Raw genomic sequence first — 60,948 nt, forward strand, 5'->3', positions numbered from 1 at the left:
TTAAAAATCGCGTAAAATATTGGATCACGTCAGGTTTTTGGAAAAATGGGATTGAAACCTTCCAAAAGAGTGAGTTTTTCGCAGTTTTGGAAAAAAAAATTTGTCAAAACTACATGTGTCAAAAACACTTTGAACTATTTCCCCAAGTATTAAATTTGAAGTGAACTTTAAATAAACCTCTTATAATACACCAATTTGCAAAGTATAAATTTTAAGAACGTCCATAGAATAGTAATTTGGAAATAAACTCAACTATCTACTAAGGTCTAATATTGAAACAACACATTCGAAATTTCGAACTGTCGAAATTTGCTCAAGAGGCGACAACCGCCTGGAAGAAAGCAGATATTTTCACAATACAATACCTACTCTATCTCATTAGTGTAAACAAGAGGTCTCATATTTGAAATATTCAAGAAAAAATAAATAATTTTCATAAATTGATATTATTTTTTATCTTTTGGTACCTATAACATAGAAAAAAGTGTTTCAAAAGTCCTCTGCTTCAAGACATTAAATTTAAAAAAATTATAACTTCCGTAATTTTTATCGAATAATAAAATAAAAAATCAGGTACTTACTTATTTTTAATAAAGAATTCGAAAAAAATCGTTTTAATCAAAAAAATTTTAATTCAAAACTTCACGAAGAATGTCCCATATATGCACAAATTTGTGTAAATTGTTACCAAAATGTCACTAACAGTTAAATAAATGGTGTTATTTTTTTTTTTTTATTTTTTTTTTTTTTTATTGTTTATACTTCTGCCCTATTGGCCTTACGCACTTCGACAAGAGTCCCCGAGAAATACTTTTTGGAATAAGCATAACCATTCTACTTAGAAATTTTCTATATATTAACCTAATTTGCGTCTACAGCCGACTTTTATTAGGAGTACTCGCATTCCGCCTGGACCACCCGACAATGGGTTTTCTCGACTCGCCAGAGAAGAGGGAAACTGTAGAAAACCTCTCCTGAGTACAACCGGTTTATCGACAGTCGAGTTCTAATGGTGTGTACCGGACAATAATCGACGGTGCACATCATTATACCTCGACGTCAAACCTCCCGCTCAGATTGTCTCACGTGCCGGAAAAATACCAAGCCAAGTGGGCGCGAACCAAGGGTACTTATACCCTTGGTCCTTAAACGACCGCCAATGCGAGGCATCTATCCGACTGAGCTAATCTGTCGGTATAAATGGTGTTATTTGCAAGTTAAATGAAAGATATTTATATTTGTTACGTAACACTGTTGCCACAATGTTACGTAACATTTACAGAACACATTTTGATGAGAAAAATTTTTGAACACTATTTTTGATGAGTAAAGGAGAAGAAGTAGGAAAAGATGCATTAAAAGAGAAGTAGATAAAATACCTATTTTTAAAGAACTTTAGATAGAAATTTTCTGAGAAATTTTGGTTAACTTTGAAATGTCAAAGTTAACCAAAATTTAGCATGCGTTTTACATATAACATTATAAATTGAATTAGTTTCTAAAATTATGATATACGAGCCTCTGATTCAAGAGCGTGGATTTTCATTTTGTACTCGGCAATTTCACGTTCATGGAGTTCACGTTCCTCTTGTTTTTCCTGTTCGGCGCGATCTCGCTGTTCTCGCAATTGAGCCATTTGCTTTTCTTTGTCGCCAATTGCTTCTTCAAGACTACTTAGAGCGCCTTCACTGCTACAATGATGCGCTTGCATTGCCGTTAAACGTGCTCGTGCCATGTCCACCTGATTGTCCTTTTCTTTTAGCAAATCTTCCAAATTCTCAATCTAGAATGAAAAGAGTGGCAAGATTTCCATTACAACAAAATAATTTTTAATCGAGAAAAGAAATAAATCATTTTGTTAGTTTGTTATTTTTATTAAATTCACACACAGAGAGAAATATTTCATTCATCAGATAGAAAAATTCTAGTGTTGCCGCAAGACGAGACAAGACGAGATTTTTTTCAATCTTGTCTCGTCTTGAAATGTCAAGACCAACAAAGAGTCTATTCTCGAAAAAGTCTCGTCTTGAGACGTAGAATCTCGTCTCGTCTTGAAGTCTCGATATTTTTTCAATTAATAAGTCTGTTACATGTCCGGAAAACAGGAAATTTAGTAATAAATTAGGATAACTGTAAAATTATTCAAGGAAATGAGAGAATATTATCAAAAATACTGGAATAAGTATTACATTTGTAGAATTGAAGGAAAAAGATCTGATTTTTGATACCCAGCAATCTTTGAAGATATTAAAAACATTGAATTCTTTTTGAATTTTCCATGTTCTGCTTATAAACTTTAAAACCAACCACAAATATTAATGCTAAACTTTAAATTTTTTCCATTTCTGACAATAAAATTGATCTTTACAGAAGTTGAAATTAATTTTATTTTAAATAATTTAAATCTTGAAGAAGTTTCATAAAATTGTTATTTATAAAATATTCAGAGAATCATTTTACTTAAAAATTAAAAAATAATTGGATCTTAGAATAGTTGAGTTTACATGCAATTTGTAGAAATTATAGAATTTCAAAAGGTTTTAAATTTTATTCCCTGAAAATATTCTCGAAAGACGCAAAAAGTTACTTTAGGAGTACCAGTTGTTGATGACATAATTTTATCTTAAGATTTTGCTATATGATCAACAATTTAAAAACTTTTTCTTTCTTTAAATAGGGGAGAGTCTCCAGTTGTGAGACGGGTTTCATTTTTGACCCGTAAATTGTAAACAGGTAAACGAAATTGTAAATAAAATACACCGTTCGAAAGGTAACAGAAATACGCAACTTTTATTAAAAGAAAGTATAGTGTTTCGATGAACTCAAAAAATTTTACGATACATTTTCCGAGCACATCGCTTTTTTCAAAAAAAAAAAATGTCTCCAGTTGTGAGACACTCATTAAAAATTGCTAAAATTTAATAAGTTTGACATAAAACGTTATGTTTAGTAGAAATAATTAAATATATTAATAATATATATTATTATATACTAAATAATAATATTTATTCGCCAAAATATGAATATCAAATAAACACAATTTAATAGCTTCAACAAGAGCATTAAAATTGATTTCTTCTGAATCAATTGACTTTTTTCCACTTGACATGCCCAAAAATACTAGAAAAAGAAATCAAAACAACATTTAAATAGTATGCCTGCAAATTTGTATTTTTTATGCTGCCCAGATGGGTGTTGACACCGTCTCACAACTGGTGATATGCTGTGTCTCACACCCAGAAATTGGCGCTATTTTGAAAAAGGAAAATTAAATTATTTTCAACCGTAGATTGGAACAATGCAATATTGCATCACAAAATATAAGGAAAAGACTAAAAGAAAATGCATTACATTTACCTTTTCCAATTAATTAACTTGGAAAAAAAGTACTTTGCATTTATTGAAAAACGCTTTTTAGTCGATTATCACACACAGTGTTGGTATTTAATAAAAACAGTTTATATATCCGCTTCGGCGTACATGAAAAAGTTGGCTCATGTAAAAAGAAATGTTTTTATATAAACCAATCGGATTTTTAATATTGCATGTTAAAAAAAATTGACTGTCTCACAACTGGAGGTGTCTCACAACTGGAGACTCTCCCCTACCTAATTAAAGACTTACATGGTAGATTGAAAAATTGCGAAAAAAAATAAAAAACATTTTATTTTTTCCATGAATAGAGATTTTAAATTTATGAAAATTTTGGTGGTCTTATATTTCACATTAAACTACAATTTTAGTTTTATAACTAAAATTCACAGAGTAATTCCATAAAATATACATGTAATTTTACTATATTTTATGGAATAACAACTTATTCAAGTGCTATTTTTTCGTCTTTTTCTAAACGTACACTGCATTTAACGATATTTTTCGAGTCTTGAATCTTGTCTTGGTCTTGACACTTACTGTCTCGTCTCGTCTTGAATAGACAAGACGAGAAAAAAGTTCATCTTGGTCTTGGTCTTGACGATGATTGTCTCGTCTCGAAAATCTTGAGTCTTGCGGTATCACTAAAAAATTCGTCTCTTTGCATTTCTTTGTTTCGCTTTACAATAAAGAAAAAAAAATTTCTTTTTGAAAATGAAAAGGCTCAAAATTAATTTTTTTTCATTTAAGGGGACATTCCAGTTCAAAACAGGCAAAAAGAAGGCTTTTTTAGTATATATTATTAAAATAACTATGACATTTATTTAAAAAATTTCTTTTACATGTAATAAATAATTTATTTAAGAATTTGTAAAAAAAAATTTTTCATTTTTATTTCAAAATGGCGGCGATATACGCCATTTTCGAAAATGCCCATTTTCGGTGGTAAGATTAATTCCAAACTTTCTAAAACAGATAAAACCAAAAACGAAGTGACATTCTCTTCCTTAGATATTTCTTTAGGTGTGGAACCACAAAAAGTGGAATTTTCTTCCCCCCCTTTTTTTAGAGTACTTTTTCCCCAAAATATGCAAAAAAAAGGTGTTTTTATTCAGAATTTCTCTTATAAAAAAAGAGGGAGTTGGAAATTTTCCAGTTTTTGAGGTTCCACTTATAGGCATGATGACGCTGAATCAAAAGCCGCTTGATTTTTTAAAATCGCTTCAGAAGAACTCGAGATATCACTCTTACCAGATCAAAAAAAGACATTTTGAGAAAAATGCATTTAAAGTTTTTGTTCATAAGTTTCGAAATTTTTTTAAAAAAATCATCGGATTTGCTTGAAAATCGTTACTTAGGGGTTTTTGAGGTCGCTAATTACGAATATGGAATCAGATTTTTAAAATTCAAAATGGCGGATCCAATATGGCGGACATTTTTTTTTCAAAATCATTGGATTTGCTTGAAAATCGTTTCAGGGGGGGTTTTTGGGGTCGCTGATTACGAATATGACATTATTTTTTCAAAAATAAAAATGGCGGATGCAATATGGTGGACGAAAAAAAAATTAAACGAAAAAAAAAATTAAAATAAAAAAATTTTCTTTTCCGCCATATTGGATCCGCCATTTTTAATTTGGAAATTTGATATCTAATTTGTGGTCAGCAACACCAAATACATTTTTGTTTGTCTATTTAAAAAAATGCAAATGAGAAAACATTTAAATCATTCAATTGCTTATCCGCATACAAAAACATATTTGACATGGCGAAGAATAAGGATGTATAACTTTTGTTTTACTTTGAATTTTGCAATAATATTTTAGGAGAGTATTCTTGACACTATAAGAAATCCGAAAATAAAAACAAAAAAAATCGATTTTTTTGACATTTTGAACTGGAATGTCCCCTTAACAAAGATTATTTTCTAATTAAGAAGCTTCTTTGTGTCGCACACAGTTGTTTATTTTCAGGTTAAACTGGTAGGGAAAAAACTAAATTTGGAAATGTAATTAGTAAGAGTAATGATATAAAACGTGACTGCAACATGTTTCCATAAAATGAAATTGTCCAGAACGAATAGAAAGTTTTGAATTACCTTTAAATTGATCTAATTTTATTAATGTGTTAATTACAAAGTATTTTACTAGTGATAATATTATTAAAAAGTGGAAATTGTGTTAATGACAACATTAGTTTTATTTTGTAGAAAAAAATGGTAAAAAAAGAAATATTAAAACTTCTTAAAAGCCAAAAAGAGATGAATTTAAATTACACATACTTACTTGTCTTTGTAACATTTTTTCTTTAAAATAACATTAAAATATTAAATTCCTGTATCCTGCTTCAACCCAGGATACTAGATAATATTTATTATGAAACGAAATTTTCAGACAGTTTTTAAACTTTTATGAATTTCTAAACGTTATTTTAAGAATTTTCCAATAAATTTTAAATGATTATCGAGAATTTAAGCAGTATTAAAAATTAAATGGGAAAATTAGATAATTTGCGATAAAAACGGAAAAAATTCACGGTGCGCCTTAACTAAAATTAAATAAAAAGGTCTTACACCTAAAAAATTAGTAGAGTTTCTGAATTTACAATGTTCATAGATGAGAAAAATTAAAAAACTAAAATAATCTGTGAATAGATTTTCAAATAAATCCACTGTGAACATTTTTGCGCACGAAGTACCTAGTAATTCAATTGGTCAACGAATTCGCACTACTTCATTAGTAGAAAACTAGGTACTAATTCAGATTTAGAGAGTAAATTAAAATAATTAATTATGAAAAATAATTGCATATTTGATATAAATAAATATTTAAATAAATGAAAACAAATAAGTTGAAATACAACCAAACGAGGGTTTATAGAAATTAATTATTTGAAAATGTTTAATTTTGCCATAAAAAATAAACATTATTTAAAAAATAGAACAATTTAGTTATGTCTCTCCCATATAAAAAATCTTCATATGGAGTCCGTACATTTTGATTTCCTAAAGTCTTCCTGGAAAATGAATAAGGTTGCTGCGAATCACCTGGATTTTCCTAAACACTTTTTGAGCGCTGTTTGTAGATATAATGCTTCACATGTTTAAATTGATGTAATTATAATTAAATTATGTTACAATTTTATATTTTATTAGTTAAAAAAATAAAAAAAATGTTAAAATAATAAAAGTTTAATAGAATTACCACTTAAAAATTATTATTATATAATTTTTTCCTTTCTATTCATATAAATAAACAATGCCATATTTTCCAAAATATCGTACTTCGTGCGCAAAAATGTTCAAAGTGGATTTATTTCAAAATCTCTCCACAGATTATTTTAGTTTTTTGATTTTTTTCATCTGTGAACATTGTAAATTCAGAAACTCTACTAATTTTCTAGGTGTAAGACCTTTTTATTTAATTTTAGTTAAGGCGCACCGTGAATTATAATTCGCATTGAGCGAAAGAAACTAATGGGCAAAAGTTTAATAAAAGTTAATCAATAAATAAATTTACAATATTTTTAAGTAAGAGAGAGAATTAAAAGAACAATTTTATTCTTTACAAATAAATTTATAAGTTAAGAGGTTATTTCTATACAAGCTTACTAAGGCTTTTATGTGTAAAAATAAATTTATTAATAGGAATTAATATTAATAGAAAATTAGTATTTCCTCATAAAAATAATAGATTAATATTTTTTGCAACACTAATCTTCACATCACCTAAGTTTGCATCAATATTTGTAACAGTATCTAAAATTTATGTCATTACTTCAAGGACATCGTGTAAAAAATAGTGGTACATATCGCAGAATACGCCTAGTAGTTTGAAATAATTTGCATACTGTTTATTAAATTAAGTTTCTTTCAGCTTTTGGTGCAATGTACTATTACGCTCTGGATTTCACGAACTGTTAAAAAAGTCGCATTTTACCCACAGTTTTCCATATATAAATATATATATATATATATATATATATATATATATATATATATATATATATATAAAAGTAAGGACGAGTGAAAAAAAGATAACTTAAAACTAATTTAAAAACTATAATAAATAATTAATTCTAATGAATAAATACTATTACAATAAATACACTGAGAAAACTGGAGAGTCAAATTCAGAGGTTTAAAAAGTGTATGTTTCCTTTGCTTATGAAGAGAGTTAAATAGTCCTTCTAAAATAAATTTTGAATTGATAATGGAAATCTACTTGTATATTCTCTCCCATTATATCTGAGGGTTAAAAGTTGCGCAGAAAATGTGTACGATCTGATGCGCGCAAAATTATTTTTCTGACATTTTATGTATTTAATTTAGGGGTTAGGTTGCGATATTTATTCATTTCGCGCCGGATAAGGAAGGGATTTCTCAAAATGGTTAATTTGTCCCTCTGTTAGAGAAATGGCACGAATATCTGTCAATGGTGAATTTGAACATTTAGATTGTTATCCTATAGCTAACTCTCAAATATGAACGATTTGTCCCTCCAGATGTTTAGTCCAATACTCCAGTTTTCTCAGTGTAAACTGTACAGTAAGAAACTAATAACTAAGAAGTACGCATATATATAAGCTAAATAAACGACAAACAATTACAATAATAAATATTTATTAAGCATATGTTGAAGTAAAAATAAATTTCAACAGGGATTTGACAGACAGTTAATATCAAAAGTTAATTTACTTCCATCCATTTCTATTTTTCAATCACAAAATCCACTTGAATGAAAAGTATTTCAAGAAGAGTGTAAGCAATTTGATTTTTGACAGTTTGAAATTTATTTGACATTGCATAGATAGCACGTATTCTTGTATGGCAAACTTTCAAAGCTTGTACAGCAAGATTGCTGCAAGCTTTAAATGTCCCACCCATAGGAGGCTTGCAGCAATATTGCCTGCTAAGCTTGTTGCAAGCTTGCCCTTGAAAGTTCTCTTAAATTTGTTTCGAAAATATTTCTCATGAATATTAAGTTCCAAAATGAAATAAGAATAAAACAACAACCTTTCACTGAAGTTGAAAAATGCATGAACATTTTTCTGCCTGCGACAAGCTTGCGTCAATCTTACGCTGCAAGCTTGGCAAGATTACGTTCTATTTGGGAGGATAAAAATTTGAAGAAAAAATATTATGATATCAGGAAACAATCCATTAACATAATTTGCGAATTTAATCTTTCTGTAATCTCAAAAAATGTTAATTTGTATTTAATAGTAAAGTTGAATGCTATTTAAAGTGGCCAAAATTATGTTTACCTTTTTCATGAAACACTTTTTAAACGAATTTTTAATTTCTTTTCGGTTTTAGTTATTTACTAAGATTAAGACTAACTTTGATGTGACTGTCTTCAATTTTTATATTAAATAGAAAATTATATATAAATAAATAAATATATAACAATTTCTATTTACATAATATAATTAGAAAATTATACACACTACGAATTACAAATTAAATCTACTAAATCATAACGTTGTTGTACTTGCAAATTATAATTATAAACTCATTATAAACTTAAGATTATACGAAGTAAACATTGCATAAACATAAGAGTGGTTGTCAAATTTACTTTGTAATCTACTCCAAATGCTCATTAAGGCTATGTCCAAGTTGTGAAATGTAAACAAACCAAAAGGTTACTATACCAGCACTAAAATCACAATTTTGCGACAGCTAATTCTCCCACAAAAAATAACATTTTTACACTTTCTTTACGAAAATGGAAAATTAGAGTATCAAAGTTTCCAAAAAAATCATTTTTGACTATGAGCAATAAAAAGCAATTAGTAAAATAACTAATTAAAATGACCTGTAAAAGAGCATTTTTGACGCGTCGCGAAAAATAAACTGTTTGAGTATATCAACCGCACTGACGATGAAGAAGTTCCATGTCAGCGATTGGACCTTCAACATGTGGAAGGGTAAATTTTTCCCTTTCCTCCTTGAAATTACAAGAGAAAGGGTAAAATCTTCTTCATCGTCCGTGCGGTTGATATAGTCAAACACTTTAATTTTTCGCGACGTGAACTCTGTTGCTCGCTGCGCGTGCGCAGACCGTACCAAGGTCGCAATGACATCACCATGAAAAAAGGCACATTTTGTTTTCTACTGAAACTTAGTTATTTTCTCATTTTTTTCAGCTATGCAAGGTGTAGTTACCAAATTCGATACTTTAGTTCGCCATTTCCATAAAGAAAATGTGAATTTATATTTATTTACGCAAATGGGAACAGCGAAAAAATGCTTCATTATAGACCGAATAGTGAAGCATTTTTTCGCCGTTCCCATTTCCGTAAATAAATATAAATTCATATTTTTTTTATTGAAATGGTGAACTAAAGTAACGAATTTGGTTACTAAACTTTGAATAACTGAAAAAATGAGAAAACCACTGAGATTCAGTCAAAAAAAAAATGTGCCTTTTTGCATGGTAATGTCATTGCGACCTTGGTACGGTCTGCGCACGCGCAGCGAGCAACAGAGTTCACGTCGCGAAAAATTAAAGTGTTTGACTATATCAACCGCACGGACGATGAAGAAGTTTTTACCCTTTCTCTTGTAATTTTAAGGAGGAAAGGGAAAAATTTCCCTTTCCACATGTTGAAGGTCCAATCGCTGACATGGAACTTCTTCATCGTCAGTGCGGTTGATATACTCAAACAGTTTATTTTTCGCGACGCGTCAAAAATGCCATTTTACAGGTCATTATAATTAGTTATTTTACTAATTGCTTTTTATTGCTCATAGCCAAACATGATATTTTTGGACATTTTGAAACTTTAATTTTCCATTTTTGTAGAGAAAGTGTAAAATTGTTATTTTTTGTGGGAGAATTGGCTGTCGAAAAATTGCGATTTTAGTGCTGCTATAGTAACCTTTTGGTTTGTTTACATTTCACAACTTGGACATAGCCTTAAGTTCTAGTGTATTTAAAAGGTTTCGTATGCATAAAGAAATCTCATTTATTAGATTACACTCTCGTGTAAATAATATTTTATTTTTTTGAAAATTAATTCTAAAAATAAAGTTTTATTATTCGGTTACAAAATAAATAAACTGAGATAACATAATTTTTCATAAATGTTCTCTTATCAACTTTTAAAATTGATCATTATTACAACAAAATTAATTACGTAAATAAACATTATTTTATAAACTAAATATTTTACAAACTAAAAATATTACCTACTAAAAATAATACCTACTAAAAATATAATTGTCTTCAATGAAAACAAAATCTATGTATAAGTATAATTACTTCCTTCAAGTGTTTTTAGAATCAATTTTTTTTCAATATAATTTTTAAATTCTTCTATTTACTTTTTTTTTCTTCTAAATTAAGCGTTTAAAATAAAAAACAAGATTGTCACACAAAAAAATTAATACACAGCAAATAACTCTGGACTAAAATATAATAATTTTCCAGTTTTTGTTATCGTCAATATTATTGTTTCCATATGTATATCAATGGGAAAGGGAAATAATGGTGGTGATAAAAGAAGCATAAAAAATCTCAATGCCCATTGTACATTTTTGATTAGGTGGAATATAAAAGCGAATGAAAAAAAGAAATTGAGAAATTCGAATAACAAACCAAAATACAACATTCAATTATAAAAGAAGAAAAGAATCAAAATAATGAAAGGTAAAAATAAATACTGAAAAGAGAAAGAGAAAAATCAGAAGAAGATGAGGATTAAATTATTAATCCTTTATTTTTCATTAGCGTTCATGGATGGAGAGAAGTGTATTGTAAATTTAAAATGAACTCACCTTACGTTGAAGAACGTTAATTTTACGATCCTTAATATCCATATGATCCTTGAGTTCCGTCAATTCAGTGTTGAAACGATTTCTCTCCTGTTGAGCTTGCATCGCTTGCTGTGTTTTCTTCTCGATTAGACGATTCTTTTCCTCTAGCCGTTGCCTCATTTCTTCCACCTTTAAAAATTCAAGTAGTTTATTATAATTATTTTTTGAACTATTAATTTCGAAATTCTTTATTTTCTGAATTTTTTAGTGTCTTTTTGTAAAAACTTTTTTGTGCATTAAACAATAACAATTTTTACCCTTATTTATTCTCTCTTCAATCTTTTTCAGTTCATTTCATTCTTTTTATCTACTGGGAGGGTTGGATTTAACTCTTCTCTTTCTATCAATATTTTTTTTTCTACTCCTACTCGATTTGTATTCTTACTCTTTCTAGAAATCCTATTACCTATACTATATTCGTCTTTCTTCTCCACTAAATTCCTCTTGTACCCTCTTTTTACGCTTTCCTAAAATTGAAAGATTCTGCTTCTTGGTTTTAACTCTTTTCTTCTTTTGTGTTCCTTTACTTACTCTGTCTTCCTACTCTTCTACATACATTTCACTTTTATTATCAAATAAACAAAAATTTCTGTCATATGCCAATATATTGACAGCTGGTAACAAAAAAATTCTGTACTGAGCCAAATACTGACATGCCAATCTTCCCCAAGTACTTCGCCAGTATTGACTATTGAAATATACAAAATAATTTCAATATTATTTAACTATATATATAGTAATGTAGATGTTCATATATGTGCCACGTGCACCTTCTTAACTTTGTTTATATGATATCGATATAACCCAGCTCATGTAGTCGTGTGGACCATAGTGAATTTGACACTATCTTTTTCAGTCCCTTACCGGCTCTCGTTTTGTAAAGACGTATTTCTAAAATACATTTTGACTTAACACTATATTTGATTCTCTTTATTTAAACCGAACTGCTTCCTTTTTAATTAAAATCTAATAGGTTATGGGCCCAGGCACATAATTAGTGACGATAAGTGCTTTTGGGTATTTTAGTGTTTTAAGTGACAATTTTATTTTTTAAGACAATCATAGTGTTAGTGCATTTTAGTGTAAAGTTACTCAAAGAACAATGAGTGCAGAAACGATAAAAACTAAACGAAATATTAAACTTTTCAATGGTGAAAAATACAGTATATGGAAATTTCGTGTGCGGGCTTTGATAGCTGAAGAGGATGCCTCGCAGGTCCTCGATGACACAAACCTATTGAAACGTCTGATGAATGGCAAAAACGAGAGCGTATCGCTAAAGGTTCGATTATTCAACACCTTAGCGACTCAATGATTGGTTTCGCTACGGAACAAGATACCGCTCGTCAAATTTTTAAGAAACTTGACGAGATCTACGAAAGAAAAAGTTTGGCCACTCAATTGGCAGTCGAAAAGAAACTTTTAAGTTTCAAACACAAAGGGGACTCATCATTAGCAAAACATTTCGTTGAATTCGATGAAATGATCGTTGAATTGTTAGCAGCAGGAGCAATTTTAAATGAGACAAGCAAAATCGCGAGATTGTTACTCACACTACCAAACTCATACGATTCTGTTGTTACCGCAATTCAAACTCTCTCAGATGAAAATTTATCTCTGGCATTTGTGAAAACTCGACTCCTTGACTATGAAATAAAATTAAAAAATGAAAGTGGTGAAACAAGTGGAAAGGTCCTACAAGCAGTAACTCAACAGGAAGATAAAAACCGTAAACCATCGACTGGAAACCAAAGAAAATGGAAAAACTCCAAATCAAATTTCAAGGGCAAACCAAATTATCATCGGGGACACAATCAAAAACATTTAAACGGAAAACAAAACAGTTATAATAAAAATAACAAAAAATGCGACCATTGTGGGAGAAGAAACCATGAGAAAAAGGATTGTTTTTATTACAAGAAGAATTATCAACAACAAGAAGAAGAACGTCCGCGAACAATACAAACTATGCACATAAATGATAGTGATAGAAGTTTCGCGTTTATGAGTGATACCGAAAACATTTTGAATGCAGCTACAAGTGACTCAAACAAAATGACATTTTTGTTAGATTCAGGTGCTACTGATCACATTGTAAACCAATTGGACGTGTTTTCTAACATCATGGACTTGGCTGAACCGTTAAAAATCTCAATCGCCAAAAAGGAGGCATCAATCACAGCTTCAAAACGAGGGGCAATTGATATTTTAACATCTCTGGGATTTAAAGGACAACTCAAGGACGTCTTGTATGCACCTGAAGTTCCGAACAATTTACTCTCTGTACGTAAAATCCAGGAAGCTGGAATGCGTGTTACTTTTTGTGAAAACGGAAAAGTAACTATTGAAAGAGATGGTAAGACGATTCTAAAGGGTGAGTCCAAAAATCATTTAATATGTGTCGATTTTATTATAAATAAACATATGTGCAATCAAGTAAATATTGATAAAAATACACAATTAAACACATACAAATTATGGCATGCACGTTTAGGCCATATAAATAAGTCCAAATTTTTAGAGATTAAAAAGAATAATTTACTTTCCGATTGCCATCAATTAAATTCTATAAATCCCACAGAAGAAATATGCGAAGCTTGTGTTGTACGGAAAACAAGCACGTCTCCCTTTTTCAAAAAGTAGAGATAGGACTCATGTCAAAAGACCATTATTTGTGATTCACACAGATGTTTGCGGTCCTATTACTCCCCAAACTATAAATGACAAAAATTATTTCTTGACATTTCTCGATGAATTTACTCATTACACGGTCGTTTATTTACTCTCTTATAAATCGGAAGTTTTTAATGCATTTCAAGATTTTGTAGCTAAATGTGAAGCACATTTTAATCTCAAAATCGCTCATATATATTGCGATAATGGAAGGGAATATTTATCTAACGAGTTCAAATCATTTTGCGTTAATAAGGGAATACAATATCATTTAACTGTACCACATACTTTACAACAGAATTCTGTTACGGAGCGCAGTCAATAGGTCATTGACTGAAAAAGCCCGTGCAATGATACACGGAGCAAATTTAGGTAAAGAACTCTGGGGAGAAGCAATACTAACTGCAACGTATCTTCTTAACTTAACCCCTACAAAAGCCATAATAGACAACAAAACACCATATGAACTTTGGCACAATAAATTGCCAAAATTAAAACATTTAAAAGTGTTTGGTTGTACTGTCTATGTTCATAATAAAACGATGAAAACCAAGTTTGATAAAAAATCATTCAAAGGAATTCTCGTGGGTTATGAACAAAGCGGCTATAAAGTTCTAAATGTGGAAACAAATAAATTTATCACTGCTCGTGATGTAATTTTCGATGACATTAATTATAAAACTTCACGACCACCCTTATATAATAAAGAGATTGAGTCAGAAAATCTCGACGCAAAAAGATCGAAAACTGATAATGTATTTGAAATCAGTAATAAACAAGAGAGTGAAATTAACAAATCTGTTATAGAAACAGATAAAGTTAATGAGTCTCAAGACTCTAATGTAAACTCTCAAAATGACTCTAAACCAAACAAACCGCGACGAAGCGCACGAATTAGGGACTTGCCTCCTATTTCATACCAAGAAAACGATAATGTTACCGAAAGAATTTACACGTGCGCTCAGTCAGTTGTTTGTGACATTCCAGATTCCTATAATGAAATAAAAGACCGTGATGACAGACTTAAGTGGGAGATGGCAATAAGGGAAGAAATTGATTCTCTTTTACATAATAATACTTGGACCCTAGTACCCTGTCCAAGCGACAAAAATATAGTTGATTGTAGATGGACATTTGTTTTAAAACATGATGGTCATGGAAACCCATCAAAATATAAAGCGAGGGTAGTTGCAAAAGGTTTCAGTCAACAATATTTATTAGATTACGATGAAACTTTTGCACCAGTTGCACGAATAACAACTTTCAGAGTATTAATTGCTATCGCTAATCAATACAATTTGTTAATCCACCAAATGGATGTAAAAACAGCTTTTCTTAATGGTTCATTAAAAGAGAAAATTTATATGCGTGTTCCGGAAGGGGTTAAAAATAATAACAATAACGTATGTAAATTAAATAAAGCAATTTACGGCTTAAAACAATCAGCGAGATGCTGGTTTGAACGCTTTGACCAAGTTTTAAAAGAACACGGTTTTAAAAATTCCTCAGTAGATCGTTGTTTGTATATTCTTAACAAAGGACACATTACTAAAGATATTTATGTAGTCTTATATGTTGACGATCTCATAATTAGCACTTTTGACAAGAAGACCATAATTAATTTTAAACAATATTTAATGAAGCATTTTTCCATGGTTGACCTGAATGAAGTTAAATTTTTCTTGGGTATTAAAATTGAACGGAAAGAAAATACAATTAGTTTAGATCAAAGTGCATATTTGCAAAATGTTTTGCAAAAATTTAACATGAAAGATTGTAATGCTATTAGTACTCCGTTACCACCAAAATTAAATTACAAAGATTTAAATTCAGACGATTATTATGAGGCACCATGTAGAAATGTTATCGGTTGTTTAATGTACGCAATGTTGTGTACACGTCCCGATTAATGCGTAGCTATCAATTTACTTAGTCGGTATCAGAATAAAAATAATAAAGAGCTTTGGCAATGTTTAAAAAGGGTTCTTAGATATGTTAAGGGGACATTAAATCTCAAATTAACTTACAAGAAAAGCGATTACAAAGAAGTATTGATTGGTTATGTTGACTCTGATTGGGCAAGCAATGAAAATGACCGAAAAAGTACAACAGGTTATATATTCAAATTGTTTGACCAAAATACTATTTGCTGGAATAGTAAAAGACAAAACTCAGTAGCTACGTCATCGACGGAAGCTGAGTACATGGCTCTTTATGAGGGCATAAAAGAGGCTTGTTGGCTAAAAACACTTTTATTAAGTGCAAAACTGCAAATTTTAAAACCAATAATTATTTTTGAAGATAATAATGGTTGCATTTCATTAGCCAACAATCCTACTGATCATAAAAGGTCAAAACACATTGATGTTAAATACCATTTTTCTAGAGAAAAAATAGAACAAAAAGATGTAATTTTGAAATATATTCTAACAGGTAACCAATTGGCTGACACGTTTACGAAATCTTTGCCTGCTGTACAGTTCCAATCAATCCGTGAGAAAATAGGACTGAAAGATGCTTAAGATGTGAGCGTAATACTAAAATCAACTTCAGCCTGGAATCCTGAGAATCATCTTCACCAAAGAAACTACTCTACGAATATGTACACATTGAGAAAATAATATCATGTTGTAAATCAATAAGATTCTTTCTGGTCTAATTAGGTTTTATCTGAGGTTTTCCTAATTCATCGCAGCAAATGCTGGACCAGTCTTGTACCTCAGTGTCTAAATGTAAAACATCGCAAATATTTTACAATTATTTTGAGTGGGAGTATTGAAATATACAAAATAATTTCAATATTATTTAACTATATATATAGTAATGTAGATGTTCATATATGTGCCACGTGCACCTTCTTAACTTTGTATATATGATATCGATATGACCCAGCTCATGTAGTCGTGTGGACCATAGTGAATTTGACACTATCTTTTTCAGTCCCTTACCGGCTCTCGTTTTGTAAAGACGTATTTCTAAAATACATTTTGACTTAACACTATATTTGATTCTCTTTATTTAAACCGAACTGCTTCCTTTTTAATTAAAATCTAATATTGACTCTCAGGATCCCCTGCAGGATATTAGAACTTTACAGGAGAGCAATTTCGATTTATGATTTTTTTTGACATTATTAATTGTGTAGGAGATATAATTGCTTTTAAAATATAGTCATTTATTGAAAATGCTACATTTTATATTAAAAAGTTACATTTGACCAAAAGTGGAGTTACGAGGTTTGCAGATTTATAGGAACCATACAATGTTCCCACATATGAACCTTTGTAGTTTGTAGGTACTTGTTTGTAAAGGATCCTGTGAGGAATCCGTAAAAGATCTTTCATATTTTCATATACAGATTATATAGGTAGGAACATCTTATGGTCCCTGCAAATTTTCTTTATCTGAAAAATTAAAAATTCTTGGAAGGAGTTGAAGAGGAGAGTTGATGAAATTAGAAGAGAAAGGGAGGAATAAGTATTGTTAAAAAATTTGAAGAGTACAATAAATAGGAAATAGAAGGATGGACGAGGATTGTTGAAAACATTAGAAGTGTATAATTAATAGAGAAGGAAAAGATGACTGAGGAGTGTTGAAACAATTAAAAGTGCAATGCTTTATAATTCGTCACTAATCATTTTTTTATACGCGTTTATTTACACGGAGAGAAATTTGAACCGTAAAAGACAGTGTCTAATTCAGAAGGTTAAAAGAGGGGGAAAGTTCACGGTAAATCTGAGTGATTTCACCGAGTTTTTCTATTCACGAATCGCAAGTGGCAGTGACAGTAACCGTCAGAGAGCGCTACATCTTGTAGAAAATTATGATGAGTTTCCATTCATCGCCTAAGACTCTGATCACACCGTGATTTTACGTTCAACCTTCTCTCCGTGTATGAGAATCGCTTTTTTGTTACAGAGTATGGAGTATGAAAAATAGAATCCTCTGATCCTTGTACACTACCGCACAGTAGGGCAGAATGCATAAAAAGTTGACAAAAAAAGAAAAAATGAAAAATTCAATTCCAACTTTGAATTATATTATATCAATAAACAATACCTAAGTCAAAGTTTGATAAAATATAATTCTTAACTCTTTTTAACTGGCGATTTTCATAGAAACATGTATTAAAGTCGACCTATTTTCAACGGTTATGTTCGCGCTTTTTTGTTTGTTTATCAAGGTAAGGTTTGTAACCTGATTAAAACGTATAATGTGGCAAATTTTGAATTTAAAATGGAATCTTCAAATTCAGGTATTTAATTATATTGTAGAAAAAATAAAATCGTATTTTATAATATTTTAATTATTAAAATTCTTAAAAGAAACGAGCTTCTGAAATTCAAAAATTGAAAAAATTTTCTGTACACATTAATCATTTTAGTTCTTTTCCAAGCTAGTCCAAGCGTTAATTTTTGGATTTTTTAATATGTTTTGATTCAAAGTTTCAGAATCTGCTTAAAATTTTTGCGAATATTTGCGATTTTTTAAGAAAAAATGGTTTTATTGGACACATTGCAAAATACAGAAATACGTATTTTGAATAATGAATGTGCTTTGTTTTAAGAAAATTTGTTAACCTTTAAAAATTAAACTTAACCCATTAAAGCCCATGATTAGACAAATGAAAATATCATCAAAATTATTATTGGAAACAGGACTGCGGATCAAATAATGACTTTTGACGTCAAAAATTGTTTAAAAAATAATTTGTTTATAAAAATTGTTATAAACAAATGGAGAAAATTGATAAAATTTTAAAAACTAATAGCGCCATTCGATTCTACGTGAAAAATTACTAAAGGAACATGTATGACATTTTAAAAATTTTCACTCAGTTTGTTGTAAATAATTTATAAACAAATAATAATGCACACTCATGTACCTATTTGAGCCCATCATTACACAACTAAACATTTCATCAAAATTATGATTGGAAACAGGACTGCGGATCAAATGATGACTTTTGACATCAAAAATTGTTTAAAAAATAATTTGTTTATAAAAATTGTTATAAACAAATGAAGAAAATTGATAAAATTTTAAAAACTAATAGCACCATTCGATTCTACGTGAAAAATTACTAAAGGAACATGTATGACTTTTTAAAAATTTTCACTCGATTTGTTGTAAATAATTTATAAACAAATAGTGCACTCTCATGTACCTATTTGAGCCCATCATTACACAACTAAACATTTCATCAAAATTATGATTGGAAACAGGACTGCGGATTAAATGATGACTTTTGACGTCAAAAATTGTTTAAAAAATAATTTGTTTATAAAAATTGTTATAAACAAATGAAGAAAATTAATAAAATTTTAAAAACTAATAGCGCCATTCGATTCTACGTGAAAAATTACTAAAGGAACATGTATGACTTTTTAAAAATTTTCACTCGATTTGTTGTAAATAATTTATAAACAAATAGTGCACTCTCATGTACCTATTTGAGCCCATCATTACACAACTAAACATTTCATCAAAATTATGATTGGAAACAGGACTGCGGATCAAATAATGACTTTTGACGTCAAAAATTGTTTGAAAAATAATTTGTTTATAAAAATTGTTATAAACAAATAGAGAAAATTAATAACATTTTTAAAACTTATAGTGCCATTCGATTCTAAGGGAAAAGACTACTAGAATATTTTTTAAATTTAAAAAATTATGAATCAACAAATTCTGCCTGCATTTGTTCGTATGAAATATTTAACCTTTAGAATTACTGTCACTGTTGTTCATTTGTTTATAACAATTTTTATAAACAAATTATTTTTTAAACAATTTTTAACGTCAAAAGTCATTATTTGATCCGCAGTCCTGTTTCCAATCATAATTTTGATGAAATGTTTAGTTGTGTAATGATGGACTCAAATAGGTACATGAGAGTGCACTATTTGTTTATAAATTATTTACAACAAATTGAGTGAAAATTTTTAAAAAGTCATACATGTTCCTTTAGTAATTTTTCACGTAGAATCGAATGGCGCTATTAGTTTTTAAAATTTTATCAATTTTCTTCATTTGTTTGTAACAATTTTTATAAACAAATTATTTTTTAAACAATTTTTGACGTCAAAAGTCATTATTTGATCCGCAGTCCTGTTTCCAATAATAATTTTGATGATATTTTCATTTGTCTAATCATGGGCGTTAATGGGTTAATAAGATTTTGATTTTAAGATGTTTAATATTATTAATTTTATTTTTAAAAAAAGGATTAAAATTTATAAGTTGGGATAAATAAATATTCTTATTACAATTTTCGAATTTCTTTATTGCATAAGTATTTTTAAATTAAGTAAATATTTCTAATTAGTGTAGAAATTAAAAATAAATTATTGTAATTTTTATATTAGGAACGACTTCAAGCACGCTTCACGTTAAAAGAAAAGAACTCGTTAAAATAATGAACAGTTCACATAGCAGTAAATTCGATGAGAGATTTATTTTTTTAACTAAAGAGATGATTAAGCGAATACAATGTGACGGCAAGGATATTAATAATTTAAAGCATTATTTATCTTATTTTAAATCCCAATATCAATCTCGTTGGCAAAAAGCAAGTCGAAAGGAAGAACTTTTTTTGGGAAAAACGCAAATTGGCTAGACTCGTCAATTTGGTTCGGTCAACCTACTGGAAAAAAACGTGGTCGCCCGGAGATTTCATTTGACTTGTGTTCCGAACGAACAAAACGACTAAAAACGCAAGAGTTAAGAAATTACTCCTCTATTTGTATTATCATATGCTACACAAATGTCTTTAAGGGTAGAGGGAAATCTACAGGCCTCCAAAATTGTAAGGGAAATAACGACCTCAAGTCCAGAGCGAGCGAGAAAGTATAAAGAAGCTCACAATAAACAACAGGACCCGGATCCCTGCATATCAGGTGAAGATGCCTTGGCTGTTTTAATAGACGCTAAATTATCCCGTCATCAGTATAACATTATTATATCAAAAGCTTCAAAAAAATTTCCATCTTACAAAATTGTTCAAGCTGAAAAAAAGCTCTGCAGGTCATAGCTCATATTTAAACAAGCTTTTTGTGATTCGAATGATAGTAATTCTTCTGTCTTTCTTACATGTTTAGTTCCAAATCGCCTTGTTTCTGGGGAAAAAATTCTATGGCAAAACCCTCGACCTGCTTCCACAAGATATTGCAGACCATTAAAAATATAATTTATGACAGAAACAACTGATGTATCGATTGAAGAAAAGAAAAGAATAGACGAACAAATTAATAATTTGAGAGCAACTTATGTGATAAGTCAAGAAAGAGAAATAAGTGTAAACCACACGTTAATTTTTTTCTGTGGAAGACGGCAAAGTGTGCAATTCTGTTACCCAGACAACTTCACCCCAAAAATGTTTTATTTGTGGCGCGACATCAAAAGAATTTAATGATATTGACAAAATGCTTGCTAGGAGTGTAAAAACAAAGAATTTGGAATTTGGTATATCCATATTACATGCATGGCTTCGTACGTTTGAATATCCTTTACACGTGGGTTATAAATAACAGATCAAAAAGTGGCAAGCTCGAGGCGAAGATATTAAAATTGTTGTCGAAAATAAAGCTAGAATTCAGAGAGAATTTAAGGAACAGTGTGGTTTGATCATTGATAAACCTACACTACCGTTCAAAAGTATCAGGACGATTACATTCGACTCTATAAAAAAACATGCCATCACTTTTTCAATCATATCTCGGAAATAAAAGGAGGTACAAAAAAAACTTAAATGCGGTTAGAAAGCTGATTAAATTCTGCGTAAAATAAGCCTTCTTCGAAGTCATTTCGTTAATTATTTTTTAAGTTGTAGAGTAAGAAAGAAATAAAAAAATTTATCAAATTTTCTCATTTTTGTCTCTTGACTTCAACTTTTTCAAAAATCTAGAAAAATTTAGATAAAATTTTTCTAAAAACACAGAAATCTTTGTTAGAATTTCAGCTTTAAAATAAGCCTTCGAAAATTAAAAAAGGTTAATCCGTCTTCGATATATCATTAAAAATGTGAAGCCGTGTTTCGACCGATTGGTGCATTGAAATTAAACGGTGACGACTCGATTCTGGCTTCGCGCGGCAGCGAATGAGAGAGAAAACAGGGACGAATTTTTGCTGGAGAATAATAAATAATTATGTTTCACGAGTCATATAAAGAAACTCAAAAGTTCATCGTTCCCCCGCATCAATTCGTCCCTGCTTTCTCTCTCATTCGCTGCCGCGCGAAGCCACAATCGAGTCGTCACTGTTGAATTTCAATGTACCAATCGGTCGAAACACGGCTTTACATTTTCAATTATACATCAAAGACGGATTAACCTTTTTTAATTTTCGAAGGCTTATTTTAAAGCTGAAATTCTAACGAAGATTTCTGTGTTTCTAGAAAAATTTTATCTAAATTTTTTTAGATTTTTGAAAAAGTTGAAGTCAAGAGACAAAAATGAGAAAATATGATATTTTTTTTATTTCTTTCTCACTCTACAACTTAAAAAAAATTAACGAAATGACTTCAAAGACGGCTTATTTTACGCAGAATTTAATCAGCTTTCTAACCGTATTTAATTTTTTTTGTACCTCCTTTTATTTCCGAGATATGATTGAAAAAGTGATGGCATGTTTTTTCATAGAGTTGAATGTAATCGTCCTGATACTTTTGGACGGTAGTGTAAGCCAGGATTTGGTAACAGCAACGATGGGAATACAGCAAGACGCTTTTTTCAACATTCAAAAGTATCTTCTGAAATCACACAGGTGGATGAGGATTTGATTAAGAAATTAACTATATTAATGTTCATACTCATTCTGTCTGTCACAGTATGAGAGAGAAAGCATGATAAAGAGAAAGAGAGGGAAATATTGTCTCTCCTTTTTGTTTAGCGTAGGAAGGAAAGAGAGACGAATAGGTAATATAGTATCGCCTATTTCTTTGGTTTACAGAAGAGCATAATGTTTCCTCCATTTTCCGTGTTAGATAGAAAAAGAGGAACAGAAATTAGTAGGGTAAGGAAAAGTGGGGAATTTCACGTTCAAGCCAAAATACGAAAAAGGCGTCTTATTTCCTTATTAGCTAATTATTTTTCTTTTCTCACTCACAGAAAGATTAAGCAGTGATAGAGAGGGAGATCGAGAACGAGGTAAGAGTGAGGGGTATAAACTTTATCGGTATTCCATATACTAAATGGACAATTTTTCACCAATTTCTGACCCCCCCATCCCTCCGCCTCCGGTTGTGGACAATCGTAAACATTTGGCAAACCCTCTCCCCTTTACAGTTCTCCACGTGGACAATGCACATTTGAAAAGTATGTAAGTATTTTTTTAATGTTACTCCTGCATTTTAAAAAGTAATAAAGCTCATTTTTGAACATATTTCAAAGCACGAAATTAGTGCAAGGGGCACTAATTTCGGACATAAAAAGCCATGAGCCTGCCTAAAATTCTTTCAGTGTAGGAATAAAAAATATCGTAAGTAACATATGAATAAAGGTAGCCAATTTGTTTACGATGATTTATGTGCCACGAGTGGAGGTCGAGGGCGCCCTCGACCTCCACTCGTGTCACAAAAATCAGCGTAAACAAATGGCTGCCTTTATACCCTTGTTGCTTAATATACTATTTCAGGGAAAGTAAGAAAATTGAAACATTTTTTCGACTTATAAACAAATCTTTTAAATTAATAAAAATTAGCATCCAATTTTTTTAAAATGCAATATTTTCAGTATTGATAATTACATATTTCGAAAAATCCAAATACATACGAAAATATTATTTTAGAATTATAGTAAAAGATGTTTATTTGTTTTTTAAATTTCAATCCACATTTATTCATTATCTGTCAAATCAAGGCACGTGTTGATCCCTGTTCAGAACCTTAAAGGGACAAAATACCCGCCAATATAACCCTTTCAAAAATCTCAACGTTTTGGTTGCAAAAAAGGGATTTTTTATATGAAGATATTGTTTGGTTAAATTTTATTAAAACTTTATGTGTGAGGAAAGATATCCACATTGGTAAGTTGAGGTTATGTACATAATGTTACTATAATGGAATATAATAACAATATTGTTTTTCTACTTTTATTAACCGATAACTTATGTTTCAAAAATAAAAATAATTTGCAGTTTCCATATGGGTGATTCTCCACAAAGTGGTAATTTTTGAATATGTTAAATTTTCTTTTTTAAATTAATTTTTTGGAAAATTTTTTATGTAGATCTTTTTAATAAAGCTTGAGAATGATTATTTTATAGATATTTGAGCTTAATTCTTTCTTTAGTTTTATATACAAACAATTTAAAAATTTGTAATTTAAAGGTTATATAATTTATTTGAAAAAGTTAATTTTCGACTGTTAATAATTATAAATAGTGTAAATAAACAAATAAAATGTACTCTGAACAAGTTTATTAAATTAAAAATAAGTAACATTCAAATCTAAAATTTTTATTTTTATTTAGATATAGAAAAAATAAATTTTAAATAAACAAACACTTTTATACAAAATATCAAATAATTTTCGAAACTACTGCCAAAATTCAAATTAAATAAACATGTTTTAATAGAAAAAAATTCTTAATATTCTTTTTTTTACTTTAAACTACTTTAATTAATAAATAAATAATATTTTTACTCATACCTGTTATTGAAATTACATGTTTTGATACAGGTTAATCGAGGTTAATAATATTTATTCAAATAACAAAACACTTCCATTACGCGAAACGAAATTAGAAACTGGAGTTTACAGGAACTGGAGTTTACAAATCAAAGAAAAAAGTTAATTAAAACCGTAAAAATTCATACAAATAAACAATTTTTGCAGATTATTAAAGAGATTTGCTTACTCTAAATCACTATTACTTTTATTTTTTTAATACATTTAGAATTCGGTAATTTTGGCGGAACTGGAGTTTACATAATATTAAAATACGCTATAAAATAATAGTAACTTTTGTAGTTTTAAGTCTAAAAATTATATTTTTTTTGCAAATTTAACATAAAAACAACTTATTAACTTAATAATATTAATGGCAAATAAAATTACACTAAAAAAGGGAACAAAATTAATGAAAATCAATGAAATTGTAAACTCCAGTTCCAAATAAAAAAATAGTGGGGAAAATATTAAAAAAATATTTTTACACAGATTTGTTAATGGAAATTAGAAAACGACACACAAAAACTTAGTTTTTGAGATGAACTTTCGAATAGAATAAATAAAAAAACGTTTAAAATAAAGTTTGTGCAAAATAAAACATATTAAACTTCATGATTCATGTGTGGAGAAACGACAAATGTGCATTTTTTGAACATTTGCAATTGAATTACAACTTTTGTTTTAAAGTAAAAAATTTTTTCGATTATGATATTACTAAAAAACATATTGAAGATTAATTATGCAAAAGGTTGAAGTACATTTGATAACAATTTTTCAAGTTATTAAATAGGGAATAGTGGGGAAGCAAAAGTGACTAATGAATGAAGAATCACCCATATATTGTCTGAAGAGGTCCATCGTCGATGGACAAAAAGCTTCACATATGACAAAAAAGAATTGTTTGAATAAATGTGGATTGAATTTTTAAAAAACAAATAAACATCTTTTACTATATTAGAACAATCCAAAAAAGTCTAAACATCTTTAAACTAAAATTTTAGAATTATTTTTAACATTTTGGAGAAAACATTTATTTTCAAAATTTTTAATTAAAATTCATCAAATAATTAATTAGTTTATTTAAATTATACAAAAAATCTATTAAGAAATTCAATCCTATTTTCAAAAAATTGCATTAAATTTTTTTTAAAACTAATTCGTATAGTTGTTTTATAATAATTATTATTTAAGATTTAATTATCTTCAAACAATGTAAATAAAATTTTTTTAATATTTACTTTTTGGACTTATTGGAATTTTTGTTTTGACAAATTATGGTCCTGTTAATAATTAAAATTATTAAAAAATTTGATCATTTTTATTGATATTTTTTACTAATTCTATTATTTTCAAAAGATTTAATAAATAAATAATAATAATAATAATAATAATAATAATAATAATAATAATAATAATAGATTATTTTAAGATTTAATTTTATTTTATTTTTAATTTTTTGAAGATAATTGAATCTTAAATAATCATTATAAAACAATTATACAAATTAGTTTTTAAAAATATTTTCATGTAATTATTCGAAAATTATTGAATTCTTTAAGAGAGTTTCTGTATAATTTAACAAAACTAATTAATTTTTTGATGAATTTTAATTAAAAATCTTGAATATAAATGTATTTTTCAAAATGTTAAAAATAATTCTGAATTATTATTTTTGTATGTATTTAGATTTTTGGAAATATATGTAATTGAAAACACTGAAAATATTGAAATTTAAAAAATTAGAAGCAAATTTTCATTAATTTTTATTTTTAATTTTGCCTTTAAAAAATGTTTAGGTATTCTTCAAAAACTGATTTTCAAAAATTGTAACAAAATACTTCAAATAAATTAATTATTTTTCAATTAAATTTTACAAAATTTCAACTATTCAAAAAGATTTTTCTTATAGATATATTTCAAAAATTTAATTAGGTATGTCTTAAAAATGATTCAAAAACAATTTTTGAATGATTTCTTTATAGTTACTTTTTGCATTATCAAAATCAAAATAACTTGCACTTTATTACTAAAAATTGTGGTTTTTTTATTGATTGTCTCAATTTTCTTAATTTCCATGAAAAAAAATTTTTCCTGACATTTCCCTGACTATAGTGTTAATATAATATTATAATAACCCCTTCCCAGTGTATAACGACTATAGAGACAAAAATAATTCGTGCCACCAATGTGTATGCCCGCTATAGTAGCATCTAAAATGGAAATCTCTGTAATAAATGAAATATGAATATCAATGAATATTCTAAAGTTTTTGGGGTCGCTGAAAATGCTGATTCGGGGGATTTTGAGGTTTCTTAATCCTAATCTTTAGTCAAAATTAAAAAATTCAAAATAGCGGCTCCAATATGGCCAACGAAAAAATTTTAAATCCGTAAACTTTGAAATCTTTCGATTGCTATTTTGAATTTTTAAATTTTGATTACGCTTATTACAAATTCGATTTTAGTTTCCAATAAGTCAAAATGGCGGATCCAATATGGAAGAAACATTTTTCTTAATGCAATTGATCTTAATTTTGTCACTCGGTGGTTTTTAAGGTCGCTGATGACGAATACGATGTTTGCTTTAAAAAATTCAAAATGGCTAATATAATATGGAGGAGACGCATGAATATTTCCCAAATGACAAGTAACCCAACTGTCATTTAACCGAAATGCATGTAACCGACCTGTCATGTAACAAAATTGGCATTTGACCGACCCGTCATGTAACAGAACTGTCATTTGAGCGACCCGTCATGTAACCGAATTGTCATATAACCGACCCGTTATGTAATAGAATTGTCATTTAACCGACCTGTCACGTAACAGAATAGTCATTTGACCGACCCATCATGTAACAGAATTGTCATTTGACCGACCCGTCATTTAACCGACCTGTAACAATTCTGTTACATGGCGGGTCGGTCAAATCACAATTCTGTTACATGACAGGTCGGATGAATGACAGGTCGGTTAAATGACAATTCGGTTACATGACGGGTCGGTCAAATGACTGGTCGGTTAAATGGCGGGTCGGTTAAATGACAATTCGGTTACATGACGGGTCGGTCAAATGACTGGTCGGTTAAATGACAATTCTATTACATAACGGGTCGGTTAAATGACAATTCTGTTACATGGCGGGTCGGTCAAATGACAATTCTGTTACATAATGGGTCGGTCAAATGACAATTCTGTTACATGACAGGTCGGTTACATGCATTTCGGTTTAATGACAGTTCGGTTACTTGTCATTTGGGAAATATTCATTCTTCTCAATATGGAGAAGAGAAATTTAAAAAAATTTCTATCCACGCTCGCTAATTGTGGGTCGGCGCAAGTGTTAAAACAGAAGTCAATTGTCAGTGAGCGTTCCTAAGACATTTACACCTACCTGAATGGTATTTTAACTCCCGAGTAACAAAATTAAGGTCAATTGCATAAATTAAAAAAAAAAATTCCGCCATTTTAAATTTATTTAGAAACCACCGAGTGACAAAATTAACCCTTTCAGATCCATTATTAGGGCAAGTGAAAAATATCTACAATAGGTATAGTACCTATAGTTTTCGAGGTCGCTGATTACGAATCTGGAATCAGTTTTTCAAAATTCAAAATGGCGGATCCAATATGGCGGACGATAAATTAAAAAATTAATTAAATTTACTTGAAAGTAGTCTTTCGGTGGTTTTTGGGGTCGCTGATTTCACATCTGGAGTCAGTTTGTCAAAATTCAAAATGACGGATCCAATATGGTGGACAAAATTAAAAAATGAAACAAATTTGCTTAAAATTTGGCATTTGGAGGTTTTTGAAGTCGCTGATTCTGAATCTGAAGTCAGTTTATTAAAATTAAAAATGGAGGATTCAATATGTTAAACGAAGAAATAAAAAATCCATCAAATTTGTTTCAGAATTACGGCTTAGGTTTTTTCTAGGTCACTTATTACGAATCTGAAGTCAGTTTTTCTAACTTTAAAATAATGGATACAATATGATAGTCAAAAATTAAAAATTGACAATATAGGACTGAATGCTGCTTCTTGGAAGTTTGCGGGGTGTGTAAATACAAATGTGGAATCATTCTTACAAATTTTTTAATAGCAAATCTAATGTTACGACAATTACAACAATAATATGAAAAATAGGAGAGAAGTACTGTTTTTTGTCGTTTGCCATTTTCCCTTTTATCTCTCTTGATTTTCTTTTGTTTTTTTTGTCGTTCGTCTTTTATGTTTCGTCACTATTGTCTTTTGCGTTTGTTACGATAAATATAAACAAGTTGTTCATTTTATGACCATTTAGCTTCCTCAATATATAAAAATTGCGGTTTTGCAAACTTTTGAAAAATTATGTACAAAAGGGTTCGTCCAGAAGATTTGTTAAAAATAAAATTATATAAATCATTTATAAGTTGTATAAATATTTGGTGAAATTTACACTTTCATTTGCCAATTGCTTCTATTTTATGATAGAATAATCATTTCAAAATATTAATATTAATATTAAATTAATTATGAAAAAAATACAAAATTTGAATTTTTTGTGAAAAAGAAAAATATTTATTAATTTTATAAATTTTGATAAAATATATACTTTGTATACATCAATCGATTCGTTTTCTTGCCAGGAATGTAATTTTGAGAATAATTAATAAAAATATTAACAAATAAAAAAATTATTTCAGAAAAAAAAAAAAAAAAATTCTAAATTTTAAAAAAATTGTATAAAAAAAAATTTTGTAGATATTTTTGAAAATCCTTGTGTCAGATTTCAGGTATTAATGACTGCAATAAACCTGCAAAATTTCAGGACAATCCATCAAAATTTGTCTGAGATAATTTGTACACAATTTTTGTGACATACAGACACACACACATACACACATACATCTGGACATCTGCTCATAATTGAATATACATATGTTCTAGATGAAAATGAGTTCATATAACCTTGTTTTGAAAAATTGAAAAGCGTCACCAATGCAAAGCTTCCTCATGAGGAAGCAAAATATTCTAAAAATAAACAAAATTAATAAAAGTATTAAAAAATTTAAAAAAACATTTAAAACGTTTAAAAAAAATTTTAAAAAAGAAATGAAACTCTGCCATTGCCGGTCCCAAGCCCGTATTAAAAAAACGAGGGTGTTTTCAAATTCGTAACTTTTTATGTCCGCCATATGGATTTATGGATCCACTATTTTGAATTTTTAAAAACTGACTTTAGATTCGTCATCACCGACCTCAAAAACCCCCGAGAGATAATTTTAAAGCAAATTTATTCAATTTTTGTCCGCCATATTGAATTCGCCATTTTGAATTTTTAAAAACTGACTTTAGATTCGTAATCAGCGACCCCAAAAACCCCCGAAAGACTACTTTCAAGTAAATTTAATTAATTTTTTAATTTATCGTCCGCCATATTGGATCCGCCATTTTGAATCTGCATATCTGATTTTGGATTAATATTCAGCAAACCCTGAGAATTTAGAAAACATACATAATTTAAAGTATATGTTACTGATTTAATTTTATTACAGTTAAGTTTAAAGTGAAATAATGCGTTGCCGTGTATAAGTTTGTTAATAACAAAAAAACATAAATAATATAGATTAATTTGTTAAAAAACTACTAAACCCTATTTGTAGAAACATAAAAATAAGAAATATGCAATTATTTAAAGTTTTCTTTTAAGTTATGTTAAAAAAATCGGTGGCTTAAAAGGTGGTTGATATATCGACCACTGGGACTGAAAGGGTTAAGGTCAATTGCATAAAGTAAAAATTTTGTTTCATATTGAATGGGGGGCACAGTGGGATAGATAGCAAATCTAGGTGGACAAATTTAATTATTCAGTGGTTTATGAATAGATTTTTATAAAACTTCATAACTAAGAATTTTCGAGGTCGCTTATTACTAATGTGATGTTAGTTTTTCAAAATTCAAAATGGCAAATCAAATATGGCGGATGAATTTTTTAAAAACCTTATGGATTTTATTTAAACTAGGCACTTATGGGTTTTTGAGGTCGCTGATTACAAATGTGAAGTAATTTCTTCAAAATTCAAAATGGCGGATGAACTTTAAAAAATATGATAGATTTTTTCAAATTTGGTATCTAAAGGCTTCGGATGTAGCAGATAACCAATTTGAAGTAAGTTTTTACATTTTTAAAATGTCGAATCAAATATGAGAAACAAATTTTAAAAAGTATGACTGTTAGTCCGATTCATTTCTTATAGAGTAATAAATATAACCTTAACCGTAATATAATCTTTAAAGTCAAATATAAGACAAAGTAATCAAAAGTAATCAATAATTCTGTTTGTGCTTTAACCTTACATATTTAGTTGTCAGAAAATGTGAAAATAACATTAATAAAGTTTGATAATTTTTATTTCTATACTTTATTTAATCGATGTATAATTTCATTTGGTACGTATTTACCGCAATTAATGGTTTTAACTATATATTATAAAATATAAAACAGGAAATTAACAAAACAATATAGTTAAGTTATACAATGAACTATAACATTAAGAAAATCTCCAATTTTTCAAAGCATTGAATGTTAAACACGTCGTAATCGAAAACTACGAATCAAAGAAAAATTAGATACTCGCAAAAACACAGTTATTAAACATAAATATAGCTACATAAAATAATCTTTTGGGTTCCTAGACTTCAGGACCCTTCTAAAAGATTACTTGAGATTATGTTCCTAATACATTAACATTAATTTATTGACTTTCATTTTTGTATTTTGTCCACCTAAATTTGGAATCTATCCCACTGTGGGGGAGTCAAAGATTGGTAAAAAATTGTCCTCGTGGTTTATAGACGGCCCCTAAGCTTATACCTCGGCTTATATCATAACTATCAATAAATCTCGGTGTCAATCTTTTGACAAAGGAGGAAGTATACTTCAATAAAATAATTCATCTAATGTGTAATGAATTTGTATAAAGTTTTTCTATCGCTTGACTAAACTAATCAAAACAGAAACCATTATTTTATAATTTGACTTGCTTGGTTGCAAATGTTTGGTATGACTTGTTTACATTTAGTTTTGAGTAGAAAATTATGTGCAATGTTGCCAAATGTTTAAAGAGCTGTTCAATATATTTACAATATAGCATAGTTTAAACGAGTTTAAACAAGTATGTTTTATATCCGAATTTCAAATTTTTTTCGCTTATAACGAATTCTTGAAATAATACAGTTTTCCAGCAAACCGAAAATTTAAGGAAGTAATTATAAAAAAAAATTATATTTATGTTGTGAAACTTCTCAGTGTGTTAAATTTAATTATTGGTTTTTGTGTTTTATGTTTTTTAATATTCTTCAAAAAAATTTGTAATCTTTTTCTAATATTTCAGAAGAAGAAAAAGACATCTTAAAGTCTTAGTCACATTTTTATATACACACAATGTAATAAGGTCTTCAGTATCATAAGACAAAAGCAGAAATATCGCGCGCGCGTAGCTCTGCTAGTTACATATTATTCTGATAGTAATTTCTAGTAGATATGAGATTGATGTAGAAAAATTCAGAAAATTTTCAATTGATACGGCGAGATATCTTGTTGACAAGTACCCTTGGTACTATTTGCCAACTACAGTTCATAAATTGCTCATGCATGGACCTGAAATTATAGCCAATGCAATATTGCCAATAGGTCAATTAACAGAAGAAGCGTAAGAAGCACGAAATAAAGATTTTAAAGGTACCGAGAACATAATGTGCGAAAATGTAGTCGAGAAAAAACTAATGCCGATATAGGGTCAGATGGGGTAAATAGAAACAAAAAGTAAATCGAAACAGTAAATATTTCAGTTAAATTTCGCGTTTGTTGAACCACTGTTTATCTTGTTTAATAAATCATTAGAGTCAAATAAATTTCCTAATGAATGGAAAAAGGGATTTATATCTCCGATATTTAAGGATGGCAATAAAAATAATATTGAAAACTACAGGCCAATAACTTTACTTAATTCAATATCAAAAATATTTGAAGGTCTTATTTGTGAGTCATTGTATCTTTCGGTTTCTAATATAATAATTGACGAGCAACATGGGTTTGTTAGTCGTCGCTCTACGATTACTAACCTCAGTATTTTCACAAATTTTCTGAAAACAAATTTAGAAAATGGACATCAGGTGGATGCAATATACGCTGATTTTACAAAGGCCTTCGATAAAGTTAATCATATTATACTTATTGAGAAATTGCGTAGAATGGGATTGTCTTCAAATATAATTTTATTTTTGGAAAGTTATTTATCAGGAAGATTTCAAATGGTTTAGTTTAAAAATGATTACTCAGAAGCATGTTAAGCAGTTTCTGGTGTTCCTCAGGGATCGAATCTTGGACCGCTCTTGTTTGTTCTTTATATCAATGACATTAAAATTATTTTTAAAAATTCTCATTTTTTACTTTACGCCGACGATCTTAAACTTTATAATGTTGTTGGTTCAAGTCCACAAAATATTCAAGCTGATTTTGACCGCGTGATTCAATGGTGTGACAGTAATCAAATGTCTATAAATGTAAAAAAAAGTTATGTTATTTCATTTTCAAAAAAAGTACTCTGATTTATTGTTACACTGTTGGTCAAGAAGAATTGACAAGGGTTACTTGTATTCGGGACTTGGGATTGCTTTTTTGCAGTGACCTTTCATTTAATAGACATACATCTGAAGTAATTTCAAAAGCCTAAAAAGCTCTTGGTTTCATAATTAGAAATGCATCAATGTTTCATAATATTAATACACTAAGAATTCTTTACTTCTCTTTGGTAAGATCGCTGCTGGAGTATGCTTCTGTAATATGGGTGCCATTTTATGATTTTAACATAATTAGAATTGAAAGAATTCAAAATAGATTTCTTCGTTTTGTAGCGAGACAATTTAATGTTCAATTTGACAGATACTCCCATGACTACAGTACATTGAGATTATCATTTAATACTCCACTAATTGCATCCAGATTTCGTTTTAATGACTTGACTTTTTTTATAAGATTATAAATGGTATAAATAATTGTTCAAATTTATTATCATTATTTAATATGTATGTCCCTATAAGGGCAACTAGAAATTATACACTATTTTTGGAGTCCTTTCATCGAACAAACTACGGATATCACTCTTTTGTAACAAGATTAAGTAGAGAGGCTAATACGATGTCAAATATTGTTGACTTTTTTGATAGTAACTTCTTAAGATTCACCTCTTCATTGCGTAGGTTTATTTTAGACTTTTGAGTTAAAACTACCCAGCGTTGATTACACAGTTAATATTGTATAATATAAGTTGCGGTTGCAACTTTTAGATTGTAAGAGTACTATGTACGAAAGGGCTTGTCCCGTATACTTGTTAAATAAATAAATCAATCAATCAAAAATTTTAAAAATAAATACAGTACCGGCCAAAATTGTCAGTCCACCAATTTTTGAAGGAATAAAAAAAATTTTTTAACATAAAATTTATAAAAACTCAAATTTTTTTTGGTTTATATTTTGAAAGATAATAATATTTTGCAAAGAATAAGACCTCACAGAAGTCATTTGGCCAAAATTAGTAGAAGATATTCTTAAAAATCGTCATTTTCAATGTTTTACAAAAATTTAAATAACTTCTAAAATAATGAACGCTTTTTAATAATCTTAGGCTTATTTTAAAGGTCATTTTCTACGAAATAAGAATTACTTATAGACATTAACCTGTAATTTTTTATTTGGAATAAGCATTACGTCAAAATTGGACAAAAAAATTGGAAAAATTTGAAATAAATTTTTTGTACTAAAAACTATTCTAGAACATATATAAATCATGATATGGTGTAGATTTTCGAAGAAAATTTAATAAAAAAATATGTTTGAATTTAAAAAATTATTTTCTTTTAATAATATTATTTCAAATTTTTTGAATTTTTTTGTCCAACTTTGACGTCATGCTTATTCCAAGTAAAAAATTACAGGTTAATACCTATAAGTAATTCTTATTCCGTAGAAAATGACCTTTAAAATAAGCCTAAGATTATTAAAAAGCGTTCATTATTTTAGAAGTTATTCAAATTTTTGTAAAACATTGAAAATGACGATTTTTAAGAATATCTTCTACAAATGTTGGCCAAATGACTTCTGTAAGGTCTTATTCTTTTCAAAATTTTATCTTCTTTCAAAATATAAACCAAAAAAAAATTTAGTTTTCATGAATTTTATGTTAAAATTTTTTTTCATTCCTTTAAAAATGGGTGGACTGACAATTTCGGACGGTACTGTACAGCCTTAGATTTTGAAGCTTATATCACCCCCAACAAGTTCTAAGTATTTTCCCATTTTTCGATTGTCAATTAGCAGCAGTATATACAAAAATATTTCCTATTGCATAAAAAATTGAAAATCAAAGAAGACATCCTTTCACTTTTTTGACTCGCATTTGGAAAAAATTAAGCTAAAAATTCATACTAAAATTTATAATTCTCTCTTATTAATACTACAACGAAAATTAACTTTGATTTTTTCATTTTGCAAACTTTAATAAAAAATAGGAGACTGTTTCTATTTACCCCTAAAAACTGGAAATTCGGGGTAAATAGAAACAACAGAAATTTCAATAATATTTCTTATAATATAAATGAGAAAATTCTTTCTATCAAATACAACACTATAATAAGAGAGAATAAGAGATAACGGGAGAGAATAGGAGAGAACAAACATTTATTTGTGTAATGTGTTTCAACTTTTGGCATGGTTTATTTTTAAACTTATGTAATGCATTATTATTTATTAATTTGAATTATTTTATAAATAACACAATTTTTTATGTAATTCTTTGTATCTTTTAACATTTCAATACTTGAAATTGATTTTTTCTTAAATTTTGTAAGAAATAATTAACTGTTTCTATTTACCCCTAAATTTTTGCAAAGTTGAAAAATTTAGGAGTAAATAGAAACAGTTGATTATTGCGATTTAATGATACCCATATTTTTTACTTCGCCATAAAATTGTTCCATGAAAGTGAAATAATAACTCAATACACAAAGAAACCTAAAGTATTCCGATTTAGTAGAAAAAAACTTATGTTATTGGTGAAACTTAGCAATCTGTTTCTATTTACCCAAACGGTCAGTTTTTTTCTATTGAGCTCTGATCCAGTAATAACTAACAAATGAAAACTGCAGGACAAGAAACAGCATTTGACAAAAGAAGCCTTAGATTTGTTAAAGTCTCCAGAAAGATATGAAGACACACGGAAAAAAATTAATCTCTAAATTAGAGACTACACGGAAAAAAAAAGTTCCCAGATATTTCAGGAATTATTTCCTAACTCTTGGATACGTGGTAACAGCTCTGAACTAGCGACGAACATTCAATAGTAATCAATGAATGTTTGAAAGAAATTCGGGAACTGTATTAGAATAAGCTGTAAATAGTCCAATAGACTTTTTTTCATTACTTTCTCATGTAAAGTTCATGGCACTGGCCGCAACTGTTTCTGAAATTTTCGGGAACTCGTCAAGGAATCTTGGTGCGCAGAAACCCAGTGCGCACCAGTCTCAACAAGTCTCACAGTCAGTAAGACTTGCGTGCCTTATATATTTATTTTATGCTGAGGTATTTAACGTTCCTGTTTAGCTCAGCTGGATAAGACGCCGGACTTCTATTCCTCGGGTACGCGAGTTCAGTTCCAGCCGCCGTCGATTTTTCTCTCATATGGTTTTTTCTATTTCAGAAACTTAATAAAAAATAAAAATTGTATGTGACCTTCAAGGATAAATGTGTGTGTGTGTGTGCGGACGTGTCAAGGAGGGGAAGTGGGAGGGGGGAAGCAGAATCCATTTTTTCTTGCATTCGCCTAACTTTTCGATTTTCTTGAACAGTTCCCGACTTTTTCAAGAACAGTTTGCCGAGAAGTGGTGAAATAGTTATAATTTGTAGAGAAATAGTAAATGACATATTTAAACGAGGCAACCTTTAGTTCTCTGTGAACTACGCGCCGTATCCAAGAGTTAAGAACAAAGTTCCCGAATAATCTTCGAACTTTTTTTTTCCGTGTAAATCTGAGATTTAGGCATAAACTATCACTGGAATCGGACGTAAGATGTAAGCAGATCACTAAAACTGAAAATTAGTATTATATCTAATCCGAATAATAGTATTGTGAAGAACACGTATTTCTTATGCCTAAAAATGATATTAGGAATCTCAAATTTTATGACATATGGAACATATGTTCTAAACTATCAACTTACTTGAATAAATTTAAATCTAATATATTATTTGAATAAACAATATTAAAAATTTTAGTCGTATATTTATATAATTCTTATTTTTGTAATAACTCGATGTAATAAGAATTTATAATTTATTACAATTTAGAGTGAGAATTATTCACAAAATATTTATATTGTTTTCAATGTATGAACTTTACATTGACAAGTATAAAAAAGTAGTTGGATATTTTTAAAACACAATACGAATTTTATATTTTTATTTCATTTTTTTGTTTTAACGGCGTTGGAAGGTCTGTAAAATTTGTAGGTTACAATTATCGCCCGACAAAATACGACAATGACTGATTTAAATGACGTGAAATAGGTAAATAAACATTTTTCAACCACTTTTTCTCTAAACACAGACACTTTTTACAAAATAGGCCAACATACAACGAGTAGGAATCTTCTTAATTACCTAAATTCAAAAGATGGTTTAAATTCATGCAGAAACGCGGTTGTAAAATGTAAAATTGGAAAGTGATGTAATGCTAAGAATATAACAGCTGGACCATTGTGCTCTCTGCATGCTTCTGCCCTCTTCTGGCGACTGGCAGTAATCCGCTTCTTGTTGTCTGTCATTACATTACTTTCCAATCACTTCCAATTTCACATTTTACAACCGCTTGACAACCGCGTTTCTGCATGAATTTAAACAATCTTTTGAATTCAGGTTATTAAGAAGATTCTTACCCATTGTATGTTGGCCTATTTTGTAAAAAGTGTCTGTGTTTAGAGAAAAAGTGGTTGAAAAATGTTTATTTACCTATTTCACGTCATTTAAATCAGTCAGTGCCGTATTTTGTCGGGCGACAATTGTAACCTTAAAATTTCACAGACCTTCCTTCACAGACCATCGCTTTTATTTGGATATTTGAAAATAAAATTAATACTTAATTAATTAAAGTAGTATAGCTAGGAGAGTTCTAGGACAGTTGCTCGGTCGGTAAGGTAGATTTCTAAATAGTATAGTTTCAAGTGGCTTAGAAGGGGTGCTCTACCTTACCGACCGAGTTTAGTTCCTGCTGCCACCGCTAGATGGCGCCACTTACAAATTCCAAACCCCTTGGCGGGAAATTTAAAAATTTAATTTCAAACTTTCAAGTGTCTTAGAAGGGGTGCTCTACCTTACCGACCGAGTTTAGTTCCTGCTGCCACCGCTAGATGGCGCCACTTACAAATTCCAAACCCCTTGGCGGGAAATTTAAAAATTTAATTTCAAACTTTCGAGTGTCTTAGAAGGGGTTCTCTGTTTTACCGACCGATTTTTTTAGTGCCGGCTGCCGCCGATGGATGGCGCCACTAGCGAATTCAAACTTGCTTGGCGGGAAATTTAAAAATTTTATTTTGGAAATTTAAAGTCTATTGGAAAGGGTGTTCTGCTTTACCGACCATTGAGTTCCGGCTGCCTCCGAGAGATGGCGTTACCATCGAATTCAAACCGCGGGAAATTTAAAAATTTATTTGAAAAATTCAAACCGCTTGGACAGTGAGCCGCCATTTTGTTTTACCGACAGAGTGCGGTTCGAGTGTTGTCCCGAGAGATGGCGCCACAACTTAGTCGTTTGAATTTTTGTATTTCGCGGGCAAAGATGGCGCCATATTGTTTACACTAATAAGATTATTAAAATTTTAATAGATGGCGCTTGTAAAAGCTGTTGAAATCTATTATATTAAACATAACCTTAAAATATATTATATTAAACATAACCTTAAAATCTATTTCATTAAACATAACCTTAAAATGTATACCTTATTATCTAACGTAATACTAATGAAGGTATTTAATTAAATACAGTATTAATAACAGTTCATACATTTATTATATTCAATATACAATATTTACACTTGTTTAATTTTAAATTCAATATGGTTGTATGGACCACCAATATACTTCAGCCGTAATTGTCCAGAACTAATAGCTTCTTGCATCTGATCCAAGCATATCGAGTCATCAGTGAACATTGGTACAAATCTTGAAGGTAGGAATGTATTGAATTTTTTATCCACCTCAACGACGACCTTGACTCCATACCTGGTGTTGACAACCTGGATCTTCGTTATAGGATACTTATGTCCAGGAGTCAGCTCGGATAGCGGCTTCGTAGGTAGGAAAGCATCCATGCGACCAATGGCGTTGATTTTGGTTAGATCCATCTTTTCTTAGAGATAATACTTTGTGAAGTTACAAAACAGAATGAGCTTTACAGCTCAAGGTGCCTCTATTTATACCCAAATATCACGCAATATCCCCACCATTACTTTTACGCATGCGCAGTACCCCTACCGCTATTTTACGCATGCGCAATAGCTTTTTATGTTTGTAAAATACCCCCACTTTTTATTATTGAGCCATGCCCACTTTGTGACGTCATAAGACAAGTCTAGACTAGTTTTAACATGTGTAATAAAGATAATAGGATAGGGAAAGGTTAATTAAAGTAAACATTAATAGACATTTAATACATTTATTCATTATATAGGAAATTTTCACAATCATTATAAAAATCTTTCAATGTACAATCATTGTCAACTTCATCATTATTTTCTATATTATTTCGTAGTACATTCGATGGTTGTATCAACCAATTTCGTAGATTACATACATTTTTCACAGCACAGTTGCTAAAGCTACGTGTGTGATTTGTACATGTAGATGAACTATCTACACTTAAACTTTTTAGCGACGGACATTTAAAATCATCTAAATTAAACACATTTAATGTATATTTTTCTAACCATTTTTGTTTTTCTAAACCTTTACATAAACAGTAGGTGTACCTATTAGTACTTCTTTTATTATAGGTTGTAATTCTTCATAACATACGTCACCAGCAGCCCAATCGATACCATGATAATTATTTGTAAGCCATCGATTCTCACATTTGTATCTTGCAGGCAATCGACTCCAGGCATATGGCGGCTCGAAGAGGTAGACCAATGGATGAGCATCTTGTTGAAGTGGTAGAATCGCCAACTCTTTGATGACAAACTCGTTGTATGGTCTCTTGAAGCACTGAATATCTACGACGTACGCCATGGTATCTGAAATAGAATAATGGCTCAAGCCTTAGAGAGACGCTCTCTTTATAGCCTTTCCCCCACCACTCCAAATACCCCCACTACCGATGTCTTCTATGATTGGTCATTATTTCTACCAATCACGTTACTTTTTTAACAACGCCGCTGATTGGTGTATACTGTATAATGCGGTCGTGAATTATAAGGCAATATGCAGCTGTATTGGCTGGAAAATTTACACTTGCTTCAAATTCCAATCGCACATCTACAGATGCTTGCTTCAGAAATTCATTTTGTTTTGAGCAATCAATAACAGCCAATGGTGCATAATCTTTAAAGTTATTTCTAGTTAATAAAGGTTCAGATTCTTTTCCATAGTAGGATGGTTGAAAATTACAATACATTTCATATAGTATGGAAAATTTGTTTTGAGTAAAATTTAAATTTAAATCTCCATAAGGATAGTACTGTGAGTTTAAGAAAAGTTTAACATTGAGAAGATTACAGGTATCAAATAAATTTGCATACCTTCCTTGATCTTCTTTTCGATTTGTTTGAAAAACCGAGAATAACATATCGAGGTTTTTCAACTTGTGTTGAAGTTTTTACAGTCCACACGTGCTTTTGAGTGGCAGGAATCATAGGATACTCATACAAATCCCATGATCTAAAACTCATTGTTATAAGTGAGTCTTTTTCAATGAATTTCAATAATTCAATTTTTTGGCGATCATTTACCATTAAATATGGAATCAACCATTCAACTTTATTAATTATAATTTTAAATTCTTCACGCTCAGCTACTCCAATGTTTACTACAGCATTGAGATCAGTACGAGATCTTGTTAAAATAAGTTCATGTTTTGCATTTACAACAATCTTTCGATAGTCTTCAGCAAAACCAATAATCATACTTAGTGGAATATTTACATCAAAATATCCAGCATCATTTGTTACTCTAGTATCATCATCATAAGGTAGATAACCAGCATTTTCAGAGTAAATCATTTGATTAGGTGTTTGAGAAATTAGATTTTTCATTGTGGTTGTAATACCAACATTTTTAGAGCGATCAATTTCAACACCATTTAATTCATAACGAATCTCATTAAACAGGTAGGAAATACCATTGCTAATTAACTTTGTATTAGTTACAAGCGTATTGTTTGGCTTAACAATTCTGCCAGTGACGTGTAGAGTACTTTTAGAGGGAAGAATGTACAAGTCTTGATGTTGAACTGCAATTCGAATCTCGTCACTGTTATTAAATGCTGATGACACGTATGGTTGATGTGCATGAATCTCATAGTGTGCCACAGAATTATCAAATTTAACTGGACTTAGAATGTTTAAAATTTCTTCCATTTTTGTTACAACAACAAATAAAAAGTATGTGAAAAATCAATTTTTTCCCTTGTTTTCTTGATAAACTCTTAGGCCGAGCTGCTTCAGAAATAGTATGTTCTGAGATGTTAGTCTCTTGCGAACTGATTGAGGAATGAATGACTTCTGACATGGCAACTCTTTTATATAGCTTCCACCAGTTTTTCTATGAAATACAATTCCCATTACGTTGATTTAACGTGTAATCGAATTGTTATAGTCTCACCTCTAAAATTTATTAAATCTCCGTCTTGATCAACGATTCTTACTTGAATATTATGTATTGTCTTCACGGCGATTGGAAGGTAAATGACGTGAGATGGAACTTCCACAATCTTATATCCAGCTGGTACAATTGGAAAAAATTCGTGAATTGTGTGTACCTTTTTATTATTTATGTATGCACCAGTAGTAATGTTACATTCAATTCTGATAGCATTTACCTTAAGAATGGCTACTGGTACATCTGACGTATGAGCCTTATTAGCTGTCAATATTCGTGGAGTAAATCCTAATAATTTACCAATTGAATCGTTTTGTTCAAAACTCACTTCAAGGCTGCTTGTTATTTCACTACGTAAAGTATTATTGTTAGGTTTGATTCTTACAATTTCAGATCCATTTTCAATAGAGTTTTGAATATATTTTTCAATATCTTCAATTTCATAGCTTCCAGGGGGAATAGTAATCACTTTATCACCAATATAAAATTTATTTTTACCTTGATCAATATTAGGAATTGAATTGAAGGTTAGTAATTCAACTAAGCCAAGTACATAATTTTTGTTAGATAATAATTCTATCGGAGGAAAATATTCTGCCTCCAGGACAGATGAATTGCCTGAGATAGTCAGAGTAAAAGATTCTTCCATGTTGATGACTTTTTATAAACTGATCAGGTGGAATGATTTACAATCACTTATATAGAATATATTTTTTAGTTATTTCAAGCTGTCCACATAAGAATTTTAGACATAAATGACCACAATTAAAGCTATTATAAACTTGATAATTTTGATGATTATACTGTATTAAAGTATTATAACCTAAGTAATTGACAAGTTCATAGGGTGGTTGAAGATTACCAAAACTATCAAAGTATACTGCTTTATTATTAACTTTTTATATGCAACCCAATGAGTTCCAGAACCATCTTTATCATCTAAATTAATAATGGCTGATTCATTTTTTCGAGGACCACTTATAGGTAGTTCATTTCGCATAAAAACTCCTCTAAAATGGGAAATTTTCATTTCTTTAGCATATTTAAGTAAATCTAGATCTGTAAGTGCTCGTTGAGGCAGCTTTAAACTTTTTTTTTTATACATCGCCTCTTAATACCTTGTCCTTTAACGTATGGTTTCAAATGAAGTCCCAAACCTTGTCGGTATGGTTTTAAATGTAGACCTTTGCCAAGTGCCACTGCTTCCAACTCTCTATTATGACGCTGAGCTTCCTTCAACTGCTCTTTTGCTGCACTTGCATCATTAACAGCTTTTGCTACACCAGCAGCTCCCCCAGTAAGCGCTCCAAGTGCACTTAGACCAGCAAAAATGGGAATCAATGGTAACAGACCACCAACTTTTGACGGAACAGGTAGAATACGAGGTGTTAAAACCTTTTCTCTACCACCTGCTTTCCTTACAGCTTTTCGAGCTGTTTCAATAGCTGACTTTATTGTTAAACGAGCATCATTACCAGGAATTATTGATTTTCTTGCAGCATCAACAATTTTTCTAAGATTTACTCGTTTTTTTGATTTTATCTTCTTTACTCGTTTCTTTGACTTTGTCTTCTTCTTCTTTACTCCCATTCCAAATTTTGATTTTGCTTTCATAGCGTTTGTTATTGCGTAAGCTGCAGCTCTTTCACTATATTGTGCGTCTGGAGCAAATACACGTTGCCACGCTTTGTCAGCTAATACTCTATCAGCAGCGTTTCTTTCTTCAACGTTTTCTCGATTTTTCGAGTAAGCAATATCGTGATCTTTACAAGCGGCGTCTAATGGATTAACACCTGGATCACCTCGGTCTAGACGTTTTGCTAACTTTGTGCCTGGTCCACAATATTGATAACCTGGCAAATGTAATTCAAATGGTAACTTGTTTATAAGTTTATTAATTAACCCTTTTCCTTGAGAGCGATGATGTATAATCATACCTTACTCTGTGAAAGTTAAAATTAGAATGACTTGTGAGCTATATAAGCGCTGTATTTATACCTTTAGCGGCAGTCTAAATCAGGATGCGGTTCAAGGAACAACTTCACAAGCTGCCAGTCGTCAATCTAGACTCGATTGTTGAACAACAAGACAAGAAAGTGAAGCGTCATGGTAGTTTATTTTCCGGTAGTATTCGAGCTATTTTTTGTGGACCATCAAATTGTGGAAAGACAAATGTACTCCTTTCTTTAATTTTACATCCTAATGGTCTTAGATTTGATAATATTTACTTGTACTCAAAGTCTTTACATCAACCCAAGTATAAATTCTTGGAACAAGTTGTAAGTAATGTTGAAGGAGTAGAGTATTTACCATTTAGTGAGCATGAAGAAGTCATTACTCCTAAAGATGCAAAACGGAATTCAATATTTATATTTGATGATATTGCTTGTGAGAAGCAAGATAATGTAAGGGCATTTTTTTGCATGGGTAGACATGTTGATGTTGATTCTTTTTATCTTTGTCAAACATATGCCCGCGTTCCTAAACATTTAGTACGTGATAATGTTAATTTACTAGTTCTTTTTCGTCAAGATGAGAAAAATTTAAGGCATGTTTATGATGATCATGTTAATACTGACATGACATTTAATCAATTTCGAGAACTATGTTCAACATGTTGGAATTCAGACAAATATGGATTTGTTGTAATTGATAAGGATTCTGATTTAAATGATGGAAGGTATAGAAAAGGATTTGATAGCTTTGTAACACTATAAATATAAGATCATTCCTAAAATATTGTTAGTTCAATATGAAACCTTGTAATAATAACATGTTTCATAAAGAAAAAGAATATCTTCATCAAATTGCTAAAGCTAGCGAGGCAATTAGGCGAAAACATCGTATGTTAAAATTAGGAAAAGAAGAAGTTGAAAATGTGCTGACTGAAACTTTTAAACCGATAGTTCAACCCTTACAAAAAATTATTAACTTGACAGACACTGAATATGAAAATGTCAAGATTGAAAAGAAAGAGCAGAAGATAGATGATAGCATAAACTATGAAACTGAAAAATCTCTAGATGATGATAAAATAAGTAATAAATTTCTATACTTATTAAATCATAATAGAAAGCAATGTTTAGATTCAACATACGGCGTACGTAAGCTAAGTGATGGGTCACTTATGATTGGTGATTCACAAATAACTCTTGAAGATCAGCATGTAAAAATTGGTAATAAACGATATCTTCAAACGCTTGGATTACTTGAACTTTTATTTAAAAGTAAACCTACTACATCGCTTATAAGTGAAGATGATGAAAGAAACTATAAAGAGATTCTGATTGCTACTAACGCACACAAAAAGAAGTATAGTTCCTCTGAATCTATACGTATGGATAAGAGTTACAAGTATTTGAATTTTATATCTCAATTCTTCCCTCGAACACCTACCAAACAACCATCTGTAAGTGGTAGTTCATTACCTAAATTTATGATTACAAACAAAAATTTTCAACGAGAATATATCTATTGGGATGATCCAAATGAGTTGGTTGACCGTCTTAGACTATTAATGGCTTCTCAAGCTGCTGGAAATCCTAGTCACAATAATGAAATCATGTCTATCATTGAGGAACTACGTGAAGCTAAAATTATATATTAAGATGTGTTTTAGCAAATATCATTCATTTCAACAATGAGCATTGACGTGTTCGGACATCCTCTCAATCAAAGAGGAACAGCAAGACGAGGGCCTCCTGGAGTTGGTTTTAAACTTAATTCTCAAGGTAACTTTGACGTTGAAGGAAGAAAACTCTCTAATCTTGCTAACGCTGAAGAAGAAAACGACGCTGTCAATTTAAAACTTGTACGACATATGATAAAACACGAAGTGCGTTTATTGTATGAAGCTAGTGCCTCACTTAGATCAGAGGTGGACAATAACAACTTATTTCTAAAAGTTCTTGAAGACTCTATTACAGAAAAAATAAAAAATTTTGAAAAAGATATAAATCAAGACTTATCTTATCGAACAGCTGAAATTATTAGTGAATTGGATACTCGCTTAAGTGCTCTCGAGAATGAACAACAAAAAATTAACAGTAGTGAATGAACTTCATACTCAGGCTAGAAAAAATTATCCTCGACGGCGAGTTGAAATGCGTGATATTGATGAGACATGGCAAGCAGATTTAGTAGAAATGATACCTTATTCAAGAATAAATAAAGGTTTCAAGTATTTACTAACAGTTATAGACATATTTTCGAAATATGCTTGGGCTGTTCCAGTAAAAAGTAAAAATGGAAAAGATGTTTCTCATGCAATGCAATCTATATTTGCTAAAAAACGTATACCAAAAAACTTGCATAGTGACAAAGGAAAAGAATTCTATAATTCACAATTTGAAGCATTAATGAAAAAGCATAAAATAAATTTTTACTCAACATACAGTAATATGAAGGCTTCTATTGTTGAACGGTTCAATCGAACACTAAAAAGAAAAATGTGGATGCAATTTAGTTTACGAGGAAATTACAAGTGGTATGATATATTGCCTACTCTTATTTCCAACTACAATAATACAAAACATAGAACAATTGGAATGAAGCCTAAAGATGTTACTTCAGAAGACGTTGAAATTTTAAAAGAAAGGATCTCTAAACTGAGAAAAATTCCTTTAAGACGACCAAAGTATAAAATTGGTGACAAAGTTCGAGTAAGCAAATATAAAAACGTTTTCGAGAAAGGATATACACCCAATTGGACAACAGAAATATTCACCGTGGATCAAGTTGTATCAACTCAACCAGTGACTTACAAGCTCAAGGATTACCAGGATCAACCCATCAGCGGAGGATTTTATGAAGAGGAACTTCTTAAAGTAAAATATTCAGATATTTATCTTGTGGAAAAAATTCTCAAGACACGTGGAAACAAAGTTCTTGTCAAATGGCTTGGCTTTGATAATTCTCACAATACGTGGGAAGATAAAGCAAATGTATAATCTATTATTCGCAAATCGTCCCTAGTAACTTAACGCAAATGTCAATCAACCAGCAAATCAATCAAAGATTAATGTTAGCGTAGAACCTCTCTATAAATCAAAACTACTTCCAACAACAGACCTTTACACTGCCAGTGCCAAATTTAATTAACATTAAATCAATAATGAATCAATAATGAATCAATAATGAATCAATAATGAATCAATAATGAATCAACAATGAATCAACAATGAATCAATAATGAATCAACAATGAATCAATAATGAATCAATAATGAATCAATAATGAATCAATAATGAATCAATAATGAATCAATAATGAATCAACAATGAATCAATAATGAATCAATAATGAATCAACAATGAATCAATAATGAATCAATAATGAATCAACAATGAATCAATAATGAATCAATAATGAATCAAATCAGTTGGCACTGGCATTGTAAAGGTCTGTTGTTGGAAGTAATTTTGATTTATAAAGAGATTCTACGCTAACATTAATCTTTGATTGCTTTGCTGGTTGATTGGCATTTGCGTTAAGTTACTAGGGGCGATTTGCACATTTAAATTAATATAAGTTTTAATCATGTTATTATGTATATATGGAAGGATTTTTTAAATAAAAACACATGGAAATTGTATATAATTGCATTATTTATTAACAAACCTTTTATTTTTTTACAATCATGTTTTACAAAATAATTCGTCGATTTTAGGGATCGCATAATGTCCCCACGGTAGAGTATCGGTACTCCCCGGTAACAAATACCGTTTGTCGTCTTGCGGACTTAAGGCTACTTTTATCTGTTTTACAGTTTCGACATTGTGTAACCGCGATCTAATGTTATATTGCGTTCGAGTTTGAATGTCAAAATCTCTCAGACATTTTACATAATCATCAAAGTGAATACTCTTTTTAACAACGCCGGATTTAATGCCTTTAGCTTTTTTAATAATGTCTTGACCTTCAACACGTACGCTGTACATCTTACTCCGCAAGCCAACAAATTCGGTAACGATCTTGCCGTTACATTCGTCTTTCATTAGACCGAGAATCTTTTTGTTGGCTTGCGGAATGCCGTACACGTTGTTTGCGGGATAGTCTGACGTATCGAACTTTTGGATGTCATTTTTCATGTCATTGTAGACATCTTTACATTTAATTTCATAGATTAGACTGTCTGTATCGGTATACATCAGTTTACAATTGTCACCGTATTTTTTTAACATATACCCGTAGTGAAAATCGTAAATAAGCGTTTGGAAACATCGAGCACACTTAACCCCACATAGATTGGTTTGTTGAGTAGTACCTCGGTTTTACGCAGTTCAATGGCAACCAGATTTTCGTCGAATATCGCTCGACTATGGAAATTCGGGCGAGAAATAAGGGCTTCAGCTCCATAGCGGCCAAACCATTGGGTGACAAGCTTAATGTCGACATGTTTACGGACATTTTCCATTGTTTTACCGTATACCGCATTGTTCATGAGCTTGAACAAATTTTTCTCGAACTCATTCTTGGCGTTGGTTCGCATCATCGTATTATAGTCTATATATGGTTTAAGCCATGTTGATTGCTTAAACTGTAAGACTCGATGAATTTTAACAAGCTTAATGCCGTTGGCGACAACTTGTTTTAAAGTGCGGTAGTGGATCACATATTTTTCTTTTGGTTGGAGAGTTGTTAATAATTTCTCCTGTTTCGAGAGGGGTGGTTTCGCATTTTCTGCGCAAAATGGTATATCTTTGTGAGTATCGTGGAGATTTTCAGGATACTCCAAGTCAACTTCGAGTATGTACCCAACAGGTGAATCGTCAGGCACATTAAAATCGAAGGAGTTGTCAACATTATCAACCCATTTGAAGCCACCATAAGGGAGCGCTTGAGCCATTGCCCAGCCATATAGATTATTGGCATCGAAGTACATAATATAGCTTGTATCTTCATTTTTGTCAAATTTCTCCATATACGGATTATTTGCTTTAGTATATCGGTTGCAACATTGGCTAATGCCACCTCTAATACCAGACTCAACAAACATAATCATATCGATGTCAGTTATAAGTTGCAATCCTATGCTCGTGTACTTGAGCATAGCATCCCAAGTTAAACCGGGGGTCGTATAATAGTGAGCAGGATCTAACCCGTACGCTTTAACACATTCTTTTCGAAAATTTTCAAAGACATCCGCAAGTAACAATACATCAGTTTTCATATACAAATGTACATAGTCGCATAGATTTTTACAGTCAAACTCGGTCCATACATTTTGCGCATGCGCATACTCGTCATCAGAAATACCGGCGTCATACAGAGTACTATAAAATTTCTCTATGGGGGGTAATTCGGTTTCGTCGAGTTTGCTTTTGGAGTCAAAGTACTCGTAAGGGAACACACCTTTACGCGTTAGTAATTTTATTTTATCCGGATCTGTCACCGTACTGGCAAAAACGGAGTTGACGATTTTGTACTCGTCTAGGTACGATGCGAGTTTCTCTAGGGATGCTGCCATAAATCGCAATGAGTCAATGAATCGAAATTTGACCTCACTCCCCTTGACATGTTTAGTAAAAGAGATATACTTCTCTTTGTTAATGGGGAGGAGGTCAATTTTTCCTTCAAAGCTCGTCGAGATCGCGTGAATTATAAAATGGGCATCGTAACCGCTTAAATTGTGGAAGACTACGGGGATCGTTTGACAATCTTGATAGTTTAGATTGCACGATTCATGGGCAGCACCCCTATATTTGCCAGTAAGGTGACAATGATCGCGGACTTTCTTTTCGCTTGCCGGTATTTTCTCATTACAAATGTGACATATTGTCGCTCGCTTGAAGTCACTGATTTCTTGAGGAGTTAAGGCATTCATTGGTATCGGATTTTTAAATACATTATCAATTTTTTCAGATAATTGCCTTAATTCCTCAGTAAACCATTTGGCAGGGTCGGATTCATTTTTCGGACATGGTACATATTTACATAATGATTCATCGTAGCTGCATTTTATATAATAGCCTATGCTTAACAATTTGTGACGCTGGAATACCTCAGTCTTACTTAAATTGTCTACATCTTCATCGGCGGGAAGAAGTAGACTTTCACAGTCGGCGTAAATTACATATGGCACCTTTTCTTTATTCTTATAATTTTTAAATGTAATCAGACTCTTGTCAGGTTTTGGTAACGTTACTTTACACTCATTCATTTTTTTACAATTTTCAAGGTGAGCATTCAATCTATCTACAGATGAAAAGTAGTGTAAGCATCGGTCACAGATATGTTTTTTACCATTTTTAGCAGACAATTGTTTCGAAACAAGATGTGACAAATTTTTTATCCATACATAATGGAAATTCATAAAACCATCATCGTCATACAATACATTACTGTCAACACTTTCATCCGCATACATGTCGGCAACATACAAGAGATTTACATGCTTATCTCTTTTTTCCGCAGTGAGATGGAGAGGATGTGTTGAGAAGTCCCCATAGTATTTTGATAAACCATAGACATTAATTGAAATATCATTTAATTTTTCAAATTTCGAGACATTTTTTAACGTTACTGGGAAATCTATTCCGTCAAAATTTAACTCATTTTCAAATTCTTTATAGTTGGAAACACGATCACTTCTCACGACATTTGGATGTAAGGCTGACAGTACCGCCCACTTAAAGCACTCGTTATCTTTGTTTTGCACGTTAATACAGGCTTTCTTTCTTTTAATTTGTGAAGGTAGATCAATGTATGAGCTCGCACGCATTGGATTGTATTTATTTACATTCACTTCAAGTCTTATAATAGACTGAAGATTCCAATTTGAACCCTTTGCGTAAAACTCTTCTACACTGCGCAAGATTGGCTGCTTGATGTTCTCATCAAACCAATCATCTAAAAGGGTTGTGGGGAAGATGCTGTTAGCCTTAGTTCCAAACGGGATTGGCTTAACTACTTCTTCCTCATTCTCAACCCTTTTAAAGTTGGCAATGAGAACACCATACACCAAAATAGGACCATATTTGTTAATAGCATCTCTAATGCGGTCCTGAAAAAGTCTAGACGCATCATCCAAAAACGCACTAACATCAATGTGCACTAGATTCAGGACCATATTAGTGTACAGCCTACACGCAAACGCACTCTCACATTCTTCCCAGCGAACACGTTTATTAATGTCTGGGTCACCGATTCCAGAGCCATCTACTACGTGGGACTCAAATAATGCGCGAAACCTTATGATGGATTGTAGAATGCTCACACATCTTTGCTTTTGATGTGTGAAGTACATCGACTTGAGAATGCTCGATAATACGTTTTCATGTTGTGAGCATTCTACAACCCATCTCTCAACGAATGAACGTCTTAAATTGACGTCGTCTAAAAGAGGAATCAACTCTAGAGCCTCCTTGATGAGAGTAACAGTTACATCACTCTCATCAAGGATTGTACCGTAATTTGGATGCTTACGTGGTCCATCGGTAGTCTTCGCCTTACGCTTCATCTCTGCACCTAAAATTAAACACTTACAAGCTAACAAAAAAAAAGAATAAAGAACACACTTACAAGCTAACAAAAGAACACACTTACAAACTAACAAACTTATACTAAACAAAACGAACTTACAAACTAAAGAACTTAACCTACAAACCAATATAAAGTAAATGCAATAAATACAGTAAATGTAACAAAAAAAGACAGTAAATATAACAAAAAAGACAGTAAATATAACAAAAAAAAAAAAGACAGTAAATATAACAAAAAAAAAGACAATTAGTGATGGCAAGGGGAATCTGCTGATGCTGCTGCTGCTGCTGCTGTTGGAACCGCTGAATCTGTGAACAAAACAGCTACTGACTAAACTCGCTAAAATCCCTGAATATATACCCCGAAATCCCCACTCCTACCTTTCACGCATGCGCACTATACCATTTACCCCCACTCCAACCTATCACGCATGCGCATTATACTCACATTACTCCAAGTCAGACTCATTATTCACACTTTTTTTTTTACTCTTGCGCAGAAAGTATATACATTTTATATGAAAACTTCTTTATTAAAAATTATTAATAGTGATATTAACAGTTAGTCGTCTCTGGCGACGATGACGACGGTGTTGCATGCGCTGATCGTTGACCGCTTGGGGATTTACCACTGGCAACCTTGATTCTACTGGCACCCTCTCTTCGAGTCGTGGTACTGGTGAAGGTGACCTTGACCGTGGTGGAATCCCTGGCGGGGTTGTAGGTAACCCCTGTTGCGGAGTCATCGACCTGGCTTGTGGGGTTGACTGTGCTCTAGGTATCGGCGGAGACCCCAGCTCCACAAAAGATGGCGTCTCTAACCTGTACCATTGGTACGTGGGTGGTGACGCAGGGGGTGGTGTTGGAGGTAGCGGCACCTCATTGTCTGGATTCTGTAACTAAAAACAAGAAAATAGATTATACTATGCTATATTATATTGTATTATATTATATTATATTATATTATATTATATTATATTATATTATATTATATTATATTATATTATATTATATTATATTATATTATATTATATTATATTATATTATATTATATTATATTATACTTACATTATGCACGGACACCTTCATCAGGTGACATTGGTAGCAGCTACACCAATGCTCCATAGTTGACTACCCACGACGACGCTGTGAACAGAATGTGCTGATCAACGGTGGAACGACAACTCTTATGGACCTACCCCCACCGCGCGCACACCCCACCACATGCTCACCCAACTGTGCACTCTCACCACGCGGTATGTGTGGTGGCTGAGTGAAGCTTCTTCAATTCATCACACCGTCGGTAACGCGCGAAATTTGAAATGGTATATTGAGTTATATGTTAACAAGAAAATTATTTAACTTTAATTAAAAACAATAATTATAATAAACATAATACATAAGTAGTAAATAGATGCACTTTGGAAATATATGACGTAAAGGTTGACTTCAATTAAACTACTTATATTACTATAAGTTAAATTTTACTTAATAATTATAAATTTTTTAAATTAAATATTAGTTAATTTTCAAGTTAAAATGAAGTTTATAATAAAAAAAATTAATAGTGAATTTAAGTTGAATTAAGGTTAAATAACAATTAAATTGGGGTTAGGTAAAAAAAAGTAATAACAAGTCAATGTTAATTAAGCTACTATCAAGTCAATATTAAAATAAAAACACATTTAAATTAAAGAAAATAAAATACAATATATAATACAATATATAACAAAATAATAATAGTTTATATATAACTAGTAAATATGCACATGTTCAAGTAACTAAACTTTTTCTCACATAATTATACATTTGAAATAAAAAAATTCAGATTTTAAAAATAAACAAAAAATACATTTGTAGACATAAGAATGGAAACAAAAATAAAATGAAAAAAAGATTGAATTGAGATTTGAAATCCAAATACTTTGGAGAAATATTAAAAATAAAAACTAAAAAATAAAAGAAAAAGCAATTCAATCTTTTAAAACTAAACAAAAAAATGCATTTTTGCAGACATAAAAATGGAAACAAAAATAAAATGAAAAAAAGATTGAATTGAGATTTGAAATCCAAATACTTTGGAGAAATATTAAAAATAAAAACTAAAAAATAAAAGAAAAAGCAATTCAATCTTTTAAAACTAAACAAAAAAAATGCATTTTTGCAGACATAAAAATGGAAACAAAAATAAAATGAAAAAAAAGATTGAATTGAGATTTGAAATCCAAATACTTTGGAGAAATATTAAAAATAAAAACTAAAAAATAAAAGAAAAAGCAATTCAATCTTTTAAAACTAAACAAAAAAATGCATTTTTGCAGACATAAAAATGGAAACAAAAATAAAATGAAAAAAAGATTGAATTGAGATTTGAAATCCAAATACTTTGGAGAAATATTAAAAATAAAAACTAAAAAATAAAAGAAAAAGCAATTCAATCTTTTAAAACTAAACAAAAAATGCATTTGCCGACATAAAAATGAAAAAAAGATTGAATTGAGATTTGAAATCCAAATACTTTGGAGAAATATTAAAAATAAAAACTAAAAAATAAAAGAAAAAAGGAATTCAATCTTTTAAAACTAAACAAAAAATGCATTTGCCGACATAAAAATGAAAAAAAGATTGAATTGAGATTTGAAATCCAAATACTTTGGAGAAATATTAAAAATAAAAACTAAAAAATAAAAGAAAAAAGGAATTCAATCTTTTAAAACTAAACAAAAAAAAATGCATTTGCCGACATAAAAATGGAAACAAAAATAAAATGAAAAAAAGATTGAATTGAGATTTGAAATCCAAATACTTTGGAGAAATATTAAAAATAAAAACTAAAAAATAAAAGAAAAAAGGAATTCAATCTTTTAAAACTAAACAAAAAAAATTTTTCAAAAACAGTTATCGCTTTTTTCTCGTTGACGCTGTGGCCAACCTCTTCAAAGACTTTGTGAGACGTTGGTGAGTTGTTCCTCTGAGAGGAAGAGCAGCAATTTCTATTATTCTTCTTCTTGGAGCAGGTCCTGCTTGTACACGTGGGAGTTGTTGTGGATTCGCTCGTGGTACTGCAACTCTAGGAATATGAGCTATTCGATGTACTGCTCTTGCAGCCGGTGGCTCATAAGGTTCTGGTACAGGTTGATGTACTGGTGCGAGCAGCGGAGCAGGTACCTCACCTTGTGCATTTTCTTCCTGTACTTCCATACCTTCTTCCACTTGTACTAAAGGTGAAAGTGGAACTGGCAATCGAGGCCGAGTTCTCGTGCGGATCCAAGGGGCAGGATCTCCTGTTGGATCGTAAACAAATGGTATCCTCTGAATCGGCGGCAAAACTTCAACACCTAAATTTTCTCCATGAATCGGCGGCAAATTTTCAACACCTAAATTTTCTCCATGAATCGGTGGCAAATTTTCAACACCTAAATTTTCTCCATGAATCGGTGGCAAATTTTCAACACCTAAATTTTCTCCATGAATCGGTGGCAAATTTTCAACACCTAAATTTTCTCCATGAATCGGCGGCAAATTTTCAACACCTAAATTTTCTCCATGAATCGGCGGCAAATTTTCAACACCTAAATTTTCTCCATGAATCGGTGGCAAATTTTCAACACCTAAATTTTCTCCATGAATCGGTGGCAAATTTTCAACATTTTCTACTTGTTGATTGAGATGTTGATCCCATCGAGGAGGTCTTCTAATAAAAAGTTGAGGAACTTCGGGATTGTATTCCATATCTCGCATTGCTTCAATTGCAATTTCAATTTCATTCTGAGAAAAAAATAAATATAAATATAATTAAATAAATTAAATTAAAAAAAAAACATTCAAATAAAATATATTGAAAAGAAAAAAAGTATCATCTAATAAAAAAATTTTTACTCTCACATTAACATCTTTTCTTCTTGAACATTAGTCACTAAATTTAAAATACAATTTTTTTCTAATGTTAAAACTTGCTAATTGCACGTCCTAACCTATAAATTTTGTAAACAAATGTGAAAAATTTACCATTTTTGCTGACAATACAACTTGTTGACTTCAAGTCTAACCTATAAATTTTAATTTGTGAATTTTCAGTCTAACTAATACATTTTATAAACAAATGTGAAAAATTTACCATTTTTTTTTTTTTTTGCTGACAATACAACTTGTTGACTTCAAGTCTAACCTATAAATTTTGTGAACAATCGTAAAGAATTTACACTTTTATAACATTTTAATTTGTGAATTTTCAGTCTAACCAATACATTTTGTAAACAAATGTGAAAAAATGTACTATTTTTGCTGACAATACAACTTGTTGACTTGAAGTCTAACCTATAAATTTTCATGTAATGAACTAGTGTAAAATATGTGAATATTTTACACTCTAACGTGGAAATATCAAAATATTTATATATAATCTAGTTAAGTATATATAATTGAAATTTCGAATAATAATGGTTACTTACAATTTCTCTCTGGAGTTGACGATATTGACAGTTTTCAGCGTTGCAGAAACAGTATACTATTAATTTCTTGAGAACCTTTAGAAAAAAAAACATAGGTGTTAGTATAAGTATTTTTATTTTATTCGAATTATATAAATAATTAGCACTTACCATTTTAAATTATTATAACTAATTATGAAATAAACTAACTTTGAGTTATGACAATCCAATGTAATTCAATATATGACAGGTTCGTTAAAAACATGGTGGCTCAGGGATGAACAGTTGACATAATTTCCCACATTTTTTCATAATTTTCATAAGAATTTCGATTTTCAATGATTTTTTAGTTAATGCATCAAGAAAAAAGTTCAACTAAAGTAGAAAGTTATAATTTCATTTTTATAAACGTAAACAATAATAAATTTATTACGTTGAATAATTGAAACTTTAAAAATTCCCGCCATACATAAAATAGTATAAAAATCAGGAAAGTACACACGTGAATTTCTAAAATAAATTTATGAAAATATTTATTAATTATTAAGATGATTAATAAAATATTATTATTATTAATTAAAAGCTTAAAATTATAAACACATTTATTTTTTCTTATAAATTTTATAGTAGAAAGTAAATAATTTCTTTATCAAAAGAATAAACCAATTAGAGCATTTGTATTCTCTCAGGTCTGGCGGAAATTAGATATGAGAATATCGAAAATGAAATCAGCGCGAAATTCAAATCAAACTTAACACTGAGTTTTTAAATGAACTACATTAAAATTATAATGAAAAAATGTGCATATTACTTACTTACCGTTATTAATAAACAATTTTATAGAAATATAACAAACATACAATTATTATATAAATATAACAACATTTAATTATTCATATTAAAAAAGAGGATCTAATATTAATTAGTTATAAATAATAAATTGCAACTTGAATAAATAAATACATTATTTATTAAATTAACTTAGTGAACTTAATTAGTATTTCAAAAATTATTAATCTGTTGATAAAATAGTGTCAAAACTTACCTTTTTACTTAGTGGTAAACTCAGTCAATAACACCTTTTAGCAAAAATATATTACAGACAATTAGTAGTTAAACTCTGTCGGTAAAACAAAATGGCGGCTCACTGTCCAAGCGGTTTGAATTTTTCAAATAAATTTTTAAATTTCCCGCGGTTTGAATTCGATGGTAACGCCATCTCTCGGAGGCAGCCGGAACTCAATGGTCGGTAAAGCAGAACACCCTTTCCAATAGACTTTAAATTTCCAAAATAAAATTTTTAAATTTCCCGCCAAGCAAGTTTGAATTCGCTAGTGGCGCCATCCATCGGCGGCAGCCGGCACTAAAAAAATCGGTCGGTAAAACAGAGAACCCCTTCTAAGACACTCGAAAGTTTGAAATTAAATTTTTAAATTTCCCGCCAAGGGGTTTGGAATTTGTAAGTGGCGCCATCTAGCGGTGGCAGCAGGAACTAAACTCGGTCGGTAAGGTAGAGCACCCCTTCTAAGACACTCGAAAGTTTGAAATTAAATTTTTAAATTTCCCGCCAAGGGGTTTGGAATTTGTAAGTGGCGCCATCTAGCGGTGGCAGCAGGAACTAAACTCGGTCGGTAAGGTAGAGCACCCCTTCTAAGCCACTTGAAACTATACTATTTAGAAATCTACCTTACCGACCGAGCAACTGTCCTAGAACTCTCCTAGCTATACTACTATAATAGCAGATTTTCCACTTCCCTCAAAAAAATAATAATAAAAAAAAATTAATCCAAAAATTAAATTATTCAAAAAAAAATTTACATCTATTATAATAAAAAAATTAATAAATAAAAAAAATAATGTTAATACTAATAATAATATTTTTATTATAATTATTATTAATAATTACGTTATGAACAATAATATTTAAATAAAAGATCTTGAATAAATTAAATGGTTTTAATAATTTTAAAGATAAAATTATTCATTTTAATTTAAATAATATATAAATTAAAACCGCGTGCAATTAACTAATTACGTACTTAATAAGTGATAAAGAAATTTCAATTATAAATACTAATTTCGATTTCAATTTCAATTATAAATAATAATTTCAATTTTCATTTCAATTTCGATTTCAATTTCAATTATAAATAATAATTTCAATTTTCATTTTGATTTCAATAATTTTAATTATAAATAATAATTTCAATTTTAACTTCAATTTCAATTGTGATTGTAAACAATAATTTCAATTTCAATGATTTCAATTATAAATAATAATTTCAATTTCAATTATTAATAATAATTTCAAATTTAATTATTAATAATAATTTCAATTTCAATTATTAATAATAATTTCAATTTCAATTCTTAATAATAATTTCAATTTCAGTTTCAGTTTTAATATCAATTATAAATAATAATATCAATTTAAGTTCTAAATAATAATTTTAATTTCAATTTATATTATAAATATAAATAATAATTTCAATTATAATTTTAATTTCAATTTCAATTATAAATAATTATTTCAATTTTAATTATAAATAATAATTTCAATTTCAATAATTATAAATAAAATTTAAAATTCGATTTCAATTTTAATTTCAATTATAAATAATAATTTTAATTTTAATTTCAATTATAAATAGTAATTTCAATTTCAATTGTAATTATAAATAATAATTTCAATCTAAATTTCAATTATAAATAATAATTTCAATTTCAGTTTCAATTTCAATTATAAATAATAGTTTCAATTTTAAATAATAATTTCAGTTTCAATTTCAATTTCAATTATAAATAATAATTTTAATTTTAATTTTAAATAATAATGTTAATTTCAATCTCAATTATAAATATAAATAATAATTTCAATTTTGATTTTAATTTCAATTATAATTTCAATTTCCATTTTAATTATAATTATAAATAATAATTTCAATATCAATTATAAATAATAATATCAATTTAAGTTCTAAATAATAATTTTAATTTCAATTTCAACTATAAATAATTATTTCAATTTTAATTATAAATAATAATTTCAATTTAAACTTCAATTTCAATTGTGATTGTAAACAATAATTTCAATTTCAATGATTTCAATTATAAATAATAATTTCAATTTCAATAATTATAAATAAAATTTAAAATTCGATTTCAATTTTAATTTTAATTATAAATAGTAATTTCAATTTTAATTGTAATTATAAATAATCAATCAATTATAAATATAAATAATAATTTCAATTTTAATTTTAATTTCAATTATAATTTCAATTTCCATTTTAATTATAATTATAAATAATAATTTCAATTTCAATTATAAATAATAATTTCAGTTTTAATTTTAATTATAAATAATGTTTTAAATTTTAATTACTAAAAATAAAAGTTCAAATAAATTACTCTAAATAAACAATTTTGACTCAAGAAATTAATATAAATATTAAATTTTCCTCAAAGAAGACAATAATTATTAATTTTACAAACTTCTATATTTCTGTAATTTTAAAATGTTATTCTTCATTATTATTATTATATTATAAAGGAATAATATTCTTACAATTTCGGGCGAAAATGAAACAATTATATTTCAAATTTATCAAATTTTTATTTTTGATAAAGAAAACAGTATTTTTAAAAATAATAAATCAATTATTTACTTAATAAGTGATTAATAATTATCCTAAGTCATTTTTTTAATAACATTCACTAAAATTTGTAATTTATGACGTTTGGGAAAAAAATAGAAAATCTGTCATCAATTCATTAAAAAGCTAAAAGCGTTCAAATTTATAATTGTTTACCAACCTCAAAAACGACCCTTTTCTAAAATTTAAGAACCTGTCAAATTGTGACTGATTTCTTTTCTATATTTACCACCTCCCAAGGTTTTCGTCTCCCTTTTTTCAAAAATCACATATTATATATTTAAATACAAAAATAACACAAAACTAAATTTAAAACTGTTAAATTCAAAAGAAAAATTATTACACATATTTTCGAGAGTCTATAAAAGTGTAAAAATAAAAAAAAATAATAACTGAGTACACCGGAAAAATAAAGGGAAAAAAATGACTCCTTTAAAACGTAAATTAACTATGCTTTTATAGAAGTTGAAAAGATAAAAAGAAAAAAAATTATAGTTCTTCGATTTTAGACCGGAACTAATCAACATTTAAGCGTAAAGTATAATGACGATGAAATATGTACGAAACAAAAATGAAAAAAAAGAGAAAATGATATACAATTCATATATTGTTCATTCTCTCTTGAATCGTAAAGTCAAGCCTTTAAGAAATATCCATCATTATAATTAACTTCAATTTAGATTGCGTGTTGATCCTTATGAACTGATACACTTGCCTTTATTTCTTTCACGTCGTCTGATTTACGCTTCTCGTGTTTAAGTTTTAACACAAATACCAAATTTTTGATTCTATGCTTTTATTTTTTTTCCTTCTCTATTTTTTTTCGATTCTTGCAATAAGATAAAAAATCAAAAAAATAGATAACACTAAGATAGAAATAAAAAATTACAGAGAAAATAAAAATTAGCTATTCAATTAATATTTATTTGATAAAAGGAAAACATTTACTCATTTTTATCCGTTTTCTATATTAAAATTAATCTAAAATCTATTAAATCAACTAAACTCGTTTATTATTATAAATAATTGTGATTAATTGCAGTATTTGCGCATAATTCAAATCTATTTCCCACATCTTGATAACAATTATTTTCCTCTCATTAATCATTAAAAAATTTATCTTCAATTACAAACTATTCATTATTTATTGTTTAAAATTGTTCATTATTATATATTCATTTATCATCATCAATTTAAAATTGTTCATTTTTCATTATTTATTGTCATCAATTTGATATTATTCATTATTTATCATTATTTTGAAATTATTCATTACTCTCGATTTTCTCTCTTTCATTTATCATTCAATTGTCATTGAATTATAATGAAATTCATCACTTGTTCTCGCGAAATAATTCCCGAACGAGAGAATTATCAGGAGTGCTGTTATTTTTGTTTTAAATACTAAAGAATGGGTTTATTTTTCTCAATATCGAACGTTTCTAATATTATTTTTAGGTGTTTAATTATAAAGACCACGCCTCCAATTATTGTTCACGCCTTTGTGGGCGTTGACTATCAAAAACCACGCCTCTAATATATTACGGAACGCCTTCATTGTTTGTTTTTTTAAAACGTTTACGCCTTTTGTAGGCGTTCACTACAATAAACCACGCCTCCAATATATTGCGAAGCGCCTTCATTGTTTTCTATAAAGGTTTACTCCTTTTGTGGGCGTTACCTATTACCACGCCCTTCTCTTACCACCACTCCTTTTTGGGCGTTTACTATCAAACACCATGCCTCTAATATTTTGCAAAACGCCTTCGTTATTTGTTTTCTATAAACGTTTACGCCTTTTGTAGGCGTTATCTATTACGACGCTTTTTTATTATTAACAGGCGTGGCTTTAAATAGTAAACGCCCATAGAGGACTATGAACTATGAGCATAGTTCTCTATGGGCGTTTAATATTTAAAGCCACGCCTCTTGTTGAT

The 60,948-nt window shown here is 29.7% G+C and overlaps 3 protein-coding genes across 3 annotated transcripts; 1 reads left to right on the plus strand and 2 right to left on the minus strand.

Annotated features, from left to right (window-relative positions):
* Positions 1 to 1,515: 1,515 nt before the first annotated feature.
* LOC122502545 (ELKS/Rab6-interacting/CAST family member 1-like) lies at positions 1,516 to 11,316 on the minus strand (the record flags this gene model as incomplete). Its single annotated transcript, XM_043612657.1, has 2 exons — positions 11,155 to 11,316; positions 1,516 to 1,783 (listed from the first exon to the last, which is right to left on the minus strand). Coding segments are annotated over exons 1-2 (427 nt in total), but the record flags the coding sequence as incomplete, so codon positions are not given.
* A 32,879-nt stretch (positions 11,317 to 44,195) lies between these two features.
* Positions 44,196 to 45,050, plus strand: LOC122502555. The gene has a single exon (XM_043612669.1). The coding sequence runs from the start codon at positions 44,196 to 44,198 to the stop codon at positions 45,048 to 45,050; it is 855 nt and encodes a 284-aa protein (XP_043468604.1).
* A 2,568-nt stretch (positions 45,051 to 47,618) lies between these two features.
* LOC122502556 lies at positions 47,619 to 52,733 on the minus strand. Its single transcript, XM_043612671.1, has 2 exons — positions 51,994 to 52,733; positions 47,619 to 51,824 (listed from the first exon to the last, which is right to left on the minus strand). Exon 2 carries the CDS (start codon positions 50,901 to 50,903, stop codon positions 47,619 to 47,621), a length of 3,285 nt encoding a protein of 1,094 aa, XP_043468606.1. The 5' UTR covers positions 50,904 to 51,824; positions 51,994 to 52,733.
* Between the last annotated feature and the right edge of the window lie 8,215 nt (positions 52,734 to 60,948).

This window comes from Leptopilina heterotoma, unplaced genomic scaffold, assembly GCF_015476425.1.
Source record: "Leptopilina heterotoma isolate Lh14 unplaced genomic scaffold, ASM1547642v1 Lhet_234, whole genome shotgun sequence".
Classification (NCBI taxonomy): domain Eukaryota; kingdom Metazoa; phylum Arthropoda; class Insecta; order Hymenoptera; family Figitidae; genus Leptopilina; species Leptopilina heterotoma.

What these genes read in the sequence shown, in the direction of transcription:
- LOC122502556 (XM_043612671.1), bottom strand. Translation starts at nt 50,903, where the DNA reads ATGAAGCGTAAGGCGAAGACTACCGATGGACCACGTAAGCATCCAAAT.
- LOC122502555 (XM_043612669.1), top strand. Translation starts at nt 44,196, where the DNA reads ATGAAACCTTGTAATAATAACATGTTTCATAAAGAAAAAGAATATCTT.